This window comes from Mercenaria mercenaria, chromosome 17 (assembly GCF_021730395.1).
Source record: "Mercenaria mercenaria strain notata chromosome 17, MADL_Memer_1, whole genome shotgun sequence".
Classification (NCBI taxonomy): Eukaryota; Metazoa; Mollusca; class Bivalvia; order Venerida; family Veneridae; genus Mercenaria; species Mercenaria mercenaria.
In genome coordinates, this window is record NC_069377.1 from 27,947,450 (window position 1) to 28,019,538 (window position 72,089).

At 35.1% G+C, this 72,089-nt stretch overlaps 2 protein-coding genes and 1 long non-coding RNA gene across 3 annotated transcripts in view; all 3 read left to right on the forward strand.

The window, feature by feature from the left end:
• The first annotated feature begins 1,391 nt into the window (after positions 1 to 1,391).
• Positions 1,392 to 28,034, forward strand: LOC123537359 (guanylate cyclase 2G-like). The gene is made up of 10 exons (XM_045321049.2): positions 1,392 to 1,818; positions 5,174 to 5,280; positions 6,067 to 6,201; positions 11,428 to 11,640; positions 15,872 to 15,978; positions 17,707 to 17,814; positions 23,143 to 23,280; positions 23,735 to 23,870; positions 25,109 to 25,245; positions 26,331 to 28,034. Exons 1-10 carry the CDS (start codon positions 1,583 to 1,585, stop codon positions 27,381 to 27,383), a joined length of 2,370 nt encoding a protein of 789 aa, XP_045176984.2. The 5' UTR covers positions 1,392 to 1,582; the 3' UTR covers positions 27,384 to 28,034.
• A 33,505-nt stretch (positions 28,035 to 61,539) lies between these two features.
• Positions 61,540 to 62,496, forward strand: LOC128550152 (uncharacterized). Its single transcript, XR_008368143.1, has 3 exons — positions 61,540 to 61,633; positions 61,849 to 61,927; positions 62,330 to 62,496. It is a non-coding gene; the product is annotated as an uncharacterized LOC128550152 (long non-coding RNA).
• Positions 62,497 to 68,891: 6,395 nt separating this feature from the next.
• LOC123544529 (uncharacterized) overlaps positions 68,892 to 72,089 on the forward strand; it is a 4,665-nt gene continuing 1,467 nt past the window's right edge. Inside the window, exons 1-2 of the mRNA XM_053529335.1 lie at positions 68,892 to 69,217; positions 69,766 to 72,089. The exon at positions 69,766 to 72,089 is cut by the window's right edge and continues 1,467 nt beyond it. Of these exons, the coding sequence (XP_053385310.1) occupies positions 69,787 to 71,175 (1,389 nt within the window). The 5' untranslated portion in view covers positions 68,892 to 69,217; positions 69,766 to 69,786 and the 3' untranslated portion in view covers positions 71,176 to 72,089. The remainder of the gene's footprint in view (positions 69,218 to 69,765) is intronic.

Genomic DNA, 72,089 nt, shown 5'->3' on the forward strand with positions numbered 1-72,089 from the left:
TCTACGTGTGTCCGGACTGATTTGGTGGGGGAAAAACTTTCTTAACTCTTAACCTTAAACCTGCTGGTCGCAAGTGATTCTGTCTTTTCGACATCCATTCAGGCTCTTCTTGGTCTGCACTGTTCGCTTTTCAGTCAGAAAATTTTCAGTGGACATCACTTAGAATAATAAATTGTATTGTCTAAATTGAATAACAGACCAGTCCATTTTAGGAATTTGGATTCAACTATAATAGAACTCCACATAAGCCGATGTTAGCACATTTCCCTAACTCTTTATGGACTGATTCAGTCAAACCGAGTTTGCTATTTATTGCCTTGGCTTCGTTCTATGATCTTCTTATAGATTTTATTAACAATGAAATACTGTAAGAGCACATATTTTCGCTGGGTCAAAATTTCGCGCATTTGATATTCTGAGTATGTGCGTGAGGTTTAATATTAGCGAAATTGTAAAAATAGTACCATACTTTAATTCGAATTATACTAATGGTGAATATTGACGCGATTATTAATTTTCGCGAGATGTAGGGCCTCGCGAATATAGCAAATATTTCTGCTTTTACAGTACGTAGGCGGGTTATTATCATATTTGAATAGTTCTTGCAAGGTGTTGCACCTAATATACAAATGTGACTCAGCGAACGTGAATTACCAGGAAACGAGACGGAGTGAACGTGTAAAGTACAAGGAAAAGATAAAACAAGAAATCGTCAAGTGCAACATTGTTTAAATAGCTAATATGCATACCTGGTGCAAGAAGGTAAGAGAAGACATTCATTTGACCTCGAGTCTGTTTCACAAATGATCATAAGTTTACCGGAAGTTGTCTCCTCCTGAGTTTGTATTTTTGTAACACATTTCTGTTTTAAGATATAAGTCATATCGTTTCAAAAACTGTGTCCTTAATTCTTCTATCATACTTTTATTTTATGAATCTTTTATTCTATAAATAGACTGGCAAAATAAATTTGTTTATAAATAAAATTATCTTTGCGAAACAGCTTGCACCAAACTTTCTTTTTTTTCTGTAGACTTCTTTAAACAGACCTGAAACATTTCCTGCTTATATGTCTGCATGTTTCAATCTGTAGCTTCTGTCAATTTTAGTGGTGATATATATTTTTATCAGATTTTGTATGAGCATAATTTTCAGGGGACTGTTTTATTCCACTTTTAGCACATACAATGTTCATACACAATGAGAGCAGCTGAGTCAGTAACCAGTGTTATATATGTAAATCGTCTGTATGAAACACTGAATAATGATTTTTTATGTGTCATATTTACAAATAATAACTGATCACTTTGGTAGGTTAAAGGTGTCATATAATGTCATATATTATCAATTCCCTTCTGATGGATTAAAATAACCTCTATGTTGACGTAATCATCGCGGAATTAAAATCAGTTTTCGGCTTTTACCTGAAGGGGATCCGTGATTGTGCTGGAATTAACGTGCATTAAATAGAAATATTAATACTAAAAGGAAAATTAGATAATATAAATTAATAAGAGACATTATCAGTGAAAATTGATTAAAGTGAAATTATTATTAGACCTTATTTATATAAATATAAAAAATGGACACTTGGAACAAATTCATGTGTTTGCGATGTACATTCAGCTTTTGGATAAAACTATTGATAATATTGTGCATGTTGTGCTCGTGTCATTGTAAAATATTCCGCATAGCATGGATCTCCCCGGACAAAAGTTCTGGACAAGAAATAAACAGTTTTACCAGTGTTGCAGCCTTAAAGTTGGCACTAGCCACAGTGATGACAAATCCTGTGATTTTAAAAGGACACGACATTGAGTAATTATGTTACTGTAAAAGCAGAAATTTTCGCGATGGTTTAATTTTTGCTGTATTCTGAGGCCATACATCTCGTGAAAAATTAATCATCGCGTAAATATTCACCATTAGTATAATTCGAATCAAAGTATGGTACTATTTTTACAATTTCGCGAATATTAAACCTCACGAACATACTCAGAATATAAAATGCGCAAAATTTTGACCCAGCGAAAATATATGCTTTTACAGTAAGTGCTCTTTCTTTCTGGTTATGGAATTTTTATTTATTACATACTCGTTTCTATTCCCCGTTAAGTTACACTGGTACCGGAAACGTCAATATTTTTCCATACATGCACTGACGCCTGAATTTCATATCGGGTGCGTGACGTAATTCAGTGTGTGTTGTTGCACTATTTTTTCTATTTAGTTCAGTATTGTCAATCCTATTCAGGCTATTGAACATATTTATGATATTTACATAATATTTATACGTGTAGATGTGTATGTAATAAAAAGGTTATTATCTTTGCATCAGGAAATATGCACTCGTTCTTCAGCGGAAGAATATTGCGCTCCTAAAGTCGCGCAGTATTTCCGCTGAAGAACTCGTGCATATTTCCCGATACAAAGCTAATAACCTAGAAATATCACACTTTCTAGCTAAAAATATCTAACATTTACTAAAAAAGTTTCTTATCTATGAAAAAAAATTCATTTGAAAATATCAATAGATGAAATGCGTTTATTTTCAATCGTTCTATAAGATTTTTTTTCTACTTTGAAAATATCACTATGTGAACCGCGTTAATTTTCATTTGTTCTACAAGAAATAATATATTTAGATAAATTTAAACACGACATAGAGGCTATTCGTCCGAAGGATAAATGCCCTTATCAATATGGTCATAATGTGGCTTATAACCAATTCGCAGTGTTAAACTCAATCTAAACACGTTTCTACGATGTATACCTTTTAGATTCAAATATATCTTGAATGCAAAAGAATAGCAGATAAAATATCAGATCATGATTATCTTTATCGACGTGATGTCGCCGTTTGCGTGTATTATTAAAACTCGACATAATTTGTCACATTAGAAAAGAAACCATCAAGAACTTGCTATTGTAGGAAAAATGATATTAGCAAAAGTTTTTGTAGAAATCTTAAATAATGAGCACATATATACAGTACGCGATATTATAGAAAGTTGTATTTCTTTATAACATAATTTTGGATAATCATCGTAAAATGTTATTACTTTTTGCTGATTTTCGAAAGATTTTGCAGTGTAATTTATCTTCTTGAGAACAAAAATTTTCCAGTTTTTTATATATGGAGATAAGTTTTACAATGTAGTTATTTTGTTAACCTTTTTTAAAAACTTAATTTGAAACAAGTATATACAATTTACCTTGTTTATCAGTGTCTGTCATATTTGCTAGCGTCATGTATTGAGTGAAATGAATTTGTTTTTACACCTTGTAAAGTAAAAGGATAAGAAAAAAAACCCAGAAACTTTTGCTCTTAGACTTTTCGTTAATCTGACATAAGGGTTTTTTAAGACTATGCATTTGATTCATAAAGGCAGTGTAAGAAGATCCTTCGGGAAAATGCAGTCAAACATGATAATGGCAGACACGGTTCGATAAAGGTAATGATATGCACAACACCACTCACGCCCACAGCACCGCTGTAAGTGGAATTGTATTACAGTATAATTGAGTGTACTCCATGATACCAAAAGAACCCGGAAATATTACGGCACTGAGGCCAAGTACGGAGAGACCTTCCAAAGCCGCCATACGGCGCTTAAGGACTGCTCTTGTGGTAGCTGATAAAATCTTCATGTAGATCCTGCACGCATTTATAAACGTGTGACCTTTTTCCTTACATGCTTACACGCAAATAGACCTTTTATCATTAGCTTTTCTTTATTTCCGTCATTTCAATTACAAATATTAACTGAGATATAAGCAGTTTTATTACTTAAACCATTCGACATGGACGGTACGTATTGGGGCTTTTGGTTAATTAAAAGGATGAGTGAAATTAATGTCAAATTAACAATAAAAAAGGAAAGCAAACGACGGAAATCTCCAATTAAAGACGAAATAAAATCACTTTAACCTTTTCCGCATTTTGCTGTGTAATGCTTAGTTGTACAGGAACATTTTTAACCTTTCTGCATTTTGCATTGTAATGCTTAATTGTAAATGAACGATATCATGAAGTTCGACAAAGAGAGTATATTTTGATTTGCAAACTACTATTACACACTGTGTATGCAATTGATGCATAATTTATGACCGATAAAACATGTCGAGAGGGCGTGTCGGTAGTGATTAATAATTTCCATGGTATATTGTAATAATTATGACAAATCATGTTTACTTTTGTTGATAATATACCCTTTGAGGTGAAGTGCGGTCAACGATCAAGAAAAGCAGCTACCATTTTTGACCTATATATATATATAACATATGTAAGCAGAATCGTGTTTTAATTAATTTAAACACTCTAAATCGGCAATACGTCACCTTCGAGAAATTATTCCATGAGATAAGTAACCTGTTCTTTGTATTGAAATCAATTAAAGCACGGTTCCATTACATAATTTTAGGCTTGAGATTTACTTTAGACGAAACGAAACAAACTAAATTTGCTTTTAATGAGACTGTGATTTACAGTGGTATGGCTATACATGTACATGTGTGTAAAAAAGGACATTCCATTCGACGTAGTCGAGTTATACGTACGTGAATATAATAAAAAAGTAAACCGTTTGAAACAATTTGAAAAAATGTCTAGATAATAAACTTTGTTTCATAATGTTACATAAATAACTACAAAACTATTTCCGGGATCGTAGGAAGTGTAACATGATGATGAGTATACGCACCACTGAATCATATTTTAAACACAGGTATTGGTACTGTTCTACAGACCTATGGTTCATTTGACAAAAAATGAGTCCTATTTCTTTATTCCCTCGGCAGTGCCAGTCCAAATACGTTCGAAACTTAAATAACACAATTCTTAGCGTTATATGCTTGAAAACAATCTTCTCATAGATTTTATAACCCATCAAAATAGCAGTCTTCACATGCCGTCTTTCAACGTCGTCTCGTTCTTGCACTCAGTTTTGTATTATTTTCTGGTCCTTTGGGATCATATAGTCCATTAAATGAATTTTTATAATTAAATTCCGCTTAAGTCGAACTAGGGGACGTGAAGGATATTGATCAAAACGAGTCTGCTATTATTTTGTTTGGTTACGTTCTGATCTTCCAATGTTTTTTTTTTCATGCAGACGTTATTACAGAGTCCTACAAATTTCTTGTAACAGGTTGGGCTACTTTCATGTTTCAGGGTGGAATATTTCTCAACGGATTGCACGCCGCATATGTCAATGCAGGCCGCTATGAAGGCAAAAGCCATTAACCCTGACGTAATTATTGGACCCCCGTGCCAAGAAGGTTTGTATCAAATCCTTATCCCACTTTCTACATTACCGAATACATTTTGTATTAGGGTACCTGTGATGATATACAGTGGCGGCTGCTTGTTGGGTCATTCAAAATTTACCTAAATCTGGACAGGTTTTCTTACCGCATACAAAGCACAAATGCATTCTATTAGCATTGCAGCCATATGAGCCTTTTAGCTGCTTGTTTACAATAAATTATTTTGAAATTCTTGCATATGAGTTAAAGACACAAATGCAAAAAAAAAAAAAAAAAAAAAAAAAAAAAAAAAAAAAAAGATTAATACCTTTTATGTATGGGGCTGAGGTTCCTGTCAATTCTACCTTTTTACAGTTTAATTTCAATTTCTATTGACTTATGCAAATTTAATTGGTTTAACTGAAATTGAGACGTTCAGATATGTTTGTATTTTTACGTGTTTTTCAGCACTACAGCCGTAATATTGAAAGATAACGATAACGGAGGCCGCTCTTCTATTGTTAAATTGCAACACATATCCACTTAACCTCAACGTGTACATTTTTGACCATCTAACTGAAAAAATAGTGTGGTTGTTAGACACTCATTTCTGACGCCTGTAGACAAATTTACAACGCCGTTTGCTGTCCTGTTGTTTAACCGGATGTCAACGTGTGACAAAAAAGGCGCTCAACATTTATCACCAATTGTAGTGCCAAAACGAAAAGATTTAGATCACATTAGATCACAGGATTTATTTTACAGAATGCCTTGATTTCTTTATGTGGCCTTATTTTTGTTTTCTAATTATTATTTTAGGGATGATAAGGGTAGCAGAGTTGTGTGCATTCTGGAATTTACCGGTTTTCACGTGGTACAATCCAGGTATAGCGCTTGACAGTACCCTGACATACCCAACAATGATCAGAATGATCCCTTCCTTAAGCACTTTGGGTGAGTAATAAGCTTTTATTTACATCGCCTTATCCATTGATTTTAGGGAGATACAATTTGAAATTTCGAGATACCGGATCATAAGTGCGTAGGTGTTGGATAAAAACGCACGGAAACTGGAACCGAGCATTCCTACTTTCAACGTTATCTATTTCACTTATGTCATTTTAGTCTCCACAGGGAATTCACGTATAATACATAACTTTATATCTTACTTTGAATAGGAACCAACACTAAGATACATGTTATGTACTTTTATCATTCCAATAACGATACATTTTATAACATTTTCAAGCAATATACCATAAATATCAGAAGATGGTTTTATAAGATTCCAATAAAAATATAATATAACTGTTTTATATCAGTGTGAATTGGCATCATACTAGTTTCATCCCCCCCCCCCCCCCCCCCAAAAAAAACCCCACAAATAACCCCCAAACAAACAAACAAACAAACAAACAAACAGAAAATAAATAAAAAAAGCGAAATAATTGGTTTAAAGCTTTTTAACATACTAAATATGCCTTACAACATCACTGTTTTCAAAGCCCCAAGTTTCACAGCCATATGAATGCATTTGACGTTTGACTCATTTGCCCTTTTAAACAAAACTAAACTGTTTGTTTTAATAAAGCTATGTATTTATCACACTGGCAGAATTTAAAGCAGTGTTTTCATAGCTCAGACATATTTTCTTTCTTTATCCTATGACCAGCATAATATTTATTCATTGTGAAACATGATTCATGAAGCGGTACACAGTAAGCAAGTTTACGGTGAGTAACAGACACTGGAGGAGCTTGTGCTGCTGCCAACGTTAACCCTTACCTTGCTAAATTTCTATAATGAACTTGTCCATCTTCCAATTTGGACAGTACCATTAACTGGGTGCTTACCAAAAAGATACTGGCTGAATAGCGAACAGTGCAGATCATGATAAAACTGCACGGATGACCAGCATGGTAAGGGTTAAGCGGCAAAACAGTACAGCTCGTTGATTTGATATACATGGATCCAGTTTACTTAGTAAAATGACTATAATGATGAATGACAAACTATGTGTATGTCTTTCTTAATTAACCAATGAAAATGTAATCACATTTCAAGTCCGATGACAATTTCATCTATGTGAACCATAGTTCGGTATTTGCTCATTTAATTTTTTAACATTGATGCTTGCTATATTTGAAATAACTGCTACGGTATCTTGTAATAAAAGAAATGAAATGGTCAATATCGGTTAACACGAGTGCAGATTTTTCTGCAAATGACAGAGTAAGTAACAAAACAGTAAATGAGCACATCTTCAATTTTGTGTTTCGTGGAGAGTATGATTACTTTACACCAAGTACGCTACAGAAGCAGGGAAGAGTCTGAAATTTGGACCGTCTTCTCAACTTGCGCTGTTCTCCCTCTAAAACTAAAATATTCTTGAGAAATCATTCATATGGATTACCAATAACTTGTCCTTGACGTCGATAGCCTTATGTACCACCACCGCGAATAAAATTTATGCTAAAAGTGTGCCTACTTTTGCTTTCTTTCTGCGTTTTTGTGGTGAAGAATTTAAATGTAAGAAGGCGATATCAAACAAAATGTAAATTAAGATCTAAATAAAATTGATGTATCGGTTGTATATGTAAGATCGTTGTCATGGAGGAGTTGCATGTAAGACATACATCAAAACTGACATGTGAAACCATTTTACTAAATTACCATTCTAATTTATACATCACCTTGAGCGATGCATCGCTTATCAGTTCAATCAAGTTAATAGCAAAAGTGCATTAATAAGTTCTGCTTTTAAAGGGATTTAATCAGAATAATTGAGACATAATGTCTAAATATAGATAAGTATAAATAAGTTATGCGTATACTCATATCTAGACATGATTTCATTATGAAATCAAATCTGTATGCATTTTATTTCTGCATTTCCTAAAACAAATGATAATGCTCTGAAATAAATATTAATGTCAAAACTTCCATGACATTTTAAGCAGGTATGATTGATATGATTTTGGCAACACTGTTGTTTGCACAGCTAATGTATCATAACGTAAAGGTGACTGTATAATGCAGAAATGAAGAGAACAACTGCAACAATATACAAAATAACTTCTACGTGATCAAGAAAAGGCAGCTAAGATGTTCCATATCAAGTAACTCGTTTTCATCGCATTACAGGCTGACAACTACCAGATCAAATGTAAGCCTACGCAGGTTTAGTGACAAGTAGTCCAAACATAAATAGTCCTTCCTTTACTCGTGCCCTTTCTGAATAGCTTCCTGTTTTCTTTTTTATTTCATAGCAGTCTGCCGAAATCGGCATGTTCTGAAATGCTATGTAAGAACTTTGTCTCGAGAAGCGAAAAGAGTTGTATTTAATGATGTGTTGTTTTCTTATATAAAGTATGTCACCTCTTTTTCTTTTTTTCTATCGTATAAATATTGTCTTGTTTTTTTGGAAACATCAGTCTCTAACAGTTTTAATTTTAGAAAATGTCCAAATAATATTATTTCGTAAGTGGATTTTGTATGAAATTTTGAACAGCCGGATTTAATGGTATTTATCCTTAAAAAAAAGTAATTATTTGTGCAAATTTATACGAAATCAATGTTAAAAACGTATTTGTTAGTTTCTTGGGCTTATTTAGCTACACGGCACCAGCTGCACGCTAATTAAATGATTAAGAGGAGTTTGTGGGGGAGGTGGGGATGTGGGAGGAGGAGGGGTGCTGAGGGATAAAGTCGTATTGCATGTTAAGTTCGTGTTATAAATGTCAAGGTATTTTATGGTGGTTTGATTGAGATAATTTAATTATGCTACACATTGTTGAATCCATTTTGACATGACATGCTTCCAGATCTACATCAAACATACATTTTGTTTTGAAAACAGACATCTGTTGACACAACATTTCGAAAGTGACATACAGGTGTTGTTTATGTCGATATGTTAATGTGTATGATTCAAAGTACATTCCTTCTTTAATGTCAAATTTCAAAAGCGAGAAAAACTCAAGAAAATAAAAATATAAACATGACTGTAGCTGCAGCTGTTAGTACAGCGTGTCTTCAGCCAAGTTTAAACCGACCACATATATTAGTCAAGCAGTGAAAGCACAGACTAGTGGATCGCGGTGTCGCGTGTTCTATCTCCTGGCAAGGCGTATGTACTCTATCAGACATTGAAAATATTCGACGCATGCTGGAAGTAATTCTCGGCGGTATGAACTGCAAATAAAAATTAAATATCTTGATGGCCAGGAACAGTGGTTACATTGATGGCCAGAAACAATGGTTACATTGCTCGCCGTTACTTTACTTAAATACTGTTGAAAAACGGTGCTAAACACAAAACAAACAAAACCAACCACGCGCCGTTGTGAAAATATTAGAATATGAAAGTGAACTGCGATAGGAAAAGAAAAAGAAATGTATGGGGAGTGCGCCTTCCACTGTATGGAACATTAACGATTCGGAAAAACCACGCTGTTCTGTACCAATAAAAGGCCATGGGCGCTTTGTGGACAATCAATTTATAAACGTCTACATTCTTTTAAAAGCAGAACTTACTAATGTACTTTTGCTATTACTTTGATTAAACTGAAAGGCGATACATTGCTTAAAACTGTAATTTAGTAAAATGGTTTCACATGTCAGTTTTGATGTATGTCATACATAAAATACCTCCATGAAAACGATCTTACATATACTAGTAAAACCGTTACATCAACTTCGTTGTAGATCTTAATTCCATTGTGTTAGATATTGCACTCTAACATTAAAATAACTAAGAAAGAAAGCAAAAATAGGCACACTTTTAACATAAATTTTCAATTGCGGTCATGATACGTAAGATTATCGGCATCAAAGATAAGTCGTTCAAAGACGAAAACACTTTTACATAACACCCGCTGTCGGATTTGTTTTCGTTGGTTCACTACATGGTAGAGGTATCGCATGTTTTATTACCTCAAATGAACATATTAAACGAGGCGGCGCCTGGTATTATTTTATTTGGTTGCACATTTAATATGCTTGCGCATTGTGCTTCGAAAATTCTGTTTAAGGAGAAATATCACGCAAACAGTGTCCATTGTTTAGGGTTAAGATGCGAAGGAATTATAAGCTCAAAAATGTTAATATAACTTTTTTCAATAAAATTTGTGACAACATCTAAGTTGATATCTAAAATGTTTACAAGAAAATACATATCTATTTTCATTGTATCAATGAAACTGTATTTGACTTGTTTTTCATTGCTGTATGTATGTATATGTAGCTTTATATGAATAAAAGAAGCTCTGCTTCACAAAAAAAAAGAAGAAAAAAAAAAGATGCGAAGGAATGATAACACCTAGTGGCAGTCTTTTTTGCTTAATAAAGAAATAAATCGAGACGTGTTAGAATCGTTAATATACCCATCCAGTATGTTTTCCAGCTTAGTTCAGCAACCTTTAATGACATATCTATGGACAACATGACTGAATATCTGTTGATAATATTACATGCGCATAAATTAGAAGTAAGAGTTTTCCTAATTATGTTATAAGTAAGAAGTACTTCCAATTTGTTTCCTCATACGCTTTTGTTCATATACTTGACCCAACTCATTATTAAAGTATACCGGTAATCGAGGTTTTCAGTTTTATCTGACAGGGAATGAATGTACTTTGTGATTAATTACTGGCCAGAGAGCACAAATATATATTAAAAAGACTAAGATATATATATATATATATAAGGGGGTCTAGAAAGATGAAATTGATAGATTTGAAAACAAAATGGACACAGTCATGCTATTTGATTTTACTGTTTCTGTATGTACACGACATTGTATTTAAACAGGCATTTGTTTATGAATAAACAAACAAGTATTTAATTTGGAAGACTTAACATTAATAATGTTAATTTAGCCATTTGTATGTTGCTTGATTTCTACCATTTCGTTCATGTGTGTTTGCGCGTTTGGAGAGTGCCAACACGCCAACTGATATATTGTTGCTCATTACCACTCATCAAACAGAGTCTTTTTTATTTCGGTTGGCCTAGTTCTATACTTGCAAAAGATCTTCATTACAGATCCGATTGAAGGATTTTATTCATTGAACAGACTGAGGATTTTAGAAATGTAACGACAGATATAAAGTACAAATAAACGTTAAGCATATTTAGTCAAATAAAATGTAACTGTATGTTTCATTCTATTTCAACCAGGTATGTCGTTACTACACTTGCTCCGTCAGAACAAATGGACCAATTTCGCGTTGGTCTACGATGACAGCCGGCCATGGACATTGTACGAGGAGGCCGTCCGTGCCGCCGTGACGAACACGGAAGTCCGCATGCTGAGCTCATATACCGTCAATTCTACAGTCACCGACGCTCATCTTTTGCAAATGTATAATCACATAAAGAAGCAGTCGTGGAGTAAGTACAACCCAAGTCTTTTCTTGATTCCTGGTTAAGGTTTGAGCTGTTTTTGAATTGTATGGAAGGCCATTACTAATGCCCCTCTATTGAATTTTTGTCCTTGATAAAGTCCGTTTTATTCGACCTGGCGGGACGGAGTTAATCTCTGACTTATGCAAATAATGGTAATCTAAACAAGAGGACCATGATGGTCCTGAATCGCTTACCTGTCCCCACATGACCCAGTTTGAACGAGTATGACGACGTTTTTTCTATGTTTGCATAGTGACCTATGTTTTTGAGCTCATGTGACCCATTTTGATCTTGACCTAGAATATCATCAAGATAAAAATCTGACCAATTTTCATGAAGATCCATTGAAAAATATGGCCTCTCGAAGGTCACAAGGTTTCCCTATTATTTGACCTAATGACCTAGTTTTTGAAGACACGTGGCCCAGTTTTGAAAATGACTTAGATATCATCAAGTTGAACATTCTCACCAATTTCCATGAACATCTCATGAAAAATATAGCTTCCAGAGAGGTCACAAGATTTTTCTATTTTTAGATCTACTGACCTAGTTTTTGATCGCACATAACCCAGTTTCAAACTTGACTTAGATTCCATCAAGATAAACATTCAGACCAATTTTAATGAAGATCCATAGAAAAATATGGCCTAGTTTTTGACCGCAGTTAACCCAGTTTCAAACTTGATCTAGAATATATCATCAAGGTGAAGATTCAGACCAACATTCATACAGATCCCATGAAAAATATGACCTCTAGAGAGGTCACAAGGTTTTTTTTATTATTTGACCTACTGACCTAGTTTTTAAAGGCACGTAAACCAGTTCCAAACTTGACCTAGATATCATCAAGGTAAACCTTCTGACCAATTTTCATGAAGATCCATTTAAAAGTATGGCATCTAGAGAGTTCACAAGGTTTTTCTATTTTTAGATCTACTGACCAAGTTTTTGACCGCAGTTGATCTAGATATCATCAAGGTGAAGATTCGGACCAACTTTCATACAGATCCCATGAAAATATGGCCTCTAGAGAAGGTCACAAGTTTTTTTATTATTTGACACTACTGAACCATAGTTTTCGAAGGCACGTAACCCAGTTTCAAACTTGACCTAGATATCATCAAGGTAAACATTCTGACCAATTTTCATGAACATCTCATGAAAAAGTTTAGCCTCTAGAGAGGTCACAAGGTTTTTCTATTTTTAGATCTACTGACCTAGTTTTTGATTACAGTTAATTCAGTTTCGAACATGACCTAGATATCATCAAGATAAACATTCAGACCAACTTTTATACAGATCCCATGAAAAAATATGGCCTCTAGAGAGGTCACAAGTTTTTTTTTATTATTTGACCTACTGACCTAGTTTTTGAAGGCATGTAACCCAGTTTCAAACTTTACTAGATATCACCAAGGTAAACATTTGGACTAACTTTCATGAAGATCCATTGAAAAGTATGGTCTCTAGGGAGGTCACAAGGTTTTTCTATTTTTAGACCTACTGACCTAGTTTTGGACCGCACGTGACCCAATTTCAAACTTGGCTTAGATATCATCAAGATAAACAACTTCTGACCAACTTTCATAAAGATCCAATGAAAAATGTGACCTCTAGAGAGGTCACAAGCAAAAGTGTACGGACGGACGACGGACGCTGCGCGATCATAAAAGCTCACCTTGTCACTTTGTGACATGTGAGCTAAAAACGAGCAAAATAGGTTGAGCAATATAACTTTCATTCCGTAATCTTCGGTAACCAACGACTAACATTCAACACTAAGTTGGCTACATGTACTACATACCTTGCATAATAATATCGTGGACCGTCGCGAAACCACACCCTGCCAGGTCAAATAAAATGCACTATATACATATATAATTCTTTTTATTTCTGGAAACATTTTTTTTCATGAAATTATAAAACAATATAACATGTTACTAAGATACGTTTTCACTTCTTGCGAACATATCATTATAAAAATAGTCACTTTTAACAATTTTTACGATGAACCATAAACAAATTTACATGAGAATGTTGACAGACGTTATAACTAATTATCTTGACTGATTTAGAAGACAAAATCCATTAATTTTGCATTAATATTTTCCATAACCTTAAAGATTTTTTTCTCTTAATAACTATAAACATCTACTGAATAAGGACTTTTTATGTAAATTGCCAATCCATAATTTGTGATGTATAACCGGTCTTTTTTTAACACATGTTATTGAAAAAATAACTCAAACTTTAAAACCGCCTCGGTGGCCAGAATGCAATTCATCCTCGCATTCTAGTCATCGGCATGGAATCCATACCGGCATGCAATCCATCCCCGTACTCTAGTCACAGGCATGCAACCCATCCCTGCAATCCAGTCACCGCATGCAATCCATTCTCGCACTCCAGTCATCGGCATGCAATCCATCATCGCATTCTAGTCACAGGCATGCAATCTATCCTCACACTACACTCACCGGCATAAAATCCATCCTCGCATTCTAGTTGTCAGGATACATGTTATATGACCCAGGGAAGTGCCTACGCCTTTAGTATCTTGAACAATGAAATGGGTCTTAGACTAGCTGACAAACGATATAGAATGTTCTTTGTTAAAACGTATAGCTGGTGAGACCAAATATTTCATATATAGAATTTTCTTCTGGCTACCTTGCCTAAATGATTCGAGTACTAATGATTCGTAAATGATTTCTATTAGGAGCTAAATAATTTCAGGGATCAGGCAAATCACTAAATGTTTCAAACTAACAATCTTCAATTAATAATAATAAGCTCAAACTCTTATAGGCTGGATACTTTATACTTGACTGGTCTTTTTGTTGAAGTTCCCGGCAGACAATGTCTTTAAATCAACAACATACGAGTCCTATCGCATAGATGCTCGGCCTCTGTCCTCTTAATTGAAGTTGCAACTCTATATAAATGCCCTGACTCCTGGATGCTCAGCGCCTATATGCTATCACATGTAGCATTCAACTACCATATAGGTATATCCCCGATGCCTTGGCTGTACTTCGCCAATAACGCTGAACCGTCTATAAGCTGGAACTCTCCTACTATCTCAGTAGATTACCAAACTCTGGGTCTCTGTCTCGGATTTTCGATGATCTGCCTATATTTGCTATAATCTATAGCATTCGACTATCATAAAGGTACAACTCCTATGCGCTGGCCCTATAGCTTGAAACCTTGTTGAAATTCTGCAACTCTTCTTTAGTCTTTGAACTTCAAACGTCTTCTTTTTTAATAATTTATCCGCCCTGACAAGGTAGTTGCAATAACCTCCTTATCAAGGTTCTGGGATAAATTATTTATTGAATCCTCGATGTGTCTTCTTCTATCGCTGGATACCGAATGCTCTCTCTGTCATCCATCTACCTATTTATACCCTAGCAGACGTGAGCTTTGATTGCTGCTATTTATAGAATGTTTTCTGATTGGTCCAAATTTATACATAGAAATTTACAACGGGTACTTGCTCTATGAAGTTTCTGGTTCCCTTTAACTATTGTATATGACATTATGTGTGATGCTGGGATCCAACTATCGAGATAATGAACTCAAATCAGCCACAAATGACCCAAATCCTATTATTAACAGCAATTCAACAATAATTATAGCAATGACAGCATGAAAAGGGAGTCAAGCACTATCTGTACTTATGTGTTACGTTAGCAATACATCAAATTATTCAAATATACAAATTATTCTGACACTAGTCACCGGCATGCAATTCATCCTCGCACTCTAGTCATCGGCATGCAATCCATCCCCGTACTCTAGTCACAGGCATGCAACCCATCCCTGCAATCCAGCCACCGGATGCAATCCATCCTCGCACTCCAGTCACCGGCATGCAATCCATCAACGCACTCTAGTCACAGGCATGCCACCAGGCCCTGCAATCCAATCACCTGCATGCAATCCATTCCTGCAATCCAGTTTCCGCATGCAACTCATTCCCGCACTCCAATCACTTGTAATCTAATACATGTATGTCTATTATAGTGCTCCATGAAACTGTTTCTGACACATAAAACTAAGCTTTAAAGTCGCTGAATAGCTCTAGTTCGCACAGGTCTCTACAAAATTAAACGTGAAATTACAATGTCATATTCATCTAGCTTCCAAGTCGGACAGAAATTTGCGTTTGGTGGTGTCTGAGAAGTCATCAGTTACTTTGTTTCATTTTCAGTTGTTGTTTTCGCCTGTCCCTGGCCAGACATAAGACGGTACATGCTGATTGCCGAGGAGGCTGGAATGGCGTTTGGAAGTCATGTTTTTATACAGCTTGACCATCAGGTATTCTCTACCTTCCATTGTGTAAGAAATGATATATCCCAAAGAGTGAATTATGCTTGTATAAAATGATTGTTTCGTTCAGATGCGAAGGAATAATTTCACGAGAGCTCAATGTTAGGCAACTGAACGAAAACTGATTTTATTCAAGAGCAGATCACTGTTTGACATACACAGTTAAAACGCGATATTGCGAATTCGCTAATATCAAAATTCTGACTATCTATAGAAGACATTTTCAAGTCCTGTGTCGAATTTCGGATATGTCAAAGTAAAACGCTCGATCCTTTCGAATTCGAGAAACCGGATTTTAAATGTATTTATTTCGAGTCTAACATATGTTATCAAGGATTTAATTTTATCTACATTTTATGTTGTAAGTATTCACCAAATATTTGCCTGTTTTGTGCGGTTTTCTTTTCCAGAGCGCTGCTATGACGTAATAATGTCAACGTATAAACATTGCATCTGTTGCAAAATAACGAACAGTCTAAGTCTTCTTTGTTTATTAGAGAAACAAGTCGCCGGTATCTTTAGTTTATCCTCGATTACATTTTGAAATGGCCATTTCGGTTACTGTTAACGCTTTAAATCATAGCGACTTTCTTTTTCGCGAATTTACCTGCCCTATTGTGTTTATTCGCGACAAGGTATATTCGCAAAATGTTAAATTTTCTACGTTGTAAGAAGTAAAAGTGCAATTGGATTTGGATAATAACTACGAATTGATAAGAAATTGCTATTTCTCGCGAAAATTTTTAATTTGCGAGAGACGAAATTTGCAAATATTTGTATTTCAAAAATTAAAGTTTTCGCGAATAAAATGCGTTTTACAGTAGAACTTGTAATGTAAATGTATATGAACATGGAACTCTAATTGATGCATTACATTATAATTTCAATACTAAATCATTAATGAGTTTCATAATTTAAACTGAGTTTTTACATATAAATCGTTTCAAAGTAATTAGCACGACATTTATCATCTTTTTTCTCTCTCATAAATCATTTCCGTATGTGTCAATTAACGTCTTTATAGATTGATTAACATCGGAATAATTATGCTGCAAAATCACTAATATTCGCGAAGGACAAATTTTTGTGGATTTCATCGTTTGTGATTCAACGAAATAAAACACTTATGAACAAAAACATGTCCTTTTCATTTCATCTTCAAGAAGTGAATTTGTAGAATTAAAATCGAAATGAAGTAACCGTTTTAGAAAAAAAAACGAGCTTTCATGCCTTAAATTATTTCACAATGTATCTCTAAATAGTTGTTGTATGTTGAGCGCATTTTGTATTCGTTTAGTCTGTTCCCGGAGTGCATTAATTTTCTTCAGTTTTTCCCTATATTTGATATCGTTCCTTTAAACCAACTTAACCAAGTGTTTTTCTTGTAACGTATAATCTCTGAAAATAACCACCATCTTGCCCACATTGTATACGAGCCTCTCTCCTAATAGTTTGGCGGGAATCATTTGCTTAAACTTTATACCTCCGTGATATGACAAACACAACGAAAATTACCTATTCTGCATATGTGATTTCGGCATTTCCCGGCCTTTATGGAATGATACGTGTGTGCATTGAGCTACTTTACGTCCGAGGGGTGCCGAATTTGCCTAATGAGAATACATAATCACACGAAAATTGCCGAATGTCTTTTGGAAATATACTACTTTAGCTAATCCAATAACGTTTATAAATTTTCATAAACTTTTTTTTCAGTTGTATTCAGAACAGATGATAAATTCAACCGTTCTTTCAAAACAGCGCTGGATGAGAGGCGATGCCAAGGATCAGATAGCCAAACGGGCTTATCAATCACTGATCCACGTAAGTCAGTTTGTTCTAAAAATGAAGTTGTTATGTTTGTAATTTCCAACTTAATTGACCATGTAATAGAAGGGAAATCGGGAAACTTTTAAACAAGCAATTACGTTTGCTTCCCGCATGGTAACAGAATGATTCCTGATTATAGAACATCAAAAATAGCAACTGTTTGAATATTATGATAGACAATTTTATTATTTTAGATAATTACTCATTTTCTTATTTCCGCATTACTGTAAAACGTTCTCGATAAGTTCTTTTTTCCCATTATTCGATATCGCAGAAAAGAAAAAAGCACATTAAACAAAACAAAAAACTGAAATTATTTAAAACTAAAGCTGGTGTCATTTAAGTTCGTTTTATGATTCAATTAGCTTAAGGTTTGAAAGCAGTGTTCACAATGAAAAACATCTGCAAACGTTAGTCCGCCATTCTATCCGTCCTTCTATGATCACAGTGTGAACTAATGTAAGCTGTAAAGACTAAATAATTATAATAAAATAGCATGCATGCTTTTATTAAGTTTTCTCAAGTTGGACAATTATATTTTAAACGGAGGTAGACTCCTACGCTGAGGTTTATGCAAGAAATCGTAGCTTGTATGGTCGGCTTATCACAAGTTCCAGGCATTTTCATCGTTTAATAAGTTGGACCTATCGCCCGCTCCAGTGGATCCCCAGTTCATCGTACTGACCCCATTTATTTGCATAGAGTGTCTCTGACAAACAAAATAATCACCAGTGTACACCACCTTCCATTCACCTAATTCTAGGGTTTGGTACGATCGCCAGTTCATTTGGCACAAAGCTCACACTGGCCATAGCTTTATCAGATCAAGTGGTTCCAACGTTGTTTGAGCGGTGAATTTTACGCCGATCAGATGGAGAAATATGGCCGATACTACAAATATCCGGAATTTAAGTACGAGTTAAAGGAATTTCTACCCGTTAAATAACGAGTCAAATGAAACCGATGGGTGCACCTGGAGCGCAAATGTGTCTATATTTTAGCACGTGTGTCTATTTAGCTGAGATTTGTGCCGTTTATTCAAACACTTCTGTACAGTCCGGCGGGGGAAGGAGATTTTTGACAGTTTTTGACAATATCGCCTCAAATTTAGTGTTTATCGGGAGCAAGTAACTGTTAAAACACTTTTTATGTAAAGGGCTACCTCTTAAAACAAAGCGTGTGCATTTTCATAGAATTATTCAGGGTTGTTTCTGAACAATCGGCCGAAAACCTAATACAACGCCGTTTCGAGTGGGTCGCTATGCAACGCAATCAAGTGGATACCGTTCTGTGTCTTACTTGCGAAGTCTTATCCGTCTTAAAACAGTCATTAAAGCCTAACAATGAATAAATTTAGTGAGTTTTATATCATTATAATGATCCCACCATTTCTAATATCTTGTACTAAATATATATAATACATTTTTATGCTCGCTTAACATTTAACATATTTTTGCATTGTCAAAAACATCAACAAAAAAACATAAAGCAAGGATGAACATCGAACAATATCATTAAGTAAATGATAGTAATAGTTTGTAAAAACAAGAACCAGTTCAAGGACATTTATCTCTTCCACGAATGGTATACTGAACAGCATGCCAAAAGCGGGTTGACTCTTTATGAGGATTGTTCAAATATGAATGCATCTGAGCACATAAAAATGTATCCTTGATAGATTTCAATGAAAATTTTATTTGGTCCCCTCGAAGTATTCACCTCCAACAGATTTGCAAAATTTCAGTCTTCTAATCCAATCCTTGAAGCCTTTCTCGTAGTATTTTCTAGGTATACTATGAAGACACTGGAATATTGCAGAACCGAGGTATTTGCGCTGCACAAAGTTTCGACCAGAAAGGTATTCTTGAGCCTAAGGAACAAAAAGAAGCCACACGGGGCAAGGTCAGGCGAATAAGGAGGGTGATGAAGGGAGCACAACAACCTTTTCCTGCTTCCGAAAGTCTTGTACAATAGACGCCTTGTGTGATGACGCATTTTCATGTAGCAATCTGACATTGGCCAAACCAGTTGCGGGTCTTCGAGTTTTGAAATATTTCTTCAGTTTTCGAAAATCTTTAGTCTGGTTAAACTTCGAATTTACGGATTTGCCTTTAGGAACAGCAACCTGAATGGCAGGACCCAGTGTTGTGAAGAATATGGCATACATTACCTTCTTGACACTCATGGTCCGCTTTGCAATGCATGGTCTTTTGCTAGACTTTGCTGCCCATATTTTTTGTTCTGAATCTTTCGTTTGGGCTCGAAAAAGTGAACTCATGTCTCGTCACCAGTGACGACATTTGCGAAAGATCGTGCATTGTAATTTGGAAACTATTTAAGCAACAAGTTTGCGCATTGCACGCGTGCCTTTTTCTGCTTATCTGTCAACAGATGGGGAATCTTCCTCATTTTCAAATTACGTTTCAGAATTGTATGAGCTGCTGTTATGAGATGCCAATCATACTAGCTATTTGCCTAGCGGAGTATCTTGCATCAGTAGCAACTATTTCTTTCACTCTAGCAACCATCTTGGCAAACGTTGCTGTTTTCGGCCGACGGCCATGTGGTTCATCTTTTGTTGAAACTAACCCACATTTGAATTTCTTAAACCAACGTATAACTGTCGAAAAAGATATTTCATTATGCCCATAAACAGAACATATATCATCAAAAATGTCTTTACACCCTATGCCAAGAGTACAACGATTCTTAATATAGGACCGTACTTCAACGACGTACGCTGACCTTCTTCCAACCATTTTTGTATTAGTATACACGAGTAGCGAGGGATAGACACAGCTAAAGTGAACGGTTTTTAATGGGTGTGGTATCAATGTTTCTTGCATATCAGACGGGGATTTCCGGTATCTTTACCGGTGCTGGAAAAATCCATCTTACACCCCGGGGTGTAAGATGACTCTCGTGCTGTAAATGACGTATAACGAACTACATATATGTAGGAAATTTATGTAGTAATTTATATTTTATTTAAAAAACGGAATAAAAATTCAATACCTTGACAGTTCCAGTTGGTTCCTGATAGTATATTTCTCGATTCAAATCACGTTATTTATCAAAAATTTATAACGTTACGCTGCAACTGATAAAACAAAACCGGAACTAGACATTGTTGTTTGTTTTGAAACGTTATGACGTCTTTCCTGTTCACGGACGTTGGTTTCCCGCGCTTTGTTTAAATACACTGCCATAAGAAATAGTTCTAAAAAGAAAGCCGTTCAATTGATTTTATTTTTATTATTATTTCTTGATATCGGTATGCAAGAAAAAGATTCTGTCACTGGTTATAGGTTCAGATGGAAATATCCGGCTCTCAGGTAGCTGTTTATGAGGTAACTCGGCAGGGAGCCTCGTTACCGCCTAAACAGTTACCCTCGAGGCCGGATATTCCCATCTGCACCTACAACCAGTGAAAGAATCTTATAATAAATGTACAAATGAAATACAGACACCAATGAAAGAAAATAAACGGACTAGCAATACTAAGAGAGACGTGTTACAGTTGTACTATTTAACTGTCTCCAACAAAACTTTTTTTTCATTGGTGTCTGTATTTCATTTGTATTTTCATTTTTAAAGGGCGGCCATAGAGTTTTATTACATCGTTTCTGTTTTCTGGAGGACAAATAAAATCTTGCCTTTTCCCTGGCCAATTTTAACGGTCTCTGTGATTTATCTCTCTGAAAATAAATGAACGTTTCACCAGGAATATGAATGAAAATATATACAAACAACTGATCAATACTTTTATCATGGACCAAACTTTATTTATTTTGTATGAACAGCTTAAATGCACAACAAATCAGTAATGAAATCACAATGTATTGGTTTTAAGGGATTAAAAGTGACCAACTGTAACTATACTGATTTAAAGAGTCAACCCGATTTCGGCATGCTGTTCAGTTCCATTCGTGTAGGAGAAAAATATACGTGAACTGGTTCTTGTTTTAACGAACTAATACTATTATTTACTTAATGATATTGTTCGATGTTCATCCTTGCTTTATGTTTATAAATGTGTTGATGTTTTTTGACAATGTCCGCAAAAATATGTGAAATGTTAAGTGAGCATAAAAATGTAAAAGTACAATATATTAAAAATGGCGGGATCATTATGATGATATAAAACTCTCCAAATTAATTTATTCATTGTTAGACTTTGAAAATAATGACTGTTTTTAAGACGAATAAGACTTCGCAAGTAAGACACAGAACGGTATCCACTTGATTGCGTTGCATAGCGACCCACTCGAAACGGCGTTGTATTAGGTTTTCGGCCGATTGTTCAGAAACAACCCTGAATAATTCTATGAAAATACACACGCTTTGTTTTAAGAGGTAGCCCTTTACATAAAAAGTGTTTTAACAGTTACTTGCTCCCGAAAAACACTAAATTTGAGGCGATATTGTCAAAAACTGTCAAAAATCTCCTTCCCCCGCCGGACTGTACATAAGTGTTTGAATAAACGGCACAAATCTCAGCTAAATAGACACATGTGCTAAAATATAGACACATTTGCGCTCCAGGTGCACCCATCGTTTTCATTTGATTCGTTATCTAACGGGTAGAAATTCCTTTAACTCGTACTTACAATTCCGGATATTTGTAGTATCGGCCATATTTCTCCATCTGATCGGCGTAAAATTCACCGCTCAAACAACGTTGGAACCACTTGATCTGATAAAGCTATGGCCAGTGTTAAGCTGTCAACAGGAAGGATTTTCAAACAGCTTGGCTTAAAAGCTTATCGTGGTTGAGATAAATTCCTGCTATAACGTCAAAATGTAGTATTCTTCTTTTACTCTAAAACTTTTAAACTTGGCATAACCATTTGCACGCAGAAGGTAACTTTTGACATCTCGTCTCAAGGCACAGCCTTTACCAGACTATGATCTACGTCATACAGAAGCGGAAGTTGAAGGACGACAACTCTGTATAGAAGCCTGTCAAAAGCAAAGTCGTGTAGTTAGCATAAACAATATTTTATACTGACACTTTACCATCCTGTGACGAACCATAATTGTTCAGAAATGTGACACTTTGTTCAAAGCAGGAAGGTCTAATACGGCGTATCAGTTGTTCCAGGTTCAAAGCAACTGCATTGTTGAGTACTAATTGATGTTTCACGTTATTTTCAAAGAAACATCTTGCTTAGTTATGCAATGGTGAATTATATTCAGTCAAACGTAAGATTATATCGTAGTCAAAGTGACTAAGTGCATGTGCTTTTCAGTTTTGAAATATTCCGTTCATATATGGAAATTGGAAATAAAAACTTGACTTGTTTTCAAACTGGTTTTCAGGTTATGCTAGATTCAATGAATGACGATGTTGTACCTACATATAAATTGCCACGAAATAGGTATGAAGAATTTGTTCGCATGGCTGTTGGAGGATCGAAAGTACAGCTTCCTGGCTGGAAGCTTCCTCCAGGTGGACAGGTTAGTATTACAAATTTTAGCCGCGCCATGAGAAAACCAACATAGTGGGTTTGCGATCAGCATGGATCCAGGCCGGCTTGCGCATCCGCGCAGTCTGTTCAGGATCCATGCTGTTCGCTAACAGTTTCTCCAATTTCAATAGGCTTTAAACGCGAACAGCATGGATCCTGACCAGACTGCGCGGATGCGCAGGCTGGTCTGGATCCATGATGGTCGCAAACCCACTATGTTGGTTTTCTCATGGCGCGGCTCATTTATCCGTTTAGAGATTGAGCAATTGATACAATGAAATTCAAATGTAAGACTTTTTAAAAAAAAAAAAAACAATCTTGCTTCAAACATTTGTCAAAACTGGAATGGACAAGAAAGAAAGCAGCATTTTACGACTAATAGCGTCTCTCGAAACTCTTCTGAAATAGTTGCAAACAAAAAAAAAACACACATTATTTTGCAGCCGGATGTGAATTCTCTCTATTTGTACGACGCCATATTGATGTGGTCAGTTTTGGTTGAAAAGCTGTTTTCCGCGGGCAAGAATCACCAAGATGGTAAACTTGTTGTCCAAGAGGCCGAACAGTTTTTGGCTGACGGTAAGTTTTGATCGAGATATAAGAACCACCTTAATGGAAAATTCGTTAGTGTACAGGTAGGCCAGGTTTTGACTGACGATGCATTTTAGGTGAGAAGCTGAATATTGCAGACAAGAACACCTAGAGTAGTAAAATTGTTAGAGAAGAGGCCAAGACGGTAAGGTTTTGTGGAGAAATTATTTGCTGAAGGCAAGGAGCACCTGGATGGTAAACTCGTTGCACAACAGGCCAGTTAGTTCGTAGTTGATGGATGGTAAGTTTTGATAGAGAAGCTATTACAACTTGAACAAGGTACAATATAGTTCTTGGCTGAAGAATAGTTTTGGTTGAGAAGCCTTAATCTTCAAGGTACATCACTACCTAACACGAGAGTTGGCTGACAGTTGAAAAGCTGTATATTACAAGATAAATGACCCACCTTACACAAGTGTTGAGACATTCTTGGCTGACAATTAGTACATCTCGAGAAGAGATTTTCTGCAAGAAAGAAAACCACCCTGCACAAAAGCCAGACAGTCCTTGACTGACGGTAAGTTTAGGTTGAGAGGCGATTTTGGCTTATGGTAAATTTAAGTTCAGAAACGATTTTCTGCAAGAAAGAGAACCATCTTGCAAAAGAGCCCAGGCTATCCTTGGCTGGTGGTGGTGGTAATGTTTGTTTGAGACGCCATTTTCTGCAAGAAAGAGATATACCTGATAAAAGAGCCAAGGCAGTCCTTTGTTGACAGTACATTTAATTGAGACATTATTTACTTCAGGAAAAAACCACTTGGATGAAAAAAAAACCCAGGTAGTTCTTACCTTATGTACGCCTATCAATTTGGTATGAGGGAGAGCGGAATATTTGAAAAATTAATATTTTGCTTTTGGTTTAGCAGAGACGTTCACAATTTGACAAACCCCTTGAAATATTTTCTTTATATTCATATGCGTATGCGTATTTTAGCGTGAATCCAGCAGCAGCAAAATTTAAAAAAAAAAGTAATAATAATTCAACAACAAATGGAAAAAACGGCGACAAGCTTCATATCTCTGAAAGAAACATGTAGATGTTAACACTCGGTTTCTTAGATCAATTTTGGAGCCTAGAGCAAAATCATTAAAAAAAGAAAAATCAATGCAAAAGTCGCTTATTTTAACTTAAAGCCCCATGGCGCTCAATACCGGCAGGGTTAACACGTGCATCTACATCAGAAAAATATGACCTTTTCCTATCTGCAATGTTTTTCTCGTTTCAGGAGCATCCGGTTTTCTTTCTATGAATGACAACTTAGACAGAGTTGGAAAAATGTTTATTTTGTACATGGAAGCTGATGGGACATTCAAACCGTCACAAATCCTGAAATTTAATTCATCAAATAGATATGACATTATTGTGAGTACATAATAACACCAGTTATTTATTTATTTTTTTTAATAAAGTCAGCATGTTTATAGTTATTAAGTTTGTAGTGAGAAATATGCACGAGTTTTGCGCGGAGATTTTGCACGATTTAAGGTTTCGCAATATCATTCCGCTAAAGAACGAAAGCATATTTCTCGATTCAAAGCTAAAAATCCTTTTATTCTATACGTTCTACACATATTATATCACTATTATATATGTTGGTATGGATTCATTTGACAATACCAACATAAAATAAGAATAATTAGAATGACGTGAGACACCCGGTATGAAATTCAGACGTAAATATGAAACTGTGACAAATACTGACGATTCTTAATGCAGAATAAAAACGAGTATATAATTACACACCTACGTATTTTCTGTCTCAAATACAAGATGTTTTGTATTAACGAATACAAATTACTGTTTTATATTTTGATTCTGATTTGAGGCATATATTTATTTAGCTCTGGATGATAAAACGTAGTCTTCTGATCAACAATTGGGTAAAATTTGACGTCTTATCAGAAGAATCAGGGAAGCTTCTTGAATTGGAGCGTCTTCTGTATCTTGCACTCTCCTCCTACTAACATTACTAACAGTCTTCTGGAGGGGTCGCTCATATGGGTTACCGGTGGCGACTATAAATAAGTGTAAATACACACACACGCTGTATTATGCCACGCCATTTTAAAGTTTACTTTACCTACCTTATTTAGAATATGCTTGAATTAGATAAGAGGTATCCTATGACAAATAAATCGAACACACCTGTACTCTTGGTTACAATTACACGTATACTGTAAAATCATTTAATTTCGTGGGCATAAAATTTCGTGGTTTTGGTCAAAACGGCAGTTTCGTGGAGATATAAATTCGTGGATTTCAACTTTTGAACATAAAATGAATGGGAATTTTACTTGTTCGTTGGGATTAAATTTCGTGGATTGACTCAACCACGAAATCCACGAAAATTAGTCCCCCACGAATATTAATGATTGCACAGTAATTTGCATCACGGCGCAAGATTTATAGTTCTAAGTTGCATTTTATAGTTTTAACTATTTTTTCAGAACCTGAAGCCATTGCAAGAGCAGTTAAGATACCACGGTGGGCAAACCAAAACTGCTACACTAATGAACACTATCAGTCCAGGTGCAGTAGCCAAACCAGCCACTACAACTCAATCAGCAATGACATTGTTACCATCAACAAAAGCGCCCTTACTGTACAATAGTACACCAATAAAGTCCAAAACTACAATGTTCCCAGCTGTATCAGCAACCCAATCTACAAATTACCTCATTAACAGGTTATTAGCCAAAGTTCAGGCGTTAGAAAAATCTATAAAAGAGCACGAGCTTCACTCTCACGGACAACATATACTTCCGGGCCACAGCCTTTCACCCCAACAACTTATAGTAGGCTTACCTTCAACACCTCCAACAAAGTCAGGTCAACATATCCCCTCTGTACACGGTCAAGCCACTCCTGCAAACGTTCCTTCAACCCAGTCAGCAGCGGGCCATATACACTGGCATCCACATTACCATTATCCGCAGCAAGGTCACGAACATCCGGCTACTTTACCTGGATCACAAGTGCATGGAGCGACAACTAATAAACCACCGCCGCCGCGACCGCCATCCGTTCAGACGTTTCCAGCTCCGTTACCAACAACCACATTAGCACCCACTACTGCAGCTAAAACCACAACTGCTTCGTATGTCACTGGTGATATACTGAATGGAAATATGGACGAAGCAATGATACATAGAATTAGTTCTAGAATTGTTGACCACTTAACCGGAACAACTACAAATACGACATATACAAACAATCAGGAGACAAGGATTGTAAATGCATTGCTTACCCATCTGGATGAACTTCCGCCGGCACTGCTACTTGCGATCGAATCTGCAAGAGAAAGAAGGTTACTACAACAACAAAATCAGAGACATTATAATAATCAGAATTATCAACAGCCGACTCAACATTTCCAAAATAGTCAAACTCAAGCGCTGCCTCAACAAGCTCGAGTACAACAATGGCGTCCTCCAGTATATCGGGACCCACTTGCTTCAATTTTTGATCCTATCATATGGAACAATCCTCTTATGTGGTGATATACCAGGACATTAACGAAACATAATGAACTTGAATGAACGCGGAAGACATTGGCATATCAAGAGAAATGCAGCGCACATGAAGAAATGTGAAATCAGTGTACTAATTAATAGTTGTTTTTGGTGTAATTTTTGTCTGTTTTATGCATTGCTTTACTGACTTCCGACACATAAAATTTCGATTAGGATGGTAATATGTTCAAAGCGTATATCCCTTTTGCTTAAAGGCACACACATCTCGAGCGGTACAGAATTGCAAATAGCAGTTTAATCAATAGATTCAGTGTATTACCATTGTGGTTCGATGCTTTTCACCTACAAAATAATCAAAATGTGAGCCGCACCATGAGAAAACCAACAGTGCATTTGCGACCAGCATGGATCCTGACCAGACTGCACCATACTGTTCGCTAACGGTTTCTCTAATTTGAAAACGAACAGCATGGTTCTGGATGCGCAGGCTGGTCTGGACCCATGCTGGTCGCAAATGCACTATGTTGGTTTTCTCATGGTGCGGCTCATATAAATTTTAGCACTCCTTTTAGAGTGAAAAATTGTTTGAACCTGTTTTACTTTTCAATATAGATCAGTAAATTGTATCTGTTTAAAACTGTAATAGAAAATAAATAAATAAATTTATTTATCGACAAATCTATAACTTCCTTTTTTTATTTTATATGAAAAATATTACTCCTCCTATTTGATTACATTTGTCTTTTAGAATAAATATTACTGAATACCGTAGACATATTAAGACACATACGGTTATAGGTGGTCCTTAAAATGCATGGGGAATGATATGATTTAAATTGCCGGCGTCTAATTGTTGGTAACAAATGGCTTGAAACTCTGCTGTGATGAAAATTAAGTACATTGAAAACATTTATCAAAGATATCTAAATTGGAATATAACTTTAAATTTAAAAAAAAATGAACATAATTTGTACCTTTTTTGACTTACTTTTCTTATTAAAATAGGACCCGAAACGATACCGGAATTGCACGGGTGACAACCAATGCTTTCACAGTTCTGAACCAGTGGCAATCAATGCTTGCAATGTATATAATCCTGTGCGGGCTAAACAAATATTTATATGTTGTAGATGTAAAAGACAACAAAAAGTAGGAGGTACATAATAAAAAGATCATTATAACAGTAGCTAGATCCGGGATGTTGTAATCGGCTTTCGTGGATTTTGTCAGGCCGGATCACACTTGGCGCTTTCCATGTTTCGTGTAATCCGGCCTGATAAAATCCACCCGAGTCGAATACAGCATCCCAGCTCAAGCTACTGTTATAATAACCCTATTCTATTGCTAGTAACTAATTATTGCACGACTCCTTCAATTAACTGTCATAGTTTGTACCATATGACCGGTCTAAAGCAGTACTGATGCCAGACTCAAATTATAACCATGGCAGTGTAGTGTGGTTGTATTGGTTGTATGTGTGTATGTATGAAGGGTGTGCGTGTTTGGGGGTGGGGGGGGGGTGGGGGGGGGGTCGTGTTTCCCCATGAAAAGCGATTCTTCTATGTTGGGAGATTGTAATATATTATATAATACTGAATTTAGACGTAGGATATTACTGAGACATATTTATGCTTTGGAAATTTTAACCGAGGCAGTTGCCTCGGTTTGCCTCAGTGTGGCTACGGGCCTGTAAAGTTCAACACCACATCTTATTGGGCCACTATAAAAATAATATCAAATAAAATAAAAGCGAAATAAAAACTAAGCGAAATCAATTTCTGATGTCATGTTATAAATCTTTAGTTGTATATCATGCCGGTCAGTATTCAAAATTGTTGATGGCTTCCTCACATGAAAAATTCAAGGAATACACATCGATTCAAGTGAGGCTCGAACCAACATCGATGAGGGGCAAGTGATTCGACCATAACCGTGAAAATATGCACACTAAACATTTAATTCAGCTACATAACTATATGACATAGAACTCGTGCAGATATAAATTCAAAATCGTTGTCAAGTAAGTCATGTCCATATTGAATGCTTATTACATCCTTATAGCATAACACAAAAGTCAATACATGACGTAATGCACGGCAATTCACATCTACTAGTATCTCCTCTCACATTTAAATAATTCTATGCACATGTTAGATAAGACAAGTTTTCATTGTGAATGTGGATCTGCTTCATTTGTCCACACATTTGTTCATGACAATTTTTCATATCCAAGCAAGTATGGCCGAAACGTTATACTTACTACTACTATGCCCCAACGATAACTTGATATTTACAAACATGACTATAAATACATGTAGATTAAAAAGGAACATAGGGAATCCAACATTTTTCTAACTTGTTAAAACCTTAATATTTCTAGAATTAGTACCAACTGTCCATGTTCAACAGATCTTTTGCCGTGTGAGTTCAAAACTCAGCACCGACATTTAATTTTTATTTCATTTTTGCATAAAAACTTTAGATTCCTTCATGTGCTCTGTGACAACACGACAGAGAAATATCTAACGCCGATTATGGCAGATCAGAATAGTTTAGCATTATATCAAAGATGATATTGATTAAATGCATGCACTTATTCCATGCAAATAATAAAGCTATTATTGTGTTATATAAAGACATGTATACAAATACAAAACATCAAAGAAAGAAACGAAAATACGGGAACAAAAATGAAAACGAATAGAAAAAAAAACAACTAAAAAATAAACCTCATGAGGATTCGAACCCAAAAAACGATTTGTTATCTGTATTTTACCCAACTGAGCTATGTTGCTATACTTAGTGAATATTTAAAATGAAACAAATACTAATATTTACTTGTCAGGTAATGTGCAAGCATTATGAATTGTTATTTTATCACTTATCGTGAAAAAGACTCGTCCTCACGTTTCTGCGGGAATCACGTTATCATTGTGGATTAGTACATAGCGTCATTTATATCACGGGCTTTCAAGTAGAAACACGTTTATAAATGACATTTTAAAGTTTCAAATCAAACAGTTTACAAAAAATATATAAATTATTAAAACGTCAACTTTTAAACTTAAAAAACAAAGGTAAGGACAAATTTCACGGAAGAACAGAACACAGCCAGAGCATGCATCACAAAGTAAACCTGCACAGGTAACAAACATACACGAAAAGTCTAAGCAGTGCGGCATCACCCAGGGACGGCCCGTGGTAAAAATATGAGGGACACTTAACCTCACTCGTAGTTAAAGAAAACCGGACGTAAATGCAAAGGGGGGGGGGGGGGGGGGGGGTTGGGGGCGGGGGCGTAAGAGGAAAGAAACACTACCGACAAAAAGACAATACACGTAACATAAAACATGAAACGGAGAAAAAAAAATAAGTTGAATATAGAGACACCGCCTTGGAATGATTACAAGCCTATACTTAAAGGAAAATGGTAGTTGTAAGGCGTTTAGGGCATGCCAACTTCGCACTTAACCTATTTTCAACAATACAGTGTAAATAATATGAAATAAATTACCGCTGAGAAAGGCCTCTTTATTAATGACAAAATACCAGATTATATGAACAGTGTCAATCTAAGATATGATAACACCTGTTGTGTAAATTACAGCAGTTACGTAGGGATGTAAAACTATTGTCTCACAGTTTTAAAAATCTTGAATATGTACCACATATGAATTAGCCATTATACCAAACCAAAACTAATCCTTTTTATTCAAGATGCAATGTTCTAGAAATAATGGAAAAAAGTCAGGATCTTTTTAAGCAAATGGCGGTCATTTTGAAATAAAGAAAGGCTGAAATTACCTAAAAAGTGACATGAAAGTTTGAGGATGATACTTTTCTTTCTCATGAGAGGTGATGCTTTCACAGAAACCCACTTTCAGAAAATCCAGGAGGATTTAAAAGTCATTCACCATTTACAGCCCACTAGTGGCTACTCGTGAAAATATTTTTGAAGCTGACTTGTGAACTAGAATGGATATTTCACTGAAACAAACAAATATATCTTTTAACTATTCATTTTGATCCTTTTCCCTAGAGTAAGGATGTTTTCTCCAGTTTCAGTACCTTTTATACTATTGATAAATCTATCAAGGCCTAGCTATAGTAATGGAACCAGCGGGGAGCCATCTGGTCGCGTAATGGCGGACGGGTTTTTGAACACTTATTTTTTACTTGGCATGGCAACAGAGGTCTAATTAAAGCTTATTTCTGTTTAAAATTTATTGTGGATGTATTTTTGACATTTTTGTAGGAAAATGGGAGAGCAGGTTGTATTTGGTGAAGTGAAGTTCAATTTTAGTATGAGTAGTACTTCAAGGTCACAGCAGTGTGATTTTGATGTGATTCTACAGTAAGCAAATCTCTCTTAGAAGATACACGACCCCAACTTTTCTCTCCATTTTATATCAGTTTTATCAAAACTCTTTTAAATGAGGTAAGGATTTGTTCTCTGAAATGGGTCTAGCTATGTTTGGTAGCTCTTTAAAAATGTCAGTTTTATATAGAATATATAGAGAAAACTATTTACCTGTTTGTGACCTCAACGTGGAGAAGCAAGTTCTGTCTGAACAGACACGTGCTATGTGTGAGAATAGCACTTCATATCTGAAGACGACGACGTCGGAGTTCCATGGTTGGGTTAGATACTTAATTAGATAATTCACTTTATAAGCTTGTTTTAGCCATTTTAGTAGTTTTTCCATCTAGCACTTAAATATGTACCATGTTATTTCTATAGAGAAGTAGACAATCTAATGAAAAGGAAGCATACTTAACATTGCAATAAATAAATGTATAACTCAAAAAATGTTTTAAAGTAAAGTGTTAAAAACAAATATGTATTTACTTTTTCTACCGTGAAAGTCAATTGATTTAACATCTATTGTTTATACATCATAAGATAAAAGAATGTATTTACAGTAAGATTGATAAAGATACATGTATAGGATTGCACTGACATTATTTTATGTACATAGAAAAGTTCAATTTTATTAAAAAATTTAAATTTGAGTATCTTTCACACCGTGTTTGTTAGGTACTATTTGGACAGTAAATATGCAAGTCATCCTACCTTCTCTGGTTATATTATTGGTATTTTATTATTATGTATATCACCATATTTCTATAATCAGGCGCGTAGCTAGGCCCTTATTCAAAGTACACAGAGTGGTGTAGGGAGGTATGGGGGTATCCTCCCCCGGGGTTTTTTAAAAGTAAAATCGGCATATAGCTCATTTTGGTGTATATTTGAAGTAACAACAGTAAACTTAAATCTTTTTCTTTTTTTAAATCAATTTCATATAAAATGTATTATTTTAGTAGACCTCAGTACACACATAAGAAAAAAAAATATGCAGCAGATCTGCATGTAGACCTAAGAGACATTTTTATTATAGATAAGTTATAGATAGCCTATGTCAACACTAAACAACAGAGCGAATCTTCTATCCATTTTCTATATGCAAATTGACTGATCACTTGAACATAGTAATTGGTCTCATCTCGTAAATACATCAGTTGTTAAAAACGTAGATTTTTGTCATAACTTCAAAATTAATCAACAAAGACATATCGAGGGGCGATATTGAATATATTCTAAGTGTTTCTTTATTTATAGTTAATCAGATAACTTTCGCCCTGACCCATCGAGTTTTGAAAATACTCTATTCGCTATGTACAACTGAACCAAAGCTGACACACTGATACCTGACATGTTTTATTTTTCATCAATGATAAGGCGGGTTTTAAACACATTCCGGCCAATGACAGCTACGTCTTCATGACGGCCAACTTTTCAACTAAAACATGCTTAAAAAGTCTCTAATATTTTCTTATTGAAAACATGAATACCTTTTGAAAACTCTTTAATTTTCAGTATGATACCCGAGTCTGTTAACGCAAAAAATATATTTAATTCATGACTAAAAACGTTAGACTTTTAGCACTGGAAATCGTAAAAAAATCATATCTATTGTTGTATATTGCCATATCACATTATCGGAATTATCGCTAATAAATTACAACAACCTCGTTGTTTTCAGTAGTTGGGAAATTACTATGCATCGTTTAATGGTTTGCTCAGATTTCTACATATGAGCCGTGCCATGGGAAAACCAACATAGTGGGTTTGCGACCAGCATGGATCCAGACCAGCCTGCGCATCCGCGCAGTCTGGCCAGGATCCATGCTGTTCGCTAACAGTTTCTCCAATTCCAATAGGCTTTAAAAGCGAACAGCATGGATCCTGACCAGACTGCGCGGATTCGCAGGCTGGTCTGGATCCATGCTGATCGCAAACACACTATGTTGGTTTTCTCATGGCGCGGCTCATATTATATCCTATAAAAACGATATCAAAGAACGAACGAGTTTAACTTTCCGTAGACATCCCTTGAATATTCTAAAATAGATTTACAGAGTTGTTGTGATGTCCTGTTGCATGTGATTTGTTCTAAATTAAAACGATATGGTGAGTTACTATTGTTGTCAGGTAACTCCTAATTTTTGAACAACCCGAATTTAATGTGCTCGTGCTCGCGCGACCACAACGCCAGATTTTAGACATAACAGTCCGGATTCATGCCTTTATACGGCGCATAGATCTGAAGAATCTCTAAGTGGAATCCTTGACACCGGCATACATACAGAGACAAAGATGTATATAACATATGGATGAAAATTCTGAAACATTCAGACACCAATAGATCGAATTTAACTACGAGTTACGTACAACATTCTCCGTTAAATGATATAACTAAATAGATACAATGCTTCGGATTATACTCCAGTCACACATACGGCGCGGATAGCTACGTCTAGCCACGGATAGAAACGTAGTAATCCGTATCGGTCCGTATCGATCCGTACCTGAACCGTACCTTAAAGTAGTAACCCGTATCAATCCGTACCAGTCCGTACGGCTCAGTAACGGATCGATACGGATTACTACGTTTCTATCCGTAGCTAAACGTAGCTATCTGCGCCGTATGTGTGACTGTGGTATAATTAGCTAATTTACTTGTGCATGCTTGCCAGATTTTCATTAGGCAGCTGAGTATCTGCGTATACGCAGCTACGCGCCTATGCGCCTGATTATATAAAAAGTTATATTTTAAATTCACTTTTCACGTTGCAGATTACTTTAAACGATATTTTAAAAAATGGTGTAAATATAGTACCTTTGTTTAGCAGCCGTTATTTATGATAAACCATATTTTATTTAACGAAAGATACATACTTCATCATAAAATTATCATTTTATGAATGGAAAATATTGAAAACACAAATTGTAATGAATCGCAAGTTTATTTGATTTACAACGTAGGGGAGACCGGGGCTAGTTGGGACATTTTTTAGATTTTTTGGTGTACGGTTTAAACTTATACACCGACTTCGGATTCGATACTATTTTTAGAAAGCTCATTCTTTCGGCAATCAAATAAATACTGTGGTTCCCAAAAGGAAAGTATTCAAAAGCTTGAAAGGTTCGATTGAATCAGCCAGGTCGAACAAAACAACTTACCCCGCCATCGGGGCAAGTTGTTACATAGATTGGGGCAAGTTGTTACAAACTGTACTTCATCATAAAAATAAAAGAAATGCTAATTTATTTTGCTTTTGACTTTATAAACTTCAAAAACGTTCAAGCCAGTTAACAAAGAACATCATTCTGCCAACTTCAGTAGGCCTGTTTCTGAAACACGGTACTTTTTTTAAAAGTAAATAGCATACTTAAAATGTTCCGTCTGTTTCAGTACATTCAAGTTTCAAAGACAGTGTCTTCTTCAAAAGTCTATAGTATAATTGAAATGTTCTAACTGTAAAATCATAACAATGTAGCTTCAAAAAAGAACACGTAACATATACATGTATTATAACATGCAGTAGCATAAATGGGCTTCAATTTATGATAAGTCAATAGTACATATCATCTTGCTCTCCGTCCGACTCGCAATTATGGCATATATAAACATGGTTTTTCGTAACATCTGTGCATTCCTCATGGGACCATCCACTGCAGGATTGACACTTTACCCATGGTTCGCGGGATCTACTGTTGGAGTACGGCTCAATGCATACCAAACAATACCACTCTTCTTCATCTGACGACGATTCAACTTGTTTGCGTTTTGCTTTTTGTTTAGGCTTTGTTTGTCTTTTAGAGCTTTCGGCCTGTTTTTTCACCTTTTTGTTTGTTTTGTTTTGTTTCGACTTTTTCAGGTTGAGTTCATTTTCCAGAGCGTTCTTTTCAGGAGTATTAGTAAGAACCGCACTTTTAGATTTCCTTCTTTTTGTGACGGTTTTTCGTGGTGCAGCTTTAGGAAAGGGACGCACAGTTTCTGGTGAGAACAAAAGTCTGTCCTTATTATTACGAGGAGGGCTGCTTGCTTGACTTGAATTTACCCTTTTCACCGCACTGTAATGAGCACTACCATTAGCCCCAGTTAAAACAAGATAAATGTCACCTTTAAATGCGACATCTGGCCTTCCTGGACCAATTGCAATGATGTTAACTTCTGCGGATGAAGTTTGCTGGTAAATGATTGCAGAGATTCGAAGGCGGTTACACAAAGCTGACAAAATGAGATCAGATGTATCATTGTTATATTCTTTGAACATTACATACCGCTCAATATCATTTTGAACATCACGGCCATTTGAAAAATCTTTATAGAAATCTGCGTTTTCATTAACTTCTTCCAGCAACAAAGTACCTAGTGTATCACTGGTCACTTCTACTATACCCTCTTCTTGAAGACTTCTTGCAGCTGCATATAAAAGACAATGCCCATCCCCGGGTACAGTTACTACCTCCCGGTTCATAGGTCGAAGCTTAGCACTTACAATGGAGAAGGCTTGGTCATCTGTTTCAGATGTATCGACTGTTGCTGTTTGTAAGTCCGACTCGACTTGCTGTGTAGAAATTTCACTGTTGACATGGCTTTCAACTGCTTCCGTGCGCCCATCAGTTGGCTGTGAGTCGTTGCTATTCACGGTCGCATCTGGACAAGGCTGAGGGCGATCTGTTACATAGGAAGGGCCAAACTCTGTCTCCTCAAACATGTCTTCATTTAGTGGGTAAATTCCTGTAACCTGACAAAAAGTCCGTTAAATATTTAAGAAATCATTCTTAGTTTTTCATAGGCTCATTATCTGCATTGTTATGATATCGCAGAAAGAGTCATTTGAAACAAATAGCTAATGAAGCTTTAAAATGAAACATTACCTTTGTCTAAAACTTATCAAAATAACTTCATTTAGAAACTGAACATTTCTGATCTTGCAAAATCACATACATCTGAAATTTTTTTTATAAATATTTATAGGCCTATCTAGTCTATAATAAGTGAATGTTGTATCAAGTTACAGACAAGTATACCTTAAAGCCACTTGAAGCATTAGTCTGGGTTGCTGCTCTCTTCCAGGCTTCTCCTGCAATGCCTGGCAGGTGATAGATGCTCATAGTCCGCGCCGGATTCGCACGCATCCACGTGTCCTGGAGAGAAGATACATACTTCTTGAAGGGTCCATACACTGCTCGATCAAGCGGTTGGAGCTTTTGACTGGTGTGAGGGGGGAAGGAAAGCATAATAATGCCATTGTCACGAGCGAAGTTTATTGTGTCCAGGCTAATGTGGGAGTGATGGTTGTCCAATAATAACAGTACTTTCTTCTCTGGACTTGGTCTCACATGCTTAGCAAAGTGCTGCATAAATTTAAAGAAATTTTCCGATGTCATCCACCCGGACGGATGAGAACCTCCAATACAGGCGGCAGGTCCACCAATCACAAAGTGGTCAAAGTACTTAACCCTAGGGAAAATAAACATAGGTGGAATTTCCTGTAGCGCTCATTGCACCGCACATTGTAACAAGAGTTCCCCTCTCGCCAGACGTGAGAGCTTCGATTGGTTTTGCCCCTTTAGGACCTACAACACACGCTGGTTTTTGAACTGTGGTTACACCCGTCTCGTCGACATTCCATATGTCTTGTGGCTCAATGTTATCTCTTTCTAATACAGATTTTAAAAGAGAGAAGAAATTCCCAACATTTGTTCTATTGAAGCTTGTCGCTCGAGATAGGCTTGTAGGTTCGGGTGTTCTTATAGAAAGAGTTGGGTTTCTCTTCATGAAACCCGAAAACCAATCTGCTCCCGCTGTTTCGTTAGCCTTCCATGTTTCAGGCATGTCAACTTCGAATTCTCTACCACATTCGAAAGCCAATTTCCGGACATCCTTTGGCGACATTCCAAAGAAAATGTTGGCAGCTTTCACAATGTATTCAGTAAGGATGGTTTCTTGTTCAACGTTGAAAACTTGGTGTGGTGATTTATAGCCAATATTAAAATCCCTTGTGCCACTTGTTTGAGCCTCTTTAACGTATCTACAAAGAGTCATAACGTTCATGCCAAGCTCCGAAGCAACGGACCTTATAGTTCTTCCGGCAAACAGTATCTCACTGACCCCGTGCCGAATGAGATCGTGTGGTGTTGAGGACCTGTTTGTTTTTCGTATATAATTTCTCACCATCTGAAAAGCAGGATAGATAATTATATAAGATTATGTCATGTTATATCTAGATTTATAAACATGTATTCCATAACCATGGATTTTCAGTGTAGATCTATAAATATGTTAAGGTCATTTTGTTCATATTTGAAACTGTTTTTGAGTATTTAAGCTTTCCTACTCATTAAACCTACGATATCTAGCCTATTCTGAAATTCGCTAGATGTAAAATTACGATTTAACCAAATTGTGGTTGTCTACATGCAAAATTATGACCAGTTTTACACAAAAGTAACTGATAAATTGAAACAAAATATACCACGGGGCAAGTTGGTACACTGTAAGAACGTGCCCCATGGTGTTTGTAACAACTTGCCCCACCCCTACCTCGCTTGACATAAACCGAGGTAGACAATTCAGATGTTAATATTTTACTGTTTTGAACTCAAAAAACAGTACAAATTATGATGCAAAGGTTTCATTCTGAATCGGAGCAATATATCTCACTATTTGAATTAAATGAGATTTTTTTTCGGAAAAATTAGGAAATTTACTCTTTAGGGTAAAATTTGATTTTTATGTAAAATTTTCAAAAATACCTTTCTCTTGGTCTTCAGGCTTCCTGAAAAAATGGCGGTATTGAAATCCTACAGATTCTACGAATCGATGACGTCATAAACTACGTCATCTTTTCACAACAAGCGCTGTAACAACTTGCCCTGTGTATCAACTAGCCCCGGTCTCCCCTACTTAAGAATAAAAAAAGTAATATTTGATAATGCTTCAAATGTACCCAAAAGTTACTGATAACGGCGGAAACTCAAAAGTGAACTTATTATTCACTAGATGCGAGATTTAAATGACAAATTATGACACAGATTATCTTACTGACATGACTGTTAGCAAAAATACAATGAGTGCGAATATGATGAAATTCTGTATTGGCCAACAATAAGCATATATATATAATGTACGCTCTCATCTCTGTATATATCTATATAGGTGACATATAGGCCCACTGGGCCGGGTGCTTTCATTTATTTGTTTTTGTGTATATGCATATATAATTTGTTATTGCACATGTCACTATAATAAAATATTTACTTACTTACTTATATATATATATAGGCACATAAGACTGCGCGGATGCGCAGGCTGGTCTGGACCCATGCTGGTCGCAATTGCAATATGTTGTTTTTCTCATGGCGCGGCTCATACATTTACTAAATTCGCCTAAGTTATGCATGATAGGGCCGTAGTACGTTAACGGTTCCTCAATGATCGCGCATATATAAATGCTGTTATTATTAAATTGATTTTTTGTTGATTGCGATTGGTTTAAACACGGTCACATGATCTGTGATAAATTATCATATTGACTGGTGGGCGGGGCCTAAAGTACATTTGACCGCACCGAAAACCGTTACGTGCGAAATCGCTTAGGTACGAATAAATGTGACGTCATACGTAAAGAACAATGTTTTGATGTCAAGACAATGCGACGTTGTACACCATTTACTACAAAAAATTACCAAAGGCTGCATATATTTGTTTTTAATTTACATACTTGTAACGCTGGATTAAATAATAAAACAATTGTTGCCTTTTAGGTTCGGTCGATATGTGGATTTATCGACCTGATAAATCCACATATCGACCTCACTAAAAGGCAATAATTGTATAATATACAGCTTTCCCTGTTTAAGACCCTTCCAATCGACAACAACTACTGTACAGTTTTATACTATAATTTATAATTAAGTATCCTTCTTAAAACACTAGTGCTGTAAAGAAAAAAAAAAAAAAAAAAAAAAAAAAAAAAAAGGAGTAATAGACGAACATTTATCACATGATACGATATAACATATTGTATAGAGTGTAATGACGTCAAATATGGTAATAGTTCCAATATTTTTCAATTTAAGCGATTTATTGGGTTAGCCAAGACGATCATACATAGAGGATATTTGTTTGTTTTGAGTGAATATGGAGAGAAGTGAGAAAATTTCAAATATTTTCACGAGCGCGCATATTCACATAAAAACAAACAAATTTTCTTTTTATTTTATGCTCAATTACGTTGAGATGTGCATTTTGCAACAATTTTAATCTCTGCGCGGGAAACAGACGCGCGAAAACAGACATGACGTCAAACCTCTTGTAACGTTAAAAAGACGCACACAACATAAAGTTCCATTTTATTTTATTTTTTGCTGCATAACGTTATGAAACTCTCAATGATTTTATATATGCTTTACATTTTTACATAAATGATTTAAGATATGCTTTACATTTTTACATAAATGATTTTAGATCTGCTTTACATTTTTACATAAATGATTTAAGGTATCCGATCCACAAATAAGCATGTTCTATATGACAGTGCTATTAAGATATATCAAATATTTATGCCTGGTAAGCCCATATAATTTTGGTATCAATTGAAAATGTAATGTCTACTGAAAAAGAAAATATAAATTACATTACAATAATACGTTACAGAATCTTTATCTTTTTATTTTATAGTCTTCAATGATACTTCATTAGAAATCCAGTTATTTCAGTGTAGGATTTATCATTTCGCAGTCAAAAACATGTCTGTAGTGATTCATGCATATTATTTATAGTCATTTTATTTACTATTTCTTGTTCAGCAGACACAACACTTTCAAATGATACCAAAAAAACATGGGGTCACCAGACATCGAAATTTACCTATTTGTGGATCGGATACCTTAAGGTATGTTTTACAATTGGCGTTTTCAATATAACTTCTTCTCGGCGATATATGACCATTTTGTGTCGATTCGCCATAAAACCCAACTCACTCACTCACTCGCTACTTGAAACTGCATGACATTGAAAATCTAAATTAATTTTTTTGCTTACTTTAAATTCGGACCAGTTAGATTTCATAACATTTTTTTTCTGAATTTCCATCAGATATTGAATTTTGTTGCATGTTCATACTAGTACATTGAAAATAAAATTTTAAGTTTCAGAGAGATGGTATTGGATTTCAACTCAGCTTGACAATAGAAATTAAAATTCAGCAAAAGTAGAATTTCAGGACGAATATTTTAATTTATATTTTGGAAAAGCTGATTTTCAATCAATCCAGCCCGTTTCAAATTTTCTAAATAACTTAATTTCGGTTTTGCATTGAATTCTTGAATTTCATTCTTCCAACTGGCAGGCATTGGAATTCAAACCAGCCCGAAGACTGACGCCCTCAAGAAAAACGGCGGATTTCGATCTGGAGTTTCAATGTATGGAATGGCTTGAAATTAAATGTCAGTCCAAAAATCAGCTTTTTTAAATTGAGATTTCCATTTCCATTTCGAACTTGCAAAATATAAATTCTGCCTCAATGAAATTTTAAACAATTAAAGTTTCGAGACTGCTTGAAACGTAATGCTAGATTGATATTCAAAACTTGTTCAAAGGGGTTCGCATGAACAGACTAAAGCTCTAAATTAAGATTACCTAAAAAGCTTACTCTTCAAGACTGAATATGACCATCAGGCGCGTAGTGTGGCATACTCAGTTACTCTGCTGAGTAACATTCTAAAAAGTCGATAGAAGAAATAAAAAGTTACCCAGGAGAGGGTTTGGGAGAAGGGACAATGTCACCGCATATGAGTTCTGTTTTCTTGGTCCTTCACTTTGTAATAATTTATAATCCCCCGCCACGAGGATTTTCATGAAACTTGGGTCAAATGATCCCCTCATCAAGACGTTGTGCAGAACCCATGAGTCAGCCATGTCGGCTCAAAGTCAAGGTCACAACTCAAGGTCAAAGGTTTGAGCCTTCCGTTTCGTGTCCGCTCTGTATCTCCTAAACCCCTTGAAGGATAATCATGAAACTTGGATCAAATGATCACCTCATCAGGACGATGTGCAAAACCCATGAGTCAGCCATGTCGGCTCAAGGTCAAGGTCACAATTCAAGGTTAAAGGTTTGAACCGCTATCCATAAGAGCGGCGGGGGATGTAGCTGTCTTTCAGACTGCCTTGTTGTGATTGTATACTGCCGTTGTTCCTTTGTCCTATTTTTTTCATGAAAAATGGCTTCATATCTTAAATTTTGATTTTTTTTGCTCACTCCACTCGCACTTCTATTCTAGATATACATATAATTCTAAATACATGTATCTTGATGTATGCTATGACCACTATTACCTTATACAACATTTTTGTATGGTAAAAGGACTTAACTGGTAAAATTTGAAAGTATAGACAGCTATGTCTGCAATAATTATGAATTCACAAGCAGTATTTCCTTATTTGCTATGCTCAAACGTGACGAAGTATTTATGCCAAAATATAAGCAAATCGCGAGAATAAACAAGAACAAATGAGCCGTGCCATGGGAAAACCAACATAGTGGGTTTGCGACCAGCATGGATCCAGACCAGTCTGCGCATCCGCGCAGTCTGGTCAGGATCCATGCTGTTCGCTAACAGTTTCTCTAATTGCAATAGGCTTTGAAAGCGAACAGCATGGATCCTGACCAGACTGCGCGGATGCATGCTGGTCGCAAACCCACTATGTTGGTTTTCTCATGGCACGGCTCAAATTCAATAATTCACATGTAGGATTTGTTTTGTTATAGATCTGCATTGCCATGTACCTACATTTTTTACGCATTTTCTAGCTTGACCAAAACAATTGTGTATAGTAGCAAAGTCAAAGCAAAACTTAACGAAAACTGAAACGTACTTATATTGTAAGGGAAAGCTTCAAACCATTTTATAATACTCAATTCCAGTCATACAAACTGAAAACCATTTTATGATACTCAACATTTGTCATATAAACTATTAATTCTCACATTTTCCCGGTCCGTACTCTGCAAGGTGCTACTCAAGTTATTCAAGACAACTGTCTGTTTTCAACACATGATAAAATGTTCTCCGTAATAGAACAATTCTCTATAGGAAACGTACATCTGAAGACATGTACGTGACAATATGTCTAGAAAACTCATTAAATTTTCTTTTTTAAATGAGGAACTAAATCGACAGATTATCAACATCTATCTCCAGATTTGCGTCTCTGGATCATAATTAACTTGATTGTTTTCAAGAATCATGTAGAGATACAATTCACGGTGATTGTAAGGTTTGTGAAGAAATGTTCCTTGGAAGGACGGTTGTGAATGTACAAACATGCAACATATGGCAGATAATTTTAGTTATTACCTTCGTAAAGAAATAATGATTAAAACACCATCCTTTAACTGCAATATTTAAAGAAAATAATTTACAGTAAAATTGTCTGTCGTTCCTCTAGGTAAGTGATTAATTCTTATATTTGAATAATTCTTTGTTTCATTATTATATGTTACTTGAAGGAATAAATGAGAATCTGCCGAAAAAGATTCATCATTTTGTATGTTCTGAATTATGCCCAAGTCAAGGTTTGTGCACATCAGTCTAAGTTCCTAGCCATTTTAGAGTATTTACCTCAAGGTGATTTGCATATATTCCGTTGTATCACATATGCACACGTGTACGTTATTCGTGTGTGAGTATATGAATATAAGAAGGTATACAACAAATAAGTTTGTAAAGTAAACTGTAGTTGTTTCATTTTTGTGCCCCCCCCCACTCAAACCCCATGAGTGGTGGGGGCATATAGATTTGGTCTTGTCCGTGCGTCCGTGCGTCCGAAGTTCGTGACGCGCCTAGCTCGAAAAGTATTTGATATAAATTGATGAAACCTTGCATGAGTCTTTATCATGATATTAACTTGCACTCCTCCTATTTTTCGTCTGGCTCCGCTCCCTATTTTCAGAGTTATGGCCCCTGAAATAGTCAAAAATACACATTTCATCTTGTGACATGCCTAGCTCAAAAAGTATTTGATATTAATTGATGAAACCTTGCATGAGTCTTAATCATGATATGAATATGCGCACCTCCTATTTTTTATTTGGGTCCGCCCCCTATTTTTAGAGTTATGGCCCCTGAAATAGTCAAAAATGTACATTTTCACCTTGTGACGCACCTAGCTCAAAAAGTATTTAATATAAATGGTTAAAAACTTGCATAAGTCTTAATCATGATATAAACTTGCACACCTCTAATTTTTTGGCTGGCTGCACCCCCTATTTTTAAAGTTATGGCCCCTGAAATAGTAAAAAAATGCACTTTTTCACCTAATTATGTGCCTAGCTCAAAATGTATTAGATGTAAATTCAGGAAACCTTGCTGGAGTCTTTATCGTGATGTGACCTTGCACACTTGGCATTCTTCTTGAGAATCTTAGCTCTTATTACCGAGTTATGGCCCTTGAAATAGCCGAAATAGTGGAATTTTTGTTTGTGATGCTCATAGCTCAGAAAGTATATGGCCTGAAAGTAATGAATCCTTTTCATAAAATGTTTGTTGAGGCTATACCCTCAAACTGAGACTGCAAACATTTGAATTATTGCCCCTTATTTGTTACAAATGTACCAGTGGGGCACACCCTGTGTCCTACAGACACATTCTAGTTTTTAATATAAAATTGCGCCCTAGTTCTATTGTGAAGAAGTATAATATATGACAGAATGACACACTAGTATGTTATCATGTATATGTTTGTTCCTATACAGTTAACTTAAAACTTGCTTTAATCGTTTTGAAAATACCCTACCATTGTTGATATCCCAAAGTATAGAAATGTTATTGCTTAATTAAAGGCACTGGCCTCCAGATCGTTCGAGAACAAAAAAAAAGATTTTTTAGATATCTGGAAAATAATGCTATATTTCTTAAGAATTCTTTGAAACTTAATTACTGACAGACTATATGTTATGGAAACACATGGAAATTAGTTGTTGTTACTACTTTTTACGATGAAAATCGAAAAGCGTTTGTAACGCTTTACTCAAGGTAAACTGCCTCGATTATAAATATCTATATTTAACGCGTAATGAACACTAAATCCTCCATAGCGTTATTGGTAACGACAGCAGAAAATGCATTTATTGCCGCGGCGGTCCGGGTTCGATTCCCGACGTGGTCATCTTTTTTCTCTTGAACTGGCAATTTTGAAAACAAAAACTCATATTCTAATGTTCATAATATGACCAAACTTCAATTTGAAAAAAAAGAAGATAATGTTTAGCCAAAATCTGGAGGCCAGTGCCTTTAAGGTAGAACTCGCACAATTTGAACATTAAAACTGATCGCCATAGAAACATAGACAGGAACCTTCGTATTTTCAACTTCTGTATCAAAAGGACGAAGACGATTGCAAGGAGTGTTGAGGCTAATACACAGCCTTTTTTGACTCCACTCTTCACTCCAAATGCGGCTGATATGTCTCCATGAAACTGGACAGTACTCATCATTCCGCCATAGAAAGATTTCACTATGCTGGGAGGACAGCCTATCTTCGGGAGCATTTTAGAGAGTCTATCTCTACTCACAAGGTCGAATGCCTATGTTAAGTCAATGAAGGCGATGTACAAGGGTGTTCTGTTGTCGGCATTTCTCTTGAATGCGAAAGGGGGAATATCATGTCTACATTAGACCCTTTGGCACGGAAACTAGGTTGTGACCCCCGATATATTCTCTAGGCCAGTTGCTGTAGTCTGGTTAGGGTAATGCGAGCAAACAGTTTTACAACAATGCTGAACAGCGAGATGCCTCGATAGCTGTTGTAGTCACTGCGACCACCCTTGTTCTTGTAGAGAGTTACGATGTAAGCGTCTCTCATGTCGTTGGGAACTGCACGTTCTCTCAAACACCATTTAATATGATAGAGTTTTTCACACTCTGACGGGCAGTAATAAGCCAGTTTGCGTGAATAGGTTTCATTCTTGAATGTTTTAAGTCAACAGCGACGTCTTTCACATCAATCCCGTTTTGAATTTGTCCCTCAACTTCATTTTCATACCATCAGTGAAAACTTTTTTGACAGACCGTTTGAATTCGTCGTTACCCGCAACATCTAGTGGCTATTTATATATTGCATTTTATTGAAAAATGACTTAATGCGTATGCAAACGCTAGTAAGTAATATATTTTTAAAGACGAAACGTGTATATATAGTTCCGAGCAGAACTGCTTGATACAAAGGTCCTGTTCGGGACCATTCCGTATTCCATCGGAAACTGGTGTTTCAGATACCGCCAATTGGCTATTTTAGCGCTGCTGATATTGCGCTAATACAAGTACGCGCTAATAAGTCGAAATTATTCAATTTAAGGCGTTTGCGCTAAAATTTAAGTCTGAAACTTGAACAACCCTCTAAAGTCGATGTAGCTACTATTTCGGTTACACGAAATAAACCGAGGTATGTTACAGTAAACACTCTCCAAAATAGTTTAACCTCTCAATCATCATATCATGTATTGGGCAAACAGTCGCATGTGATCTTTAATAAAGACTTGGTCAATGGGGCCCGATTGTCTCAGGTAACACGATTTCTTCGACAGCCTTCAGTCTTTGTGAAATTAAATCAAGCCTGTAATGTTAGTTAAAATCGTCTTGGAAGGCTGACCTTTCTCAAAATAAAATGCAATAAAAAAATGATGTATTGGATTGGTATCGGCCATTGTGCTGGTGAATGGTAAGTGAATCAAAATTTTAGTAGCCAAGGTATAAGTGCTATTCCAGATTTAACAAAGTTCGAGCTCCAGATCGACGACACACCACAGAAAGTCCGAGACCTGTTGAGGTTGCGGGTCTACCTCTGGGGCTAGATCTCTGAATCTGGCTGACTGAAATCGAGATAATTCGTCACAAATGTCATTGTGACGACCTGGAACATATTCGGCCTTAATGAAAATATTCAACTTCATACAATGAAGAATCTGGAGTCTGACAAGACGCATGACTGATTCAGATTTCGATGATTGTTTGTTCAAGACATTTACAATTGCCATATTATCGCAGATGAGTTTCATGTTTGTTTTGTTTACTAACTCTGATCTCCAAACAAATACCGCCACTAAGATTGGAATCAATTCTAGCATTGCTATGTCTGTCGTAAAGCCACGTCTGCGCCATGGATAAGGCCATTTCGCTTGGCACCAGTGACGTTGGAAATAAATTCCTCAACCTAACTTTTATCAGAAAACAGTTGTACATCTTCGTTTGTAACCAAAATCTGTCATAAAATACTGATCCCATTGTGATATTGTAAGAATGATAACCGTATTGCTAAATCAAGGCAAATTTCTTTCTTAATTCTTGTATGGTGACATGGTTTCATCAGACCCCAAACGAGTTTGTCAGACGGCGGGTAAAAGGCCGACCGGCTAAAAAGGCCCGACAGCAGAAATTCAAAGAGCCAATAAAAAATTGTACTTTCTTTAGAGTTGATTAAGTCTGTGCAGAATATCTTTTAATTTTTTGAATTACTTCCTGTAAATTTTATAATAGGAATTTTTTCTACCACCATCTGGTTCGAATTTTAACTCTAGGCCTAAAAATACCAATACTTCCGTAGGACCTTCGTTTTATTCAATTGCCATGAGAACACCCAACTCAAACATGGTATCTTGAACTATCTTTAAAGCATGGGTGCAAGACTCGGTCGTTTTGTAAAACAGAATATAATTTTGATTTTATGCAAAACTCCAAAACGTTTAGCAACTTTGCAAACGTTATGCAACTGATTGAAGCACCAAATGGAAGAGCCTTATCAAAATAGATTTTTTAAAAAGTAAAATCCTAGTAATTGGAAATCTGTAGGTTTGATCGGAATTAAACGGTAAGTGCTTTTGATACCTGTTTTATTAATCGTAGTCAGGAACTGGGTTTTCCCAAATAAGAGTTGGTACAAGTATTTATTATTATTTATTATATTTTTATATAAACTATCAACGTTTAACCTTTAATACATCAAATATATCTTTAAATTGATTGATAACTTTAAGCTAAACTGATAGAAGATAGATATGTCAACGTCATTATGTATTAGATTTATAAATTAAGTTTGAATTTGTGTTCGTGTGTGGGTTTAATAGTTTGACATATTTACAATGCTACGCACCATTAAGAAGCAGTTTGCCAATAAAACCAATTTATTGGCAAACTGCTTCTTAATGGTGTGTTCTTCATGTTTCCCCAAAAATTCAGTTAGAACCCGGTTCTTATTTCATAATTTTTAACTGACAGGTTTAATTGGGAAGGTCATGATAAGACCACAATCAAGTGATAAAGGCAATTTATTTATCAGACTCAATTATTTGTGGTGTACTTTACAGGAATGCAGTGACATACGACATATTATGAAGTGTGAAAATATTTAATTAAACATTTCACTAAAAGAGCTAGCTAGGGAACAAATGACTGTTTTAATTCTTTGCTCAACATAATCCTTTGAAACAAACTGAAAACAGTCCGTCATTTTGCTAGACATTCACATCTGTTTTGGCTCCAAATTACAGACAAAATAAATGATGGAATTCACACTCAGCTTCCCTCTGAAGACATAAATTTGTTTGACAACAGCAATTTCATGGTTAATTAGGAAGGTCAGATTTCTTCACCCCCACATATTTGCCAATAAGTATGTAAGACGTTCTGATAACCGGGCTTCGCCCGGTTATCAGAACCTCTTACCTATACTTAAAACTGCTTCATCGAAAATTGTGTACTTAACCATACAAATGGCTGTGTTAACAAAGTCGTTCACTGTATCACCTGGTGGGTAAGTCAAATGGTGCATCATTCTGTATTCCACTGTAGTCGTTTGAGGTACTAAACATATTAGTGAAACCATAAAATATAGTAGTGGGAACGGCTACTCAGCCAGCTTCAATTTCTTTTTTTTTTAATTTTCGTATTGATTAATTTTGTGTTGAATTAAGTGGAGCGTATTTTTCAGTCACATGGTGCGCGTGGTCTTGAATATTAAGTAGGAAACCCGTAAGTAAACCCATCTGATAGAAACTTTGCTTCTTTTGTGTCGTAAAACTGTAAATAGCATTTCATTACCAAATATTTAACAGGTGATTTTTCTAAACTGAATACATTTTTTGTTCGAGAGTTAAGATGTTCCAATTGATTTATTTCCTTAACTGACCCCTGGCTTGGCCACGTAATCTGAGGAGTGACTGTGACCCCCCTATGACGAAAGGACGCTCGAAACGGTGAAGGCGTTTGACTACCTAATATCTTGATAGGCGTATTGAGATTGGTACAAGCAACCTCTGTGTGAGGAGCGTAACCTCTTGCACATAGAGGGAAAATCTGCAATAAGGCCACGTACAATTACTTGAATTACAGTCATTACACGTGTATCTGAACGGGTTAGTTTGATTCCTGGTGACTGGATTAACTTGCATGCAACGCCACCATAAATCATTGTTTATCTTAGACCATGGGGCTGGAGTGATAGTTTGACGTAAACGAAATTGTCTCCTCCAGGCCTTGCCACCCTGGCGCATTGCGCAATCTTTGATATTATACATATAATGTAATATCTCATAAATTTTGTCAGAATTGCTAGAGAAATATACTGAAGCTTTAGGCCTCACCAAATTAAAAAGTTGTTCATCGGATTTGCCGCTCGTATATTTTCAGAAACACAAAAAAAATATTTTTTTTTTGTTTTTGGCTTGCGCTCGCCCCACTGAAAAAAATCAATACAAAATTTTTTGGTGCGCTACTTTTTACGGACGTAAAAGTGTATAAATGCATATAATGCCAGTCCTAGATTGTTCTCAAATGGTTTTTAATCAAAATAAATACATACTACGCACACATCGTCTATAATAAATCATAACACTTATATTTAAGTGCATTAAAGTTGTTTCCCCTTTATGCAGTTACGCCATTTTCTTCAAATGTTTACCAAATTACATGCTACAAAATCGATTTATTTCATTGAAAACTGGATGAAGAAAAACATACTAATTTATTTGATAACATCAATCTACATTATTTTGGTAAGGGTAAATACTTATTGTTATCTGTTTTCTGTTTTTCCTGTCCAAATGATCAGCATTTGCATACAAAGCATTTGTACGAAAGTTGGTGGGGTAAGGAATTTACATTATGAGTTGTTTTCAGAACAGTTTCGATTTTCAAATTTTCCAATCATTTAGTAGACTAAAGTTAATGCACGTTAATCTCCATTTCAGACTTTTATTGAGACTTTATTTCAACAAATTTAATATCTTATGAAAGTTTAAAGTTAGAAAAAGAGCTGTACATAAGACATCATGCTCGACTTTTCTGAATCAAAGCTTTGCCAGTAAAAGGGGCATAATAGTCAGAAGCTATTAAAGTACAGAGCAATTGGTCATTATATAAAACTTAATTAAAATATTCTGTGTTAAAAAGGGGCATAACTCTGTCTAGATTCAGACTTAATATTGCTTCTCCAGGTATAGACTTTGACAGTAAATAACTGTTCTAAGTTTCAAATCAGAATTAATAGATCTAGTAACACTCACATAGATATTTGATGTATCACAAACTTTGTAAAGTCAGCTAAGAATGCTACATTTTCATAGCAGTAAATATTCAAGTCACATATGTATGTGATAAGTATGGTGTAAGGTTATGCATTGTTGTTTATTACATTTTTTCTAACAGCATTTTCAAAAGCATGCATTATTTGATTACAGTGTACTGTATGACAATGTTATTACCTTTTTTTTCACGAGTTCGCTTTGTTGTGCGTCTGCAGGTCAGATTTTCTCAATCCCTAGGGACTTACTTTTTAATTTAAAAGGGCTATACATTCTATTATAAGGTTTTTATTAGTCAGTCGAGAGCCAAATGAAGACAAATATATTTCTTCGCTCTTCGCTCGCTCCTGATTTTCTCAAAAACCTAAAAAAATATTTAAATTATTTTTTCGCTCGCCGCTTCATTTTTTTCAGAAAAAAATCCGATGAACAACTTATCAATTTGGTGTGGCCTTAATGATAAATGCGTCAGTACATTTCTCGATACAGTTTATCTGTTCTTTACAATCCTTTCGCGCATACTCAATGTGCTCGTCACAATTCAGTTTAAATACCGAGCCCTTGCAAAATTCGGACAATTCGACTGCGCCTTTCAATAGCAATGCTAGATTTATATACTCGCCATTGCAAATTCTTGTTTGAGAGAAGCTGACACGTGGGCAGCTAAATCATCGTCTGCCAAGCATAAAGTTTGTAAAGAAATATCACCTAGCGAATTAACTGAATTTTTGTCGAGATAATATCTTGAAAAGGATTACTTGTTGGCGCGTGCGTAGCTAATATATTCGCGTCGCCACACCCTATTCGTGAATTATAAGAAGACCTAAAGCCCTCTACAGACGGTAAGTTTTTGTTGTACAACACCAATTAAATTCAAGATGTACAGCCAAATATTACCGTGTGTACGATGCTATTCCTTGATTTCGTAAATCTTAAGTCTTGACTTACAGATTAGGACATGTTCTATTTCGTAAGTTTTGCCTTACGTACCACCCACGTTGACAAGCAACAAATTGGTAAATAATTAGCTGATAAGAGGCAAGTGAATGAAATGCCAGAAACAATTGGCCAAAAAATAAACACAAATCTGAATATAAAATGGCTTTTAATGCATAATGGAAGGATGACACTGAAAAGTTAAATGATTTGAGCTGCGCCATGAGAAAACCAACATAGTGCGTTTACAACCAGCATCCGCGCAGTCTGATCCATGCTGTTCGCTAACGGTTTCTCTAAATGTATTAGACTTTGAAAGCAACCGTCACTGATCCTGACCAGACTGCACGGATGCACAGGCTGGTCTGCATCCACGTTGGTCGCAAAGCCACTATGTTGGTTTTCTAATGGCGTGGCTCATTTGTGTCATGCGTAATCAAATTCATGGGACATAAAAGGTGCATATTATTTTTAGCTCGACTATTCGAAGAATAGTCTAGCTATTCTACTCACCCTGGCGTCAGCGTCGGCGTCACACCTTGGTTAAGTTTTTGCATGCAAGTACATACAGCCATCAATTAAAGGCATATAGCTTTGAAACTTATTTGATCTTTTTCTAGGTCAATTACCAACCTCTCTGGGTCAAGTCCCATAACTCTGACATGTATTTTGAGCAAATTATGCCCCCTTTTGGACTTAGAAAATTTTGGTTAAAGTTTTACATGCAAGTTACTATCTCCAAAACTAATGCAGATATTGATTTGAAACTTCACATGTGTCTTTGTGGTTATAAAACTAGTTGATACCAGCAAGTCCCATAACTCTGACCTTCATTTTGGCCAAATTATGCCCCCTTTTGGACTTAGCAAATTGTGGTTAAAGTTTTGCGTTCAAGTACATACAGCTATTGCTAAAAGGCATATAGATTTGAAACTTATTTTTTTCTTTTTCTAGATCAATTACTAACCTCACTGGATCAAATCCCATAACTCTTACATGTATTTTGAGCAAATTATTCCCCTTTTTGGACTTAGAAAATCCTGGTAGAAGTTTTGCGTGCAAGTACATATAGCAATTACTAAAAGGCATATAGATTTGAAACTTTTTTTTTCTTTTTCTAGATCAATTACCAACCTCACTGGGTCAAGTCCCATAACTGTGGCATGTATTTTGGGCAAATTATGCCCCCTTTTGGACTTTGAAAATTCTGGTTAAAGTTTTACATGCGAGTTTCTATCTCCAAAACTAATGCAGATATTGAATTAAAACTTCACATGTGCCTTCGGGGTTATAAAACTAGTTGATAGCAGCAAGTCCCATAACTGATATGCATTTTGGTCAAATTATGCCCCCTTTTGAACTTTAAACTCTTTTAATATTTAACCTTTTTGGGTAATATTTTCCTGCTTCTGGGACAATATTTCGAATAGTCGAGCTTGGCTGTCTTACGGACAGCTCTTGTTTATAATATTAATAGTTACATTCTTTTCAGTACCTGATGCACTATGTTTAATTGGTAAATCTCTGTGATTTATATAGGAATGGAATACTGTCTGTATGTGCAAAATGTACAATTTCAAAATTGTACATCTTTGAGACAATTAGTGTTGTACAACAAAAACCTACCGTCTGTAGAGGGCTTAAGTAATACGCTATTACAGCCCCAGTTTTGAGGAACTATGTTTAAATCCCTAATAATCTGCTAAAAATCTATAATATTATCATTCGACACACTGGAAGAGGATTGAAGAACTCCGTCGTCCACAACATTCTCCTCCAAGGCATCTGCACCTCGTTTCCGACCTCGACCAACTGTGGACGACTTCGGCCGCGTATCTCTGGGCATGTCTTCGTCGTAAACCCTCTCTCTGGGTCTGTCAGCCTGTTCTTGTCTCTCAACATTGTCCTGTTCATCATTCTGCTGAATATCTCTATTGCGAGGAGCCCTCCGACGTATCAGTTCCCGCCTTCGACCACGTGGCATTGCGAAAAATTGCAAGTATAATAATTCAAACGTGTAAATAGTTCAGACGTTATCGACGGTATAGCTACACGGCCTGTAAACACTGGCTCGTCCTCTGTAAGGAGATGAGTTGAAAAAAGAGCCAATGATACTTCCGAGGAGGCGCTAATGACCGGAACTTTTTGCAGAATGTAAACAAAGAAGAAGGGTGAGTAGATTGTTTCCTTTCTCAGATAAATGTAAGGCCCTATTTCAAAAAATAGCCAATGTAGTTCCACTCAGAAATGATTATACTTTTTATATATGCAGGCCATTTTGCAAGGTAAATGCATTCCTTGACGTGAGAACTTTTGAAAGTTGGAAAATGGGGCAAGTTCGAACCAAAAGTGGAGATTTACCCATATATTTCGTCCCAATTTACACATATAAGAGTAAACATACATTGTACCAATTTTTCCCATAATGGTATGTTAAATCTGTATTATTTATGTGTTTTAAAGGCGGGTTTTACCCCTCTATGCTCAATTTTGGCTAAGAGGAGGAGCCAAAGCCTTGGAGGAGGCGCACAAGTCCAGAGTCGGAGCCACTGACCAGTTCATTTCCTGGGTGATGAACACTCGTATAAAGCGTTTTCGTTCTCGCAATGTAATATCTATTCCGTTTTAATGTTTGTAATTTGATGCTTGAAATTGTATTATAGTACCCAAATGCACATAATCTACCTAAAATAACAAGAGCTGTCCATAAGACAGCCCACTCGACTTTTCTCAGTACTTGACTCTGAATTAGAGCTTTGCCAGTAAAACTTTATAAAACTTAAAACTCTAAGTTAAAAAGGGGCAAAACTCTGTCAAAATTCAATCAGAGTTATAGAGATTGTTTCTCCTGCTGTAGACTTTGATAGTGAATAACTGTTTTAAGTTTCAAGTCAATAGCTTTGATAGTAACAGAGATATTTGACTTTATAAAAAAAAAATAACTAACGGCGACGCCGACTCCGACTCCGACTCCGACGCCGACACCGGTGCGAGTGCAATAGCTCTACTTTTTCTTCGAAAAATCGAGCTAAAATATATGTGTATGTATCAACGCAACGGCTACAAAGTTTAATGTTAAATGGTCAATTTTATTTTAAATGTTTGAAAGGAATCGCAAAGAAAGGATGCTCAGTTCTGTATGATATTATTACTTTTGTTTTTTTCCAGATGGGTTTGTTTAAAGGCAAACGTAGGATAGGGTTATCATTGACAACCAAAAAGAATGATGTAACATACAAATTTAAAAGAAAATAAAATAAAACACAGCAAAATACATCAAATTTAGACGAACAGTTTAGAAATGTAACCACGAGCACCCCAAATAAAAGGAAGCGCAAGAGAACGACTGTCACCAGCAATAAAGTGAGCACATTCAGATCTCATTTGCACAAAAAAATGTATTATCACCAATCGTTCGCCAATACAATACACACCAGGACCGAAAATGGTAATACTTCTTGCGGAAATGATGGCGATTTATTCTGCAAACCATTAATCAGCTTAGTATGTGTGTAAATTAAAGAAAACAGTTGTGCTATTTGACATTTGGTTTTATACTTGCTACTAAGTAAAATATTTGATTAAACTTTGAACAGCTATTTCTGGGTGCATACATGGCGTCCACGTAACGTAAACACAATATCGTTTTGACGATTTAAGCATTGCTAGTCATGCCAGAATGTACACTTTATTTATAAAACTCCCTCGATATTTTTGCTAATTTGTTGGGGTTTTTTTTATCTTTTCAATATATTTATGTCTTTTCTAATTCATATAGAAACAAATTTTTTAAGAGTTATTTGAAAGCATAAATAAAATCGAGAAAGGCAGTAATACTATATAATGTAAATATAAGAAATGATTTGTTTCGATATTCCGCAGAATAGGATCGGCAAATCAATGAATCGCGCTAGCTGGAAATTAAGTATCAACATACATGTTTCCTTACAAACGTTATTTAAGTAAAATTAGAAAACTGTATTTATAATTCTGTAACTGTAAGCTCAGTAACGGTCAATACCCATTCTTACTACGTAGCATTAATTAAAAACAAATTTGACATCAAATATTGCCTCAACAGATGGCACCCTCCCAGTACTAAATAATAACTAATTAATATGACTTTGACTGCAGAACGACGACTGACAAACGGACAAGGCTAAGACAAAAGCTATATGATACATGCGGTTCGACAGGGGAATAAATATCTAACGTTTTCAGTTTCTTTGTTATCGTTAGAACATCTGGGAGAGGTATTTTGAGTGTTAGCATTTTCATATACGTATATGTAATCGAATTAAGCAATTTACAAGTAAACAATTATATTTATTTAGCATTTGTAAGTACCTAGTGAAGCACATATTGCAATTGCATTTCAAGACTACCACAAAGTTAACACTAACTATTAAAAAATCCAAAATGCGTTGGACATGAAAACCGTTGTGCATTAGGAAATGTCCCTTTCACAGAAAATATCATAATTATACAACTTATAACGCCATGATAGCCCATCATTAGACAAGTGCAAAAGAAAAGAGAAGTGCAAATATCTCGTAATACATTCTAAGGAAATGAATAGGATGTTGTTAAAACATCATCCATCAAATGTTTGTCACAATCCAAGGAAATCATGATAAAGCTCTGGTATGTGAGAATTGATGACACATTAAAAAAATCTCAATTTCAAAGTGCTTTGGCTCCCACTCCGGTTCTTAGCGCCTCCTCTGCGGCGGTGGCTCCTCCACATGGTGATAAATGCACATGTACGGGATAAACACGCTAGTAAACCACGTAAGTCATGCAGTAGTAAGATATGCTTTTCAGCAAGGTTGATGCAGGGACTATAAAATCTTAAATTTGTGTAAATTAGGGTGAAATATATGGGAAAATGTCTACTTTTGGTTTGGACTTACTGTATTTTCCAAGTTTCAAAAGTTCTCACGTCAAGGAATGCATTTACCTTGCAAAATGGCCTGCATATATGAAAAGTATAATCATGAGTGGAACTACATTGGCTATTTTTTTAAATAGGGCCTTACATTTATCTGAGAAAGGAAACAATCAACTCACTCTTCTTCTTTGTTTACATTCTGCATGAAGTTCCGGTCATTAGCGCCTCCTCGGAAGTATCATTGGCTCTTTTTTCAACTCATCTCCTCAAAGAGGACGAGCCAGTGTTTACAGGCCGTAAGCTAGCCAAATATGAGAGAACTGAACGAGATTATTGGTATTTATTATATTGGACTGGGTACCAGTATGAATAGGTATCAATTCTGAGCAGCCAAGTGTAACAATATCGACGATACGTTATCTAGTAATAGCAGACGACAATTTAGCATAATAGCAGAGGATAATTTAACAGGCAACAATTTGAATAAAAATAAATTAAATTATTTTAATTAGAAAATAATTTCCATTATTTTTGCTGTTTATGCCACACTTACAGATCAGCTCACGCGGAAAAACCACTTTCCGTTTCTCAGAAGGAAAAATGAAAAATCTTGCATAGCGAGGAATTCCTCCGAGTACTGCCTTATTCTGACTCGGAGTACCGACTGGTATAGTTTTAGTACTTTAGCGGAATTTCGTCGAGTCACTCCGAGAAATTACTTGATGGAACTCCGAGTCTAAATTATACAGGTAACACTACAATATGTACAGGTATTTTATGGCTACTCCGTGCTACTCTGGGTCTGTAATAAACAATTTAACCGGTCATTTCGAGTGCCGCGAGGTAAGTTCACGAAACTCCGAGGCAGCATTCCCTTACCTCGAAGGAATTTTTTTATATTATTTATTTTTATATTATTTATATTATTATTAGCTTGTTCTTTTTACTGTTTAAAATTTGTAGATTTTGATATTGAAAGTTGCTGATCATGTAAATTAGATTAAGAAGTAAATTTATGTTAAATGGACTAAATCATTAATCATATAAAATAAAACAAACTTAAAAATGACCGACGTTAAAGAAAAGTGTTTCTTAAATTTTGATATTGAAATGATTTCTGACTTTGCGAATTAAATTAGAATTACAGTTATGTAAAATGCACTAAATTAAGAAAAAATCATAACTAATGCATAACTCAAACTTTAAAATAAAATCCGCTAAAAGAAGTAAATTGTTCAGTATGATATTAAAATAGTTTTTAACTATACTATTGAAATTAGAAACAAATTTATGTAAAACGGACTAAATTTAAGAATTATATTAAACTTTACAAACTTTCAAATATCTGATTTATTAAATATTATATTGAAATAGTCTCTGACAGTGCAAAATAAATTTAGAAATGCATTTATGTAAAACGAACCAAATTAAGAGCTATATAAAACTAGATAAACTTTAAGATAATGGCCGTTAAAGAATAATGATCTTTATTATCAGAACATAGGAGGAATGATTATTTTTCATTATGAAAATGGTCTTTCTTTTATTTATTTGGAAGGAATTATAAAAAGAAGAAACAAATTACTGCCGTATCCACTAAAACAAATCATAAAATATTATAAGTGAACAGAAAAAAATCAGATTTATTTCAACGTAAACTAAAAAGATACTAGATCTATTATTATTATTATTATTATTCACAAATACTGTGATTTTTTCGCGTATCACTACGTAAACTATAATTATCCTACTAAGAGTAATTTGAAATATGTCCTCGAAATTACTCGAAGGCCCAATTAAATTGTATTTGATTCGGAGTGACTCGAAGGATTTCCTTCAAGTGACTCGGGAACAAAAGAAACAAATACAGGTGTGTATTCCGCTAAAAACGTGCATTAAAATTACCGTTAAAAAATTACCTATCGATAGGTCTGAACTAAACAAATGAAAATTCAGGGTCAAGGGGGTGCGCAAGTTGAAAGATATCGACCTATAATAATGTATTATGGAAAATCTCGTTGCTGATATGTGTTATGCACCTGTGATTGCTTGACAAAGATAAAATATAATTGAAGTCAATATGTATGACTAATCTCATCATACAGGATTTAAGAATGATTTTTTACCTCTCATGTTTTTTATTAACAGATCCTATTATATGTTGAGTTAAATTATAAGTAATTTTTGAAGAATGGGCTGTTACACGAAATTATAAAAAACCGTCTTAATTAATAGAATTAATTAACAAAATATCAGTAAATGAATAAATTACATAAAACATATCAGTATTCAGATTTATTGTATGTGTATATTTGTGTTCATATTATTTCCATAAAATATATATTTTAACCTTCCGCTATAATCATGCTTGTTTGTAATGTATATATATGACGATGAACGTTTAATGTTCAAGTCTTTCTGTAAATAAACTTCTGTTCTGTTCTGCTAACTGGATTTCATCTCGAGTCACTCCGAAGATTTCCTTCGAGTGACTTCGCATAAATCCTTGACGGAAAATGGCTGACTCGAAGAAACTTCGAGACAGAACCTTGGTACTCGGTTTGACCATCCTTTGAGGATCGAGTAGAATGGGTTTTCCGCGTGAGCTGAGCTGTAATACATGTATATATATTTTATGTCGCGGCGAGATATGGGAATAATGATTGTACTGCCCATTTTCTATTCAAACACTTGCTATGTCATCATTGTCCCATATACGGAGTTACGCAGTGGGGATTTGGTAGTACACAACAGCATAAAAGACAATTTCGGTAATATGTATCATTTTCTTTTTAGTTTAAATAGAAATATTTTCATTTGACAACAAAGCAAAATAACATTACTCCGACAAACTTTACACTAATTTCAGTGGTAAAAGATATAAGATGAAATGATAAAAATAATTATACATTAAAACACTGTATTGGTTTAAAAATGAGTAAATTGTATTCAAACTGTAGGAAGTAGACTCTATAAATCAGTCATAATGTCGGTTTTGCAACAGCGACATTCCAGATGCAAACAATATATCCATTTGCGTCTTATACAGTTGCTTGATCTCTTACCTAACGAATGCCTACCTGTAAATGAAGTAGAAAAAACGAGAATGATAACTTATAATGATTATTGTTGATTAAAACAAAATTGCACTGTAGTCGCATTCATGGTATTTTTGCTAACAATTTGTAGAATATCAAGTCCTACGTAGGAGATACTAAGTCCTACGTAGGAGATACTAAATGGTATGTAAGACAAATCTAGATCTCTCTGCTAGCGCCAGGATGCTGTCAGACTGTTTACCATTGAAACAAACAGTATATCTTTTTTAACATATTGTGGCAAATAAATTTCCACGTGAAAAGGGTAAGGTTAAAGTATATGTCCCTTTATATAGATCTATCATACCTTGTACCTGTATACATGATAAAATACCAATAATATAAACAATAAGGTAGGAAGGCTTAAATGCTTAGTGACTAAATGATATTAAATTTCCGAATAAGATTTTATTCTTTGTTTTTTATGTAGTGATAATCATCTAATTACCATCCTATATCTATCAGTCTTACTGTGGTGTTGTTTATAATTAATTATGCAAATACTCACCTGAATCATCTGATGCAACATATATATAATCATTGAATTAATTACCTTTCATAGTGAAATATATTTCTGATGGAATGGGAGTTGGTAGTTTTACAATTCACATACAAACATTATTGTGTTGTTTTGATAAATTGTTCCGATTAAATGCTTAATTTTCATTAGATTGTCTACATGAAGAAATGGCATGCTGTTGTTTTAAAGCTAGATGGAGAAACTTCTAAACTCATTTATAACAAATACATATATTGTGAATAATGTAAGTAGACATAAAATACAACCTCTAATACCATCAGACACCGTCCAATATATAGTGCTATTCTCACACATCGTGCGTGTCCGTTCAGACAGAACTTGCTTCTCCACGGTGACTGATGTATCAAGATTTTTTTAAATCGGAAAAATAAGGACACAAGACCTCTTCCTAGGAAAAAAAGATCAACATGAGCTTAAAATGTTCTATAATTCAATGTTGTTCATTACTATATATAGAAGAAAGTGGAGGAACCTAAAAAACGAAGGAGCAAGCGATCCACTCAAGCCTTGAAGATTTCACCTCATTGCCTCTGGCTGACTTACCTGTTTTACCTACCTGTACTATGCAGCTTTAAGTTAGTATGCACATCTTGTACACACTATATTCAATCAATTCAAATTTATTTAGGCTTTAGATCATAAGATATCAGTAAAACACATATATACAGTAATTATTATATTTTATCATTTTTATCAAATAATTGTAACGATCTTTATTACCAACATGTCGATTAATAATTTAATATATAAAATGTAGTCAAGTATGTTTATGAAAAGTTAAATGATTTTAACGCCTGGGATGGCCCATTAAAGTAAAACTAATCACTTGTTTCGAATTGAGTCCCATTAAGTAGGTATGATTTTATGAGTGTGTTCTTGACAAAAAACAGAACCTTAGCGGTACATATTTTGTGTACTAATAAAAAACATGATATCATTTTAAACAAAACCCTTATGTCCTGAATTTTATCACCATTATGATTTCATATTTAAAACTAAAACAACAAATTATACAGAAATTTATTTCCATGAATATCTTAGTGGTTTCCCTTAGAAAGGCACACTTTAATCAATAATCAACGTTTCTTTGTAGCAGGGTTGAATTTTAGTATCTTGTAACCTAAAATGTCAATAATATGAACTACAGATTTCACGCTACACCGGATTTGATTGTGTTATTTTTTACAGCGTAAGCATACAGTATTTATAGGCATACAGACACTAAATAGAAAAATGGCGCGAAAAAAAATGGTAGTCGCATAATGGCGGACACAAATAGTCCTTAGTTTTTTTGCTCTGTAGAGCTATTTTCCTTATTTTCTTTGCATTTTTTTTGCTAAAATCACATGACAGATCTATGCTTGACATGTAGGTAGCATTTTCATAATGAAATAACAACATGACAAAATTTTTCATGGAAACTTAGATCATACACCACCAGTATAATTTGGGGTCTCATTTTTTAGCTGATTTTGCAGTTTGTGTGTTTGACTGAAATTATTTTTCTTGCATCAAACATGACCCCCACTTTTCTTTTGATTTTTAGTTAGCACTGACAATATTCTTCAAGAAAATGTAAGTTACAGAAATTTAAAATGGGTCCTGATGTGTGCTGCGGTCATTGGAAATAGGTCAGTTTTATATAGAATAAAGAACAACAACTATTTAGTGTGTTATAACCTATAATAGTAGCGCTGTAGGGGTTAAAGGTTAAAATTATCTACAAAATAAGTAGTGATTGATTGTTTAGAGTTAAGCGTAGTAATTTTCGCTACTGTAGCGGGAGTTTCATTGGTAGTGGAAGGGGCATGACTGTTTTCAGCCGAGAGCCCTGTTGTTCCATCCTGGGGGCCTTAGAGATGTTGTGCAGTATTTAGAAGTATGTATCTGTTATTTTAGAATGTATTGCTTTGTCAGTTTCCTGTAATTATTGCTGTTTTACGGGTTTTATGTTGTAAGTATTCGAGTTGTCATTGGTTTCCGCGTTCGGGTTTGGAGTCTATATTCTGTCACTCGGTTTGCAATGCCGCTCTCTCTACATCTAATTACTCTTATTTGCATGTCTATAATGGTGGTTGGTCCTCTGAGTTTCAGGTCTTACTAACCAGCACAGTAACGCCACGAATGAGTGAGCCAGTGTGGTAAGGTGGATACATTCATCTCTTGGATGAAGGTAAATAAATGTATTATATCTATTATAATAACTACTGCAATTTTTATTAGTCATTCATGTAAAAGGGCATTTGAGCAGCACTGGTGAACCGGGAACGTATGACGGAACTATTTCTGTTATTCATTGTATAATAATTGCCTAGAATACTTTATTATGTAAACAGTTGTGATATTATTATTCAGTGAACAAGTACACTGTCCATACTACACAGTAAATGTATGTTGTACATGTATGCATCATGAACATTGTTTGAAATGAGTAGTTGAACATTATTAGAAGTGCTGGATTCAAATGTCCGTTCTGGTCGAGAAAGCCGAGACATGGTACATGTAATAATGATATTGATCTTTATAGGTATTGTTCTGACTCATTTCTAGCCAGTAGTTTATTTACATGTTTCAGGTCGAGATCTCATGTTTACGAGATTGTACGCTTACAAGTTTACTGGATAACACGTTTACGGAATTATTCATTTACTGAAAGTGTTGGTTCACTAATCTACGATTACTATAGAGACTGATGAAATGATGTAAAGAAGTAAATAAATAAAAGTAACTTTAAATTTGTAACAGTGTTGTGGTTACATCTTCACTTCCTGTTTAAAGCTTTGTTTATTTGCTATCGCCTTAATAAACTCGAGAAGATTATTCTAGTCATGAAAAACATTAAAATAAAAAAAAGTATCAGCACCTAAAGTTTTGTCCTTTTGAACAACAAAAGACATTTCCTAAATCTGTTACGGTTGTGGATGGATGACATTTTACAAAAAAATGCGATTAAGATATTGTGGAGCAATGCCGGGAAAACATTGTAAGCATGATTCAGCCTTTAAAGTTTAACCCGATCTTCAACCCTTAAAACATTCACTACTTCTAATATAACACCTGGGTAGTATCTTAAATCCAAAAACTTTGTTCTGAGTTACTTGTAATCGGCGTTGTAGAGACTTAGTAACGCCAGCATGCTATGACGAACTAAAGTTGTCAGAGGGACAATGTATCAATACACTTGTCAACGTTTTCTTTGTTTAAACACCGAAATTACTACAGTGTCTGTACAAAAATAGTTATCCGTGCATTGACATTACAAACTACTGAGTCTAATATTATCTCCCCATTAAAAAAACCCATCAACTTGTAAACCAAGATATGAGAAGGTATTTCATGACTGCTACAAATGACTTTGAAAGACATTATTTTCTTGAACCAAACAACATGCATTCTGTTTTACCAAGGAAGATTTATTGTCAATTAGACATGTTAAACAATTTTCCATAACTCTGTCTACCTTTTTCGGAAATGATGCTAAAATCCTTATGGGCTTATACTATCGAACTATCATCAGCATATAAAATAAGCTTGCAGTCTGAGTCTATACAATTTGCCTTAACATTGAAGTAACAAAGAAAGAACAAAAGCTTCAGGGTATTTTCTTGAGAGACGCTATATATTACCTCGGCAGATTGTTATGAGACTTTATTAATATTGACTAGCTGAGTCAGTAACATAAGATTTAAAACAGTTTATTAATTGAACTCCCTTTGCTGTAAGCTTGTCATAAAGGATAGCTTGATCGACGGAGTCAAACGCATTTTGTAGATCAAGATAAACCATGATAGTGTATAAACGTTTGGAATTATTCTGTTTCATACAATCTAACAGATATACAAACTTGGAATCGTTAGATGTATTTGGATCTAAAACCTGATTTGAACTGTTATTCTAGAGAATGCTTATGCAGATATTTAGAAGAATGATTATATACAGAACGCTTCAGAATTTTTGACAAAACACTGAGACTGCGTACAGGTCTATATTTACCTACTTCAAGCGGGAAAGACTTTTTTTATAGAAAACCTCTAACTATTTTTATGCCGTCCGGAACAATTCCAAAACCAATAGACATATTTATGATGAAAGCAATAGGAATCTTAGGGACATCAGCCCCAGTTCTAAAAACACTTACAATGAATACCATCTAAACCCATGCTTTTCGAGGCATTAAGCTTAGTTAATTCATTAAGTACAAAGTTCTCTGAGACAAGCAGGTTTTTCTTTATTTCCTTAAAATGATTTAAATATTTGCAAGGTTGTTTGATAAAAACTTGCAGGACTCGGAAGCTTTTTCAGTAAGACTGACGCAAAATGATTATCTTAACAGCATCATGAAACATTTGCACAATCGTTTCAGTTTGTAATCTAGCTTTTTCAAGTGAAGCCAAAGACACTATGAGTCAACTTTATGCTCTTCTTGTTAGCAAAACTGTTGGACTTGGCAGACTTAATTGAGTGCTGTACTTTATTACAATATTTACAGAATTTTTGGTAGTTATGTTTCCTGAACTCATGCAAAGCAATATCTCCTAATTTGAAATTTCAATTATAATTGATATCATCCATGGTTCTGTTATATTTTTTATTCTTACCTCTTTGATACGTACAAAATTTTTCATTACTTTCAGAAAACCGTTCTGAAACCTGACCAGGTGTCATTTACGTTTGTTGCAAGAAAAAAAAAACAACACTCTAGTCAGCTTAAACAAAAATAAATTATCTATCCCGTGATTTAGGCTTTGTTATCTGCATTGCCGTTTTCATATAAACTATCAAATTATTAATTTCTACACGGAACATACTTTCCGGGTCATTATGCTGCGAGGCACCTACTCAATCCTACTCCACTCCATCGTGGGACGGGGTACTATAAAGAAACCAAGTTTTAACACCAGCCACCTTCTTCTGATGCTCTGACACCCATTTCCCAAAACTTATTGCCGAAACAAACCACATCATTCAAAATTATTTAACGCACGAAAATATACAATCTATATCTCGGTACCTTTGAAATACGGTAATACCTCGATTTCTTTAAACCTATGATATACATATGTAATAAATTCTCATAACCAGCAAATATTTTATTACTAATGTCGTCTACACATTTACTTTATCAGCGTTTCGTGAATTTAGATTTTATATTTCAGCCTAAACATCTGTCACAAGACTTTTGTCTCTGTATCACTATGTATTTGATTGTTTCCAATAATTTAGAGATACATTTCACAGAAATTGTAAGCTTTGAAACGAAATGTTCATGGCAAGGACGATTGTGATATTACAAAACCTACAACATGCAACAGATGGCAAACAATAACTTTTAGTAATTAACTTGGTCTAGAAATCAAAATAATGCTTGCAACATTTTCCTATAACTGCAATATGTAAAAGATAATTTACCGTAAATTTACTTGACGAATGAAATGAGAATCTGTTGAAATAGCTTCATCATTTTGTCTGTTTTGAAACTGTGCATAAGTCAAAGTTTGTCCTCAGCAGTCTGATCAGTTCCTAGGCATTTTAGACTATTTACTGCAAGGTGTCTTGCATATTCATGAATCGCGCCTTCCAGTGTGGTTCATACCCGTATAAACGCACAAAAATAGCATTCAATTCTTATATATGTATTTATATTTTACGATAGCTTTCTACAGAAAGAACAGATTTTCTTTTTAGGACTATCAGAAAATCAAAATAAATGTCAAGATATCGATATTTTCGTCATCTTATAACAGAACAGTCAAAAAGACCCCCGCCCACGTTCAACAATAACTCGCCTTCCGATTAAAATCATTTCCTTATTTTTATTTAGAATATTTTTAACTCCCGTGAAAATTCATACGGTCGTGTCGATTCAATTGTATTCTTTGACGTGAGAAAAAATAGTTAAAGCTATAATTAAATGTTCTTTTTGAAAGTTCTGGCGTCCAAATTTCAAAGAATTTTTTTTGGAACGAGGCCATTTTGTTCATTTGTTTTGGTGAAGGACGTCAGATTTCGCGTGCAATCTCGTGAAAAGGGCAGTCAACGATTATATTACTCCAATGTTGTTTATAAGAAGATTAACGTTTTTGCCTTTCCATATAAAATGTATAGTGAATGCAAATTTTGTGTACAACAAATAAGTTTGGAAAAAGAACTTGCTAATTTGTGAATAACAAATTTCGTCCTGTATAAATTGTCTAAGTCCTTCCAAAATGCCACCCCTCTCCCCGACCCCGATTTGTAACGTCCATCAACTTATATAGACCTTTCTTTACATTCAAAGCCGTTTTTAAACTGAAAAAGCATGGTTTTGGTTAGAAAAGTCACCAGAAGCCACCCTTTCTATTTGTTTGCTCTAAAATGTCCACGGGGGAGGCTCCAAGGACGCTGTCGGAGGAGGGGATTCCTCCTCCTACACTCTCCCATTCAGTAACATCTACGCACCTGATAAGGACGGTAAAACCCTTATTTTTGATTTCACCATGGTGCATGTTCAAGAACAGATTTCACTCTCTATATATAAGGTGATATTATCATGAAGAAATTTTAACAAATTGCATTTAGTGCAGATTTTAAAACTGATGACCAACAAGTTGTTTTTTTTAAGTAAAAATGTTTTACTTTGTATGAAGAATTAATGCAGTACTGTTATTCTTAAAAACCTAGATAACAACTTACATTCTGAATCCTTTTAGGAATTAAGAATTATATTTCCCGTGCTTATTTCAATAGGTAGATCAAACAATTTTACTTAAAAGACCATAGGTTTGAATCCTGTGCGATGTTCTCCGTGATACTTTTTCATAAGCTCATTCGTCCTCAACCCCTGATGAATGTTTAAAACTTGTCAGTTACTTCGGTAGAGCAGGTAAATGATCTAGAAACACTAACAAAGATCTGACAGAAAGATAAAGGTTACCGAAAAAATTTAACCTTACAAATAACCTAAGTACAACACCTTGGTGATCTTGACCTTATGTATAATGGGCCCAGCCCCTGTACATACTTTGTGTGTATGCTGGACAATGTTTATGTGAAGTAACAGTAAGAAATATACAATAGTAACAAAGATATGACAGAAAAACAAAGATTGCAGAAAAACTTTAACCTAGAAAGTTCACGCCGACGCCGACGCCGACGCCGGTGCGAGTAGAATAGCCCCCTATTCTCCGAATAGTAAAGCTAAAATGAAAGACGCTGAAATATCATCTTTCTGTTGACAATAAGAATATTCATCGCTGTGTTCGTTTCTTTAGTAAGACACCTGACAGAAGGCATAAACTGAAATTGGCGACACGTGACTTTAGTTACTTTGAAGGTTAGATGGTAAGAAATGCATCCTCTATTTTCTATATAAAATAACGATTTAAACATGTTTTTTCGCTTTTCCAGTCTTTCACTTCTTGCGAGACTAGAAGGTATGTCTATAGGCAATCAAATAGATTTTTTTTCCACATAAATTTGGGTCTAATACATCTTTAACGGAAACTAAACCAATTCGAAATATAAGTTGTTTTTTTTTCATTTCAGGCACATTGATGATAACTATGTTTAAGGTTATAAAACTTAACCCGGTCGCCGCTTTAGTTTTTTTATATTCTTTCACAGTTAAATTTAAAAAAAGAAACAGTTTATAGCAGTTTTATTTTCTCAGAACGTACCCTATGGTGATTGTCATGAGATATAATAACTATGCACTTTGAAATTATTTTGTTTGTATATATATATATATCTATTTCAAGATTCAGTATCGGTAGTGGCATTGCATTGGTACATACTTTTATCCTTTTAGATCAGTCATTGCAATACGGTTCAATTATTACATATGAGTTTGAAATGTCAGGAGCAATTTGTGAAAAGGGGGGAAATGTGTATCCCTGGTTATATAACGATAGAACTTTATTCTTAATGGTAAATCATTTTTTTTATTCTTTAATATACTTGCAATGCAGCGCACAATCCTATACCAGTCCCTGTCCTTGTTATTGGTCTGTGACATCATATGGTTTGGTCTGCCTAACTGTTGTATTTGCCTAACTGTGTTTTGTTATCATTGGTGGAGCGCAAGAGGAAAGAAGAGTTCACTAAATCCCCACATAACTTTGCTAATCCTGGAAAATATCTAAATCCCGCCATACTAACTTATCCTGTCACTTGCAGTATTTTCGACCTGATATCAGGGTGCCGTATATCTTTCTTGATATACCATCAATTGATCATGTGACCAGTGATATACGGTCAGTTGATCATGTGACCTTATGATCGATATTGTTGTCATAAGAAATTTTGCAACGAAACCATCATAATTGTGTTGGAAATGTCCGAACTAAGAAAATGAGTGGTCAAATAATGAGTTTTTATTCAAAAACGAAGAAGTTATTGCGATTTTGCCGGTATCACGTCATTATGTAAGTGACGTCATTACGAATATGACGTCATTAAAGCGGTTGTCGCACACTTATTTTTGTAAAATAAATTGCCAAATATCGGAAAATGAAGTAATGACAAGATAAATAGAATAATAGGTTAGTGCCTAAGATGGAGAAAGTTTATCTGGCGAGGTGGAGGAGGTTATCGGGTGAGCCGAAGGCGAACCTGATAACGTCCGGAGCATTCTTGTTGAGCATTCTTCTCTAGGCTAGCTGTTCTGAGGAAACGGACCTGATTTCAGATCTAAGTAAGATCCTTATTTTATATTAGTTTTATAATTCATTTAATTATTATAAAGTGACTACTTGGAAACAGGATTCTAGCAATAATTGTTATAACATTTGCACTTATTTCGATTTTCTGTAACGATAATCGATTGCATGCATTTAAAATTTAATATCACGATTGTATCAGTATTTTTATAAGTTTTATCATTGTTGCTCTTACAATAACCTGCTACTGTACCACCATTAAGTAATAGAATATACATATAACTCCTAAGACTGTATCATTTATACAAGACACCAGCCACATATACATGTATTTGTTTTCGTGAGTTACAAATCCGCATAACCAAAATATTTACATCCACTTTTTAATCTATACAATGAAATTCAATATGTATTTTAAAGCGTTTTAACGACCGGGTTGTAACATGCACCGATTATGCGCACCGCTAAAATATCTGGACATTTTTACGACGTATGTACCTCTGTTATTCTGGATTTATTTAAAGGAGCAAAAAGTACAAACTCATGAATGTGTACAGTTTCTTCTATATTTCGAATATAAACTGTAAACTTTATAGAGCATGTTTTGCATTAAGGATTATTTAAATTTAACTTGAGTGTTAAATGTTGATACTTTATCTGTGCCTGTTAAGTAAAATAGTTGTGTAAACATAAAGTAATCAATGCATGTATCTGGACCGACAATTGCATTTGATAAAATGTACTGCTGGTTAATGAATATAGTAGTGTATGTATGAAGACATAAACGTTCTGCAGAATAAATGGATACATGTTTCTAACACCCTGGGGTAAGGTTGTTTTTTTTGTTTTGTGATATATTAAAATATATAACCAGGGTATGCCAGAAACCTTAATGAGAACAGAGCAAGACATGGCTATCGGACACTGCCTTTGCTATGCGAGTCAGTATTTATTACTAGAATGAACAGTTCCCTTCAGAACAACTTGGATCATTTTGGACATAGACTGCAAACGGTGAGGTACTTGGAAGATACCATAATTTGAGAAACGATGAATTATATTTGGTAAAAGTATTTGATGTTGAATTTGAAAACATTAAACATCAAAGTTATACGACGAGAAATGACCAAACAAACAATAAACAAAACGTAATAAAACCTGTATCATTTTTTTTCTCCATAATTTTCATGTGTTGCTTTTCTTAAAACTAGTTATTCATTTCGTTGGTTGTTTGCACAGCATTTTTCGGTCACGAAAAGTAAAGAGCTAAGTTTAATTAAATCGAAGTTATGGGAAAAGATATGTCAATTGATATGCAATTATTTTTAGAAGAAATGTAACCTGTATTTCCATTGTATCTGCTCATCTATTGCAGAATCTAGCTGACACATACACTATGGAGACTGCATCTAAAGATGGCGACACTGTGCACTTCAGATGCTCAGAGTCCGTGATCACGTGTCAGATTTGTATGGACATATTTGAAAGTCCAAGAATTTTACCGTGTCAACATACCTTCTGTAAGAAATGTGTCATTTCGCTTTTAAACAAACACTGTTTAGATCATGAAGGAAACACGAAGAAATCATCTTTCCCGTGTCCAAACTGTAGAAGAGAGTGTAAAATACATCATCGAAAAGGAAAACACAGCATAGATGAACACTTGAAGTGTTTCCCAGAAAGTTTATTGCTTAAAACATTTTTAGACTCGATTGATGAACATTCTAGCTGCGAAAAGGATGATCAGTGGAGTAAATTAGACAATGATAATGATCTTCCCGAATTGATTAGTAACGAAAATGATGGATATGGTGATAGAATGTATATATCGCGGCGGGCTGCACGGGTAATTGAGGAACGTCTATGGTTTTACTATTTGTTCATAAGCACGTTGTCCAGGTTTCTTTTTCAGCCGCAGGTTTATTTTTGGGGTTCACTTAATACTATAAGCAGATCAGAATTAGTAAAGCTCATACAAGATTTACTTAAAATACCAAGAATCATAAACAATCCGGATTTGCATCAGTATCATGTAAATGAATATTTTGATGCCCCTGACATTGATACAACTCTTACAAATATACAAAAACAAGAAAGAAGTTTCAATACAGTTATTGGAAGGTGGCTAGTGCAGGCTGTAAATGTAGACACACAGCGAACGTTCAGACATGCACAGACACAAACTGAAAACAAATTTAGCAAATACTTTAGACGTTGTAGACTTATGAAATATCAGTTGCAGAGATTTATATCTTTTATTCTGATAAAGAATACATCTGTTGTTATCTGTTTAACTGCGTATCTGATACCTCCTCAAACTGATATCAAAATTATTGACTTTAGCCTTTTCTGGACCATTCCCTATAGAAAAATAAGGTACTGGAATCTGTCGTTAAAATTGTTCGACCTTTTGACTTTGCTGTACTTGTATGGTCATTCATTTTACTGGTCAATAACACTTTTAATATTTTTTTATGCTCTTCTTCTGATATTCTTCAAACGAATAAAAAGCTATGTTGATGGCGGCATTTACATTGGTAAAATGTTACCTCTCTTTCCGACATTTCTCATCAGTTTGAATTTATTGACAAACCTGACGAGATGTTATGTTTATTGCTTCGTTATAATACGTCTAGAAATCTGGATTTTGATTAAACTTATCTTTTTTGAAATAATGCCAGAAGCAGCATTTCCTGTATGTCTACTAGTGCTAACCCATTACCAAAAGGAACACCTGTTTTATCAGTATGGCCCTTATATTATTCCTATTTGGTTCTATGATTGACATTATTCTTCTGTTAATACAGCAAAATGAAATTACGTGATAAACAATGGAAAAGATATAGTTCGTTAATGATTTTGACACACTGCTTGATTAAAATCCTTCGACTAGTAAAGTATGGTGTATACCAGGAAGCATGTTTGTAGATGCAACAATTTCGTATCATTCTTGTCATAATTACATGTACTTCTCAACTTCAACTCAGTTCCTTTTCATATAAGTCTGCTTGGCAATGCACAAGCATTTGTACTGAAGTATTTTTCTGAGCTGACAAATACACATTTATGCAAAGTTTCATTGTGATAAATTAAGGATGATGGAGCACCCTTATGTAGTTACAGCTCTTCAAGAATTAGAAAGCTAGATAAGGATATTTACAAAGCTATTTGTGGCCTAAAGCATTGAGTGTACATTCAGAAATGTACAGCAGGTTTCTTCCAGAGGTAACACAATCATAAACTATAACGTGCGAATTTATACTAGTAAGAAACGTTTGTTTTTGTTCTATCCGCTTAGAATGTAGAAAGTAGACATTAGTAATTTTTCTACAAAATATGATAGAAAAAAAAGTTTGTACTGTGTTCGTTTATATAGTATGACATTTGTATCTTGACACACTGAGATGCATATACATTTTGCTGATGTTCGCCATATTTATGATAACCTATGTGTGTTTCCTATTATGTTTTAAGGGTATCCAGAAATAAACTGATGAACCCATTTTCATTAACAGCATGTTTACGGTATTCTTTGTCTTTTTTAAAATTTGGTAAAAAAACCTGAAGAGATGTTATATTTATTGCATTGCTATTACGTATAAGGCTCGACATATGGAATTTGACTATTTATTATATACCTTTATAAATTCTGTAAAAAATTGGCTTGAATTTCACAATTAAATATGAACAGACAAACAA

What these genes read in the sequence shown, in the direction of transcription:
- LOC123537359 (XM_045321049.2), top strand. Translation starts at nt 1,583, where the DNA reads ATGGACACTTGGAACAAATTCATGTGTTTGCGATGTACATTCAGCTTT. An exon ending in TTAAAAGGACACGACATTGA is followed by an intron (nt 1,819 to 5,173) that starts GTAATTATGTTA and finishes TTCATGTTTCAG; the next exon opens with GGTGGAATATTTCTCAACGG. An exon ending in CGAACAGTTTTTGGCTGACG is followed by an intron (nt 23,871 to 25,108) that starts GTAAGTTTTGAT and finishes TTCTCGTTTCAG; the next exon opens with GAGCATCCGGTTTTCTTTCT.